Here is a 72089-nt window from a genome sequence, read left to right as displayed (position 1 = left end):
AAGTCAACAGCGAGATGTTTTGATCCAAACGTAAAGCTTTATGATCGCATCTGTTCTGCTGTGTGATCCTTTGTTAATAATTTAATTTCCAGTCAATATTCGGTACTGGTCGAGTGAAACGCCCCATAGACTTACGTAAAGAGATCAACACAGGCCAATTATTTATTAGTCATGTAACAGAGGCTTTTGTTCAAGGACTGAAACTCTTTGTTTGGTTTTCAGTAACTTGCTCAGTAAAAACACACTGTATATTGACAGATTTAGAAAACAAGTAGTATGTGAAAAAGTATGAATTGTGCAACATTTTCATGCATCACTTCATTGTGTTATGTGTAATTCAATGAGTGGCATCCAGTTCATTTGTACATATATATATATATATATATTTTGCGATAAAAAATTTGTTTTTTATTTTTAAAATGTATTATATTACATAAATATAATTAGATTAGATTCATTTTTCATATATATATCCTTTATTTAAAAAAAAAATGTATTATGTTGCATTGTGGGACAGATATTTATGCATATTTTAGGCAGATGTAATTGCAACCATCAGCCTATCAGCATCTTTCTCCATTGACGTCCATTCAAATGTAGACTCTGTCGAAACAAACATGTTTTTGCAGGCAGATATTTCATTATATTGCAGTAGATGATTAGGCAGTGACATCCGTTCCTCAGAAAGACTGATGCAATGATGATTCGGAGCTTGTGTGTAAAAGAGCAGCGTGAACGTTTGGCTAAATATCTGCGCTTTTGTTCCACAGGGACAAATTGGTCATAAAGGTCTGGAATGACATGAAAATCAGAAAGATCACCTCCAGGTGAAGTTAGTGCACTGCGTTCATAATCTGATGATGATGAAGATGAAGATGAAGATGATGATGTAACACACACAGACGGCGGACAGGATTCCCAGAGCGAGTCTCGGTTTACACACCGTCTCGGGGAAGCTGCAGGATTGTGTTCGCTCTGATGAGAAGCGTATGAATGAAGCGAACACACGCCCGCCACTGTTCGGCTGTTGTGTCACAGATCTACAGGAAGCCAGCGCATCATTTCCTCACAGCAGACTTAAAATCACAACAGTCAAGCAGGGAGAATAATGGCAGATTTTTCCAGAAATCGACACAATGCATTTGATGATTATTATAGTAGTGATATATGAGACAATGACCTTCACCGTGTTACGTATTCAAAACGCATTTAACATAATATATATACACACACATTAACATTGAATATAATCACATTATTTAAACTAAATGATGACTTTTCCCCATAAAAGAGTTGAACTATTGATCTTGACGAGGTCATAAACACGCGCTGTGATGTCATATATGATGTCATGAAAGTCAAAGCAGCACATTTACAGAGGAAGAGACGCAATGTAACATTACGACACAACAGATCTGATTTCATATCAAGGCTAAATTTACTCCACACACATTACCGTTCAAGCGATTTTAAGGGTTTTTTTTAAAGAAGGCTGCATTTATATGATCAAAAATACAATAAAACAGTAAAATATTATTAAAATGTAAATCAGCTGTTTTCTATGTGAATGTATAGTAAAGTGTAATTTATTCCTGTGATCAAAGATGAATTTTCAGCATCAATGTTGAAAACAGTTCATATTTTTGTGGAAACCGTGACGCATTTGATTTTTCAGGATTCTTTGATGAATAGAAAGTTTAAAAGAACAGCATTTATTTGAAATAGAAATATTTTGTAACATTATTAATGTCTTTACTGTCACTTTTGACCAATTGAATGCGTCTTTGATGAATAAAAGGATTAATTTCTTTCAAAAAATGCCAAACTTTTGTAATAGTGATGAATGGAGACAGGCACTTTGAAAAGAAAACAGCACATATAAAGAATCTGTTAGACGCAGTAATGTGAGTGAAGTATGTGTTTGATTATGTCAGTCATGTGCTTCATCAGTCAATAACCCGCAGGTGTTGATGAAATGCCTGTAATGTGGTTTTCTGGATGTTTGAGACTGGTTGATCTCGTCTGGTGTAAGGCGATCTGTTAATGTCTCCATCACTCAAACGGCTCCAGTTCCATCAGGTTGATTGAGCTTTTCTCTCCTGGATGGTAAATTCCTCCCCCCTTTCAGGAAAGTGTGTGTGACAGTTAGAGGCTCGTCTATTCATATCTACATGTTTCATGCTTTTCCAGAATTGAGCAATGCTGCAACACACACACACACTTCTTGATGTTGATCAGTTCGGATGTTTTGGTTAAATCTCGCGGTAGTAAAATGATTTGTGGCACGAACAGAATGACCGTGTTTATTTTCCAGGCTCTTCCTCACGTGTGTGTCTGTAAACATCAATCTGTGATATGAAGTGTGTTTTATGGTTATGATGTTGATCTCAGTGACCAAAACACCTGACCTACTTCTGTGGACCATCTCTGCAAAAGTCTCCACACAATTACACAACAAAATTAACAATTCTTCTGACTCTCGCACGCTTTTCAAAACCTTCTCTTCCTACATCAACTCTAACAGCTGAAGACTTTGCCACATTCTTCATAAATTTTACAGCAACCATCAATTCTCCACACCACATACTTTCAAACACACACGTTCTCCCCGCCTTCTCTCCGCTCTCGGAGGCAGAAGTTTCCGAACTCGTCCTTTCCAATCACCGTTTGACCTCATCTTCTTCAGTTATACCTGCGCTCACTCACATTAGTAACACTTCTCTTCACACTGGAACATTTCCCACAGCGTTTAAGCAGGATAGGATTACCCCACTTTTATGCACTTTTAGAAAATTACAGACCGGTATCCCTTCTTCCATTCATTGTTAGACACTTGAGAGAGTTGTGTTCATGCTCTTGCCAGCATGCAAATCCTCAGTACTCATCTTGCTGTATGTCTGCTGCCTTTGACACCATTAACCTCTAAATCCCCCTGTCAACCGTCATGACGAAAGACATCTTGCTTCCCAGCTAGGTCCCTTCAGGGTGTCATGGAGGGGTGTAAGTCGTAATGTGTATCTACTGGAGTGCCTCAGGGCTCGGTGCTTGGAACGCTTCTCTTCTCCTTTCCAGCCAGATGATCTGACGGTAGCTGCTTGCATCTTGGTCTGCCTGACAGACATTTCTTGCTGGATGAAGGACCACCACCTTCAAGCCATTAATGCTAACACTTACTATTGTATATATATCTTTAAAAAACAACTCCTCACCATGTGTACTGTGCTTGACTTACTGGGACTAGTCAACACTTGCATATTGTTAACCTATTGTTGGTTTGATTGCTTCTAATGTTCTCCTCGTTTGTCGGCAGCTTTCACCCTGTTGGCTGCCCAGGTGAAAAGAAAAGTACACTTCTCTAATGTACTGAAAGTGCTCTATTTTCGTGCACTAATTTTGTACTTAATATACTAAAAATTCTTCTTTAGTACTTCTTAAGTTAATCTTAAGTACATCTAAGTGTACTCAAATGTGCTATTTTGAGACACCATGAAATATAACTAAAATGTGCTTTTAATATCTCTGTATTTAAAAAAATATATTTAGATACCACGTATAGTACATTTAGAACCCATAGTGTACAAGTGGTAGCTAAATATATATTTTTGGTGCACCAAAAATATTCTCGTGGCTTTATAATATATAATGAGGGAGAGTAATAAATGACAGAATTTTCAGTTTTGGGTGAACTAACCCTTTAAATGATTAAATGTAAATGTAACAAAAAAACATGTTCTAAGAACGTTTTGCTAATGTTCCCATTAAGTTCTAAAACATTATTTCTAAAAATTCTCTCAATTTGTAGTTTTTAAAAATGTGTACACCATAGCAACACTCTAGCATCTATTCAAAACCCCCAAGCAACTGCATAGCAACACCCTGGAAACCATTCAGACCACCTTAGCAACATCACAGCAACACATTAACAGTCATACAGAATGCCGTAATAACCACATAGCAACACCCTGGCAACCATCAGAACCCCCCCTCACAGCAACTGCATAGCAACACCAGTAACCACATAGCAACACCCTGGAAACCATTCAGACCATCTTAGCAACAGCATAGCAACACATTAACAGTCATACAGAATGCCGTAATAACCACATAGCAACACCCTGGCAACCATCAGAACCCCCCCACAGCAACTGCATAGCAACACCAGTAACCACATAGCAACACCCTGGAAACCATTCAGACCATCTTAGCAACAGCATAGCAACACATTAACAGTCCTTCAGAACACCATAACAACCTCATAGCAACACCCTGGCAACCATCAGACCCCCCCAGCAACCGCATAGCAACACCCTGACAACTATTCAGACCACCTTAGCAACACTAGAACACTGAAACAACCGCACAGCAACACCCTGGCAACCATTCAGATCCCTCTAGGAGCCCCCTAGCAACACACTGGCAACCATACAGACCCCCCCAGCAATCGCAAAGCAACACATTAACAGTAATTCAGAATGCTGTAACAACTGTATAGCAACACCCTGGCAACCATCAGACCACATTAGCAACAGCATATCAACACATTAACAGTCATTCAGAATACAGTAACAACCACATAGCAACAACCTGGCAACCATTCAGATCCCTCTAGCAACCCCATAGCAACACTCTGGCAACCTTTCAGACCACCCTAGCAACCACATTTCTGTTTCTGCAGTATGCATACAGTGAATGGATTTGTGTATGCATGCTTCATTTATCAGAACACAGTGTGATATTCTGTATCCCACAATGCAATGCACTTGAGCAGTGTGATGGATGAATGAATCATCTCTTTAATGATTCATTATTTAAGCAGATTGACCGAAAAAAATTGCACAAAATTGAATTAAAATGTACATAATTGCATGACAGATAATAGCTGGACAATGAATAAAAAAAAATCAAAAATCAAAATATACAAATATTCTTATTAGCATAAGCACAGCTAGCATTATGCTAATGTTCTGAACATGGCAAAAGATTAATTTGATGCATAAACAAGAGTGTGAGGCTGTATGTGAGTGTGATCATATTCATGTTTGCACGTGGAGCGCGCTGGAAAGCTCAATAACGGTGTGTGTGTGGGTTACACAGTCACAGAGTCGTTAAGTGATTGAGGTCAGTTCCAGTAATCAGACGTGTGTGTGTTTGTGTGTGTGTGTGTGTGTGTGTGTGTGTGTGTGTGTGTGTGTGTGTGTCAACAAGCACTTTCATTGCTCTCTGAAACGCCTGACTGACTGTAAGTCATCTTTATCATCTTTGAGCTGTTTACGTCCAAACACGGCATCGTTGAAACATCTTAGCTCCGCCCAGTACTCGAATCCAGCACGTATTATGAACGTTTCGCTTGTTTCGTTGGACTCTTTCGTCAAATTCAGAGGAAATAAGTGCGGGTCAAAGGTCACGTGTTTGAGCTTTAATATTAAGCCATTAAAGTCAGTGGAGTGAGCGGTAAACGTGGGCGGTGTGAGAGCCGAGACTGTATTTACGGTAAAAGTGCTTTATCAGACAGATAAAAGCTTATGATTCACGTGAGAGTGTGGTAAACACTGCACCGCAGGGCATGCTGGGTAATCGTTTGCTGGGTGGCACAGTGATATTGTTTTGAATCAAACTGTTGTTTGGTTAAGATATGAATGTTGGTTGATTGCCCTTCCCATGATGAACCGACGTGCACTAGAACATGAGACAGCGCTACGCCCCAGTTAGCATACTGCTAATATACAATAAAAGTGTGCTAAAGTGAATACTTTAGTATGTCATATTAGCGCTTTTATTAACCTGATCAGTGTTATTTTACTATCGCTTTTATTCATGTTCAATTTTATTTAAAAATGTTGAATTTTGATTTTTACGTTTTGGTCAATTTTGTTGAGTATTTGTGTCTTTTTTATTTGTTTTTAAATACGACTATTATAGTTTTTATTAATATTTTGAATTTATTTTATATTTTTTGTTTTCTTTTAATTTTATTTCAAGTCATATTGTTGCGTTTGTGTCATTCTTATTAGTTTTTATTTTTTAAAATAAGTTTTTATAGTTTTTATTCATTTTTATTTAAGTTTTAGTTTTAGTCATTTTAGTACATTAAGTTAAACTAAACAAAAATGAGAAACTAGCAGAAATAAATAAAATAAAATAAAATATAAAAACACTTTAAGTAATGTACCATTACTGCTGGCTAAATTAATTCAGCTTAAACGTCAAAATCTATGCAATTTTAAAGTAACTTCAATTGAACAAGTTGACAAAAAGTCAAAAACATCTCTAGTGCAAGGGGTTGTGGGTAACATTAGACAAAAAAAAAACAAAAAAAAAAAAAAAACCCTGAACGGATGCACACATCAAAAATCCTGCAAAAATAACAAACAAAATATACTATTTTTAATCTAGTACACTAAAAAATGTGTTATAATGTGTTTTTCTGTTGTGTTTATGAGTTTACACAACAACAATGCAGTAATACAGTAATGTAAACCAGTAAAGAGGTTCAGACACTCCTTCACATTATCTAAACATTCCACATTTTTATAATAGTGCGGTCATCAAAACAACACCAATGAATGCGGCCACCAAAACACGAAACTCACTTATTTCTCAAGGTCTTTTTTCATTAAAATGGTGCTTTTGAGAAGAAATTCATTTATGTTTCAGCTTTAGATCAGCAGGTTAATGTTTAGGGCTCTGGGAAAGTGAAAGCTGCTGGTTTAATCATTGTCTGAGGGTTAATTGCTGGTTTAACATTTGAACCAGAATGAGCCCAAGTGCTGACATCATGCACAGCCAATCACAGCGCAGGCTCCGCCCACAGGGCTCGGTTTACGGGCAGCACTCACGCAGTTTCCAGTAAAGGACTGGAATACTGGAGCGCCGCCAAATACACCTGTTCAACAGGTATGTGTGTCTCACTGCAGGTGTGTGTGTGTGTGTGTGTGAATACACTCGTGCTCCAGTTACAATTAAACTGCTATTATTTAATTATAATAATTAGTTTTAATTAAAACTGTAGTCTAATTACAGCATGATGGGATATGCACACTGATCATCAAGTTTAGACTGCGTCAGATACTGTATCCCACAATACATTGCAGTTTATTGATTTTTTTTTTAAATTACAAGCACTAAACATAAAAAACAACTAAATTAAACAAATATTTAATAATAATAATATTACATTAGTTAGCCTCATTAGTTAACATGAACTAATTATTCAAATCAAAAGTTGCATGTTCATATTATTTAATGGACCAGAGATCATTGAACAGTTGTATTTTTAACACTAACAAAGATAAATACATTTTGTAACAAATATATTGTTAGTTAAAGATGCACTAAATATTGTTACCTAATGGACCTTACAGTAAAATGTTTGTTAAAAATAATTAGAAAAGGTCTAAATTAAAATTACAAAGACAATACTTAACATCTGATGCTTTCCTTCAAACAAACTCATGTACAAATTGATGAAAATGTAAATCTATAATCATGTAAAATAAAACAAAATGTCAATTTATGCTATTTAAAATATATATTTAAAGTATATTTTATTTTCATACAATATATATTTAAAGTATAAATGAAACATGACTTGTACATTGTTTTAATATTGTTCTATGTTGCATATTTGCAATTCATTTAAATAAATTCATTAAAAGTTCAATCTTTGTTTTACATAACAGGGCTTAATGATAAGGACAACTTGTCTTAGTTGGTCAATTTTACTTTTCAGATTTAAATTATAGATTTTATTTTCATATTTTCTATTTTCATTTTAATTTAGTTCAAGTTTTAGTCATTTTGTGGAGTGTTTTTGTCGTTTCTATTCATTTTTAATATGACTATTATAGATTTTAATCAATATTTTGAATTTGTTTATATCATTTCTGTTTTTAATTTAATCCAAGTTAAAGTCTTTTTATTAGCTTTAAAAAAAGGTTGCTAAATGTGTGCAAAAACAGTTTAAAATTTGAATGAAACAATATATGACTTGTAAATTGTTCTATATTGTGTACTGTATGTTTTGTATTTTGTATATTTGCAATTCATTGAAACAAATTCATTAAAAGTTCAATCTTATTTGGCCAATTTTCCTTTTTTAGCATTTTTTTAAAAATATATATATATAGATTTCTTTTACATATAATATTTAACATTTTACATATAAGGACTGCGTGAACAATTTCTTGCACTTGAATGGACACATTCACACAAAATTATGTCAAAATGCCTGTCTTGCGAGTGTCATCATATATCATACATATAACAGTATCATCAAACACAGCTGTATCAGTGTATTGGATCCGTGCATTCGCTCTTGAAGTGACAGCAGCCTAATAAACCTGCTGCTGTCTGTGTTCGTAATATAAATCAAACAACAAAAGACAAAGAATCACTCATTGTTCTTGACTGAATAACTTTTGTAACTTTAATAAAGATTAATCTATCTTTGCTTTATACAGCGAAGACTTACATTTGATTACTTTATTCAGTTTCTGCACCACTGTTGGACCGACCTGAAAATCACTGTTCATTTCATTTGTATCTTTGCTCTGTTGTATTTTTTTGTGCTATTGCTATTATTTGTTCTTATTTTATTACTCGCTGTTTAATTGTCTTTAATAATATTTGAGGTTTATATAGTTGTTTTTGCTGTTGTATTAAAATCGGAATGGAGATTTGTGAAATTTCACTAGCATCTGAAATTTGCTGTCATAACCTTATTTATCAAGTTTATGAGTCAAACACAATGAAAACAATCAGTATTTTCATTTACTTATTTATGATTTTTTTGTGGTGTGGCCAGTGAAAATTTTGGCAGGGTAAATAAAAATATGACTGGGACAGTAGAACAAATCCTACTGCATTATATGCATATTTCACACAGAAATAAAGTTGTTTGGTGACAAATAAAAAGCAAGTGTGTCACCTGTTACTCTAAACTAACTGTGAGGACAGAAAACACACGACAAACCCTGGAGAAACGCACTGGAAACTAATGAAATTATACTCATTGGAGTATACAATGTAAAGATCAAATGCATTTATGTTGATGCCAAAACAATAATGCCTGAAACATCTTTTTTAAGTTCTGGCAACAACAGCGACTCTTGAACAAACATGGCAGAGATTCAAAACTTCACAGAGTTTAAAGAATCAGGAATTAAAGCCTTTATCTTCAGGAAATAATGTGTTTCCCTGCGGTGACCAAAATAAATGTATCAGTGTCTCTGATTATATAACAAAAAACCAGGTTATGCAACTGTAACACAAGACGCACAAACACGCTTTAATATTAAATAACTGCTGAATCAATAGATGTAGTGTTGAAGATGAAGATCTAGTTAGTGATGTTGGTTGTTAATGTGATTCTCTACACCTGTGCTTCTGACTTCATCCAGTAAAAATCTCCAGTGGATTTTGACACAGTGTAAAAGAGAAACGAGATTTTGAACAAACACAAGCATCTTCTCAAACACACTTATCCTGCATCATCTTGTGAAATGGGTTTATTGTCCTCAGACAGGTTCTCTTGGATTGAATGTGTGTTTTTGGCTTGTTTACACGACCTTGAGTTCAGATTCGCAGGGCTGATCTGGTTTCTGTGATCAGATTAAGCTCTGGGAGGTCTAATTCAGGCTCTTCCCGCTCTGGGTGAAGACTGGTTTGACTGGAGTTCTGCCGTAACCAGAGCATGGCATTGATCTAAACCGGCTCGCGCTCAACAATGCTTCTGCCAGGAACACCACAAATGAACTTCAGGTATGAAGAATTTGATTTAATAGAACTGAGTCATTATGACTACACTAGATTAAAGCAGCTAGTCTTTAAAGGGTCACGAGCTTCAGCACTTACACTGCAGCGCACACCACGCTTCATCAGAGTTCATCATCTCATTCATATAATTAACAGATCTTAATTACATGCTAAATTATTGCAATTTGCCACAAACTTTATGAAGAAATAATGCAACACACACATACATACGCACACAAACACACAAATTCAAGCAACTGCATAGCAACCACTCAGATGCCCTAGAAACTGCATAGCAACATACTAATTACCACTCACAATACCTTTGTAACTGCATAGCAACACCCTGGCAACTGCTTAGATGCCATAGAAACTGCATAGCAACATACTGATTACCACTCACAATGCCTTTTTAATTGCATAGCAACACCCTGGCAACTGCTCAGATGCCCTAGAAACTGCGTAGCAACATACCGATTACCACTCAAAATGCCTTTGTAACTGCATAGCAACACCCTGGCAACTGCTTAGATGCCATAGAAACTGCATAGCAACATACTGATTACCACTCACAATACCTTTGTAACTGCATAGCAACACCCTGGCAACTGCTTAGATGCCATAGAAACTGCATAGCAACATACTGATTACCACTCACAATGCCTTTTTAATTGCATAGCAACACCCTGGCAACTGCTCAGATGCCCTAGAAACTGCGTAGCAACATACCGATTACCACTCACAATGCCTTTGTAACTGCATAGCAACGCCCTGGCAACTGCTTAGATGCCATAGAAACTGCATAGCAACATACCGATTACCACTCACAATGCCTTTGTAACTGCATAGCAACGCCCTGGCAACTGCTCAGATGCCCTAGAAACTGCATAGCAACATACCGATTACCACTCACAATGCCTTTGTAACTGCATAGCAACGCCCTGGCAACTGCTTAGATGCCATAGAAACTGCATAGCAACATACCGATTACCACTCACAATGCCTTTGTAACTGCATAGCAACGCCCTGGCAACTGCTCAGATGCCCTAGAAACTGCATAGCAACATACCGATTACCACTCAAAATGCCTTTGTAACTGCATAGCAACGCCCTGGCAACTGCTCAGATGCCCTAGAAACTGCATAGCAACATACCGATTACCACTCACAATGCCTTTGTAACTGCATAGCAACGTGGGCCAGGGTTGCCAGGTCTGCACAACAAAATCTGCCCAATTGCTAATCAAAAGTAGTGGAATCGTGGCCAAAACTAGCCCAAACGCAGGGGGTAAGAGGAAATATTGGTAAAAGACCATTTCAGCCTGCAGACTATACAAACCACCCGCAGCAACAGTATGAAAGTAGACCAGTTCCAGACTTGGCAACACTGAACCGAGCGTCGTTAAATGGCCTAGCTGACAGCAGACGTTTGTGAGGGGATTTTAACAAGAGTAGTGGGGGCAGAAATGTAGAGTAGATTTTTATTTGCTTTTTATATTTTGTTATATTTCAATTTTATATTTTAGAAGAAGTAAAATGCAACGTACACAGCAATGCAGCAGTAATATAAAAAAAATCAAATAAAAACAGTAAAATACTGGCAGAATGCATGATTTTGATATTTCAAGTATATACTTAGCTAAGTTTCTGAACACATGCCTTGTAGTATTTTTACAGTGTAGTATTAGTACTTCTTACATGAAGTATCTGCAGATTTCTTCCACCAATGACTTTGGTGAAATAGCTTTAGACAGATGGGTAGCTAATATCAAGCTGTTGTTTATTTAAAAATATTTCTTCTCTCTTTTCAGACCAGACCCCTGTACTGCAAAATAAATTTGAGAGTCCCTGTGCTGCAAAGACTTTTTAATGATGGCAGCCCTGACAGTTCTGCTGGACCTCCTCAAAAGTGAACGCAGACACGGATAGGGTGCCACAACTGAGACCCTTTCTGGCGTCATACAGGCTCGTCTCCAGAGTGTTTTGCAGTACCTCTGACCTCCACAACCCCTCATTACTCCCTACAAGCAGCCAACGTGCTTTTGGGATAATGAAGACCAGGTTCAGGGCCACTTCCTCCTAACACTGAAGGAGACCACACATTTTTACCTCATGTAAGTGAGCACTCAAATGATATTTTCAGAGTTTTTTAAGGAGGTATATATGTATATATTTACTGTTTTACCATTTTACCATTTGAGGCCATCCTCCATAACATCTGCCTTGGGGTTGGTGACTTCAGGGCCCCAGAGGATGAGCATGAGGAGGCTGTGGAGACAGTGGTGCTCCCTGGCGAGACCAGCTGTCTGCAGAGGAGGAGGTACCCACTGACCACGAGAACTGTAAAGCTACGATGCCTAAGAAAACAACTTAATGGACCATAGAATAGGTTTGCAAGTTGAAATACACCTGACAGGTGAAGTGAATAACACTGATTATCTCTTCATCACGGCACCTGTTAGTGGGTGGATATATTAATCAGCAAGTGAACATTTTGTCCTCAAAGTTGATGTGTTAGAAGCAGGAAAAATGGGCAAGCGTAAGGATTTGAGTTTGACAAAGACCAAAGTGTGATGGCTAGACGACTGGATCAGAGCATCTCCAAAACTGCAGCTCTTGTGGGGTGTTCCCGGTCTGCAGTGGTCAGTATCTATCAAAAGTGCTCCGAGGAAGGAACAGTGGTGAACTGGCGTTAGGGTCATTGAAGTCTGGCCCGTGTGGTCCGATCCAACAGACGAGCTCCTGTAGCTCAAACTGCTCCAGAAGTTAATGCTGGTTCTGATAGAAAGGTGCCAGAATACACAGTGCATCAGTTTGTTGTGTATGGAGCTGCATAGCCGCAGACCAGTCAGGGTGATGCTGACCCCTGTCCACCACCGAAAGAGCCAACAGTGGACACGTGAGCATCAGAACTGGCAGAAATAGCAATGTCCTGGCAACCACTCAGAATGCCTTAGTTACTACTTAGCAATGCCCTAACAACCACTCAGAATGCCTTAGTTACTACTTAGCAATGCCCTGGCAACCACTCAGAATGCCTTAGTTACTACTTAGCAATGCCCTGGCAACCACTCAGAATGCCTTAGTTACTACTTAGCAATTCCCTGGCAACCACTCAGAATGCCTTAGTTACTACATAGCAATGCCCTGGCAACCACTCAGAATGCCTTAGTTACTACTTAGCAATGCCCTAACAACCACTCAGAATGCCTTAATTACTACTTAGCAATGCCCTAACAACCACTCAGAATGCCTTAGTTACTACTTAGCAATGCCCTGGCAACCACTCAGAATGCCTTAGTTACTACTTAGCAATGCCCTGGCAACCACTCAGAATGCCTTAGTTACTACATAACAATGCCCTGGCAACCACTCAGAATGCCTTAGTTACTACTTAGCAATGCCCTAACAACCACTCAGAATGCCTTAGTTACTACTTAGCAATGCCCTGGCAACCACTCAGAATGCCTTAGTTACTACTTAGCAATTCCCTGGCAACCACTCAGAATGCCTTAGTTACTACATAGCAATGCCCTGGCAACCACTCAGAATGCCTTAGTTACTACTTAGCAATGCCCTAACAACCACTCAGAATGCCTTAGTTACTACTTAGCAATGCCCTGGCAACCACTCAGAATGCCTTAGTTACTACTTAGCAATTCCCTGGCAACCACTCAGAATGCCTTAGTTACTACATAGCAATGCCCTGGCAACCACTCAGAATGCCTTAGTTACTACTTAGCAATTCCCTGGCAACCACTCAGAATGCCTTAGTTACTACATAGCAATGCCCTGGCAACCACTCAGAATGCCTTAGTTACTACTTAGCAATGCCCTAACAACCACTCAGAATGCCTTAGTTACTACTTAGCAATGCCCTGGCAACCACTCAGAATGCCTTAGTTACTACATAGCAATGCCCTAACAACCACTCAGATGCCCTAGAAACTGCACAGCAACATTCCAAATATCACTCTGAGTGCCTTAGTAACTGCATAGCAACTCCCTGGCAACCACTCAGACACCCTAGAAACTGCACAGTAACATGCCAACTACCACTCTGAATGCCTTAGTAACTGCATAGCAACACCCTGGCAACCACTCATATGCCATAAAAATTGCATTGCAACATGCCAACTACCACTTAGAATGGTGCAGTATCTGCATAGCAACACCCTGGCAACCATTCGGAATGCCTTAGCAAATGCATGGCAACATACTTAGAAAAAAACTTAGAAAGCCATAGCAAAACAAACAAACAAACAAACAAACAAACAAACACACACCAACCACTCTAAGCACATAGAAACAGCCTGGCAACTGTGCAGTACTGCATAACAATGCCCCGGCAACCAGTCTAAAGACTTTAGTAACCGCATAGTAACATCTTGGCAACCATCAAGAACACCCTAGCAACAATCATTCAGAACACCTTAGCAACTGCATAGAAACATCTTGGCAACCATTCAGAACACCCTAGCAACCACATAGCAACAATCATTGAGAACACCTTAGCAGTTCTGAATGTTGAACAGCACTAATGCTGTTCTGCGAACATGTAAATCTGATTGCTCATAGTTCAGAAACGTGGATTTGATTTTAGCAATAAATGTAATGCTATTTTTCCTGACGGAGTGAGTCTTATGTAAACAAGTGTCAGTGTATCATCATCATCATCATCATCATCATGAGGAAGATCTGCTGGCATGAGTTCAGCACACTGACTGTAATGGTCTGATCTTATGCAAAGAAACTGCGAGAACCGGAGCATCTGGTCGAGCCTGAACTCAAGAATGAAAGCGGTTGGTTTGACAATAGCAGCTCGACTCTCATAAACACAATGACACACACACACACACACACACACACACACACACACACACACACACACAGTTTCACCACAGCTCTCGGGTCTCAGGGTTATCATGTTCTCCACAACACGTCTGTCTGAGGCCCGTCGGGTCAGAAATGGCGCGACACTTCAGCTCAAAGCGTCTGCAGGGTGTGAAAAACCTTTCGAAATCAAACCCGTCACTCAGGAAGAGCACAGCACAGATTTCAGTCTGAAGTGAGAATAAATACATCATCAAACTTCAGCAGGAGCTCAGATGATTCAGAGTTTCTGCAGTTTGAGCGTCTCATATTGAACTGTGACTCATGATGCTTTACTGACCTCTAGTGGCTATGAACAAAATCACTGGACACAACAGCATCATTTCATTTAAGTTACTTAAGTTTTTCATATAATATTGTAGCTTTATTTCAATTCATGGAAACGATTTTTAATAGTTTTATTTGCCAGTAACAACACTGATCTGTGCTGGTTGCGAGAGAAAATCTGTGGAAACTTGATAAAATGAGGCGAATCATCGTCACACTAGTGAAAATATTTCATGAAGAAAACCCTGATTCAAGCATCAGGACTCATCAGTGATGAAGATGATCAGAGAGAATTCTGCAGAAAAAATCAGTCATTCAGCGTTTGACTCGTTTCAGTCTGTCTAGTGACGTTTTCCTTATGGAAAGGTTCAGTTTTGTAAGATTCTATAGAAGTCTGATGCTTTTTCTGACTGTTTCTCAATAGTGGCATTGTAACTAAACACACACACACACACACACACACACACACACACACACAAAGACCATGTGTCGAAACTCATGTACATTTATAAAGACGGTAAATACAGCAGAACCTGATCCCTTATTGCTCAATGCCACATGAACAATGACTCTCCTACACGTCACTGAGGTTATTTCAAGAACACAGAGGATAAAAATAGTTCATCCTGGACAGACAATAGCTGAAAAAGACTGGGAATTTTCTTTCTAATTGTATGAACGTTTATCAGCGCGTTTGTGTTGCAACATAATTATCGTGTCTGAAGAGTGTGAAGAAATACTGAGGTCATGAGGTCATCCATTCATCTGTTCAAAGGCACTTCTTTCAAAACATTTGTAAACGTTTTTTAACCCAACTTTTTAATGATAGTGTAGATAGACAGACAGACAGACAGATAGATAGATAGATAGATAGATAGATAGATAGATAGATAGATAGATAGATAGATAGATAGATAGATAGATAGATAGATAGAAATTAGTATGATAGATAGATAGATAGATAGATAGATAGATAGATAGATAGATAGATAGATAGATAGATAGATAGATAGATAGACAATAAACATCTGATATTTTACACAATAAAATATCAGATGTTGAAATAAAGATGGATGGTTATGCTCTTTTTAGAGCTGAGTTAGTAACATATGTCTCTACAAATTTAACAGGTGCACTTCTCATTCCAACTGTTGAGCCCGTTAATTTTGAATCACTCATTTTAAAAATAATTTTTCATGACAATAAACATATAATTATAACTAATATCTATAAACCACCATCTGCTTCATCTGATTCAATTAAGTCAATTATTAATACAATTAATTCTCTTAGAAAAAATAGTGAAATGGTGGTTCTTGGTGATTTTAACTGCAATTGGCTTCACCGTTCCTCCTCGAGTGACAGAAATATGATTGCAGGTGCCAATTTCACTCAGTTAATAAAAGAACCAACCAGAATTGGTCGCTGTTCGTCATCCTTGCTTGACTGGATACTAGTTACAAATCCAGATAGAATAAGTACATCGGGCATATTGTCTGACAGCTTTAGTGACCACTGTGTGTGGAAAATCAAAATACCCAAACTACCACCCAAATATATTAAAGTCAGACAATGCAAAAACATAAATACTGAACAATTTATAAATGACCTGGCTAATATTAATTGGACTAGATTTTATTTAATGAATGAGAATATTTGAGAATGCATGGGATTTTTTCTATTCTGAAGTTAACAATGTAATTAATCAACATGCTCCATTTAAAACGATTCGTGTGAAAGGTCGACATCTCCCATGGATTAGTCCTGATTTAATATGCCTTTTTAAAAAACGTGATCGAGCGTGGGAAAAATTTAAACAATCTAGAGACCCTACTGATCGGGAAGTATATCGACAACTTAGGAACCACTGCAAAACACAAACTCGGAACGCAAGATCTAACTATTATAAGGATGCCTTTAGTCAAAATTGGAATAATCCTAAACAGTTCTGGAAACATCTAGATCACCTCCTTAATAAATCAAATAATGACTCTATTAATAGCGTTATTGCAAATGATCATGTTATTTCTGATCCTCTTATGATCGCTCAGGCATTTAATGCACATTTTTCTCAAATTAGTAGTTCACTATATTCTGATTATTTAGTTTCTTCTAGTTCATCAAATCAAACTAATGGATCCTTTTCATTTTCTAGAATTCAGCCATCTGAAGTATTTCAAGCCATCTGTGAATTAAAAAATGGTAGTGTTGGACCTGATGGGTTGGAAGCCAAATTTCTTAAACTTGGATCCAGTATATTAATACATCCACTTTCTGATTTGTATAATATGTCTTTAGATATGAGTTCTATTCCAACTGTTTGGAAAACAGCAAGAGTAACTCCAATATTTAAGGGAGGTGACAATACAGATTTATGTAATTACCGTCCAATTTCTATTATTTGTACAGTTACCAAAATATTTGAGAAGATTATTTATCAACAATTATATAAATATCTTAATCAATCAAACATATTATCTCCTTATCAATCAGGTTTTTGTTCTGGGTACTTTACTACAACTGCTTTACTTAAATTCACTAACGATGTATTCTCCTCCTGTGACAAGAACCAATGTACAGGTGCTATATTTCTTGACCTCTCCAAGGCTTTTGACTTGGTAGATCACTACTTGCTCCTGGACAAGCTTAAATCCATAGGTTTTAATAGAAATGCTCTCTTATGGTTTAATGCTTATCTCCATAACAGACGTCAATTTGTTCAATTCAAAGATGCACAGTCTGATGAATGTATTATGGAAAAAGGTGTGCCACAGGGTTCTATCCTTGGCCCCCTTCTTTTTTCTATTTTTGTTAATGATCTCCCGCAAGTATGTAATAATTGTCAAGTACATTTATATGCAGATGATACTGTTGTCTATTTTTCAAGTTCCAACTCATTTCTTCTTCAGAACAAATTACAGACAGATCTTAAATCAGTTCAAAATTGTTTTAAAAGTAACCTCTTAAAACTCAATATGAAAAAATCATTATGTATGCTCTTTGGTACTCATCATTCTCTTAAATCTGCTGAACTTAACCTGTATTTTGATAATGGTACTCTAGTAACAAAAGAGACCTCTGTTAAATATCTGGGAATTTGGCTTGATCCAGAATTAAATTTCAAACCACATATTGATTACATAATAAAACGAACATACTCTTGTTTAATGCCTCTATACAGGTCATCAAATTGTTTTACATTTAGAGTACGAAAAAAGATAATTACCCAATTAATTTTAACAATTATTGATTATGCAGATATAGTTTATCAAAACACATACAATGTATATCTTAAACCATTAGATGTTCTATTTAATAATCTGTGTAGGTTCATTTTAAAGTGTCCATATAGAACTCATCATTGCCAATTATATAATCAGCTTAACTGGTTGTTGCCTGATAAAAGACGACAGTATCACTGGTTTCAATTTATTTTTAGATGCATCTATTTGAATTTACCACCATATCTGAAAAGTTTTTTTGTACAATATACTCCAACTTATTTTCTTCGACATTCTCAATGTCTGACTTTTACTGTCCCTGTTATGTGCAAAGTAGTTGGTCGGAGGTCCTTTTGTTACAATGCTCCTTCAGACTGGAATAATCTGCCTCCATCTGTGAGATCTAATACTACTTTAGGCTCCTTTAGAACTTCTTTGTTAAACTATTTGAAAACTGATTGTAAATGCTTTTAATTGTGATGGTTCCTTGAAATATCTTGTTCTTGAAAACTGATTGTCAGTTTTTGTAATTGTTATGGTTCCTGAAACAACTGTCTTTGTAAACATTTGTATACCCTGCAGATTCTGAAATGGTCCTGGGAGGGTAGGGGGGATCTTTGAGCAGATTTGTCTTGTAATGTTCTGTTTGTTTTGTATTGTATTGAGTGTACTGTATCTGTTGTATGTTCTTGGTCCCCCTTGAAAACGAGATGCTGCATCTCAAGGGGCTTTCCTTGAATAAAATTTCAATAATAATAAATTTCAATAGTCAGACAGATAGATAGATAGATAGATAGATAGATAGATAGACAGAAAGACAGACAGATAGATAGATAGATAGATAGATAGATAGATAGATAGATAGATAGATAGATAGATAGATAGATAGAGAGATAGATAGATAGATAGATAGATAGATAGATAGATAGATAGATAGATAGATAGATAGATAGATAGATAGATAGATAGATAGATTTTTTGAACACACGTTCAAAGTTCAAAAAATACTCTCTTATGGTAAAGACAGAGTTTTGCGTAATGAAAATGTGTGCCTTGAATTTATTCAGTTGTGTTCAACAATCACTCTGATGAATGACAACTTTATTTTTTAGAAATTCTTGATTTTAGGGGCACTAGTCTAGAAACACAAATAATTTTCCATACTCCAATTAATGTTTTTCCATACTTATCCAGACCTGGCAATGATTTTTTATTATTTTTATGAATAAATATTTAAAGTATAATTTGTCACTTCCCAGACTGCAAAAAAACCCCTCTTTCTGTCATTCCGATTCAAAGGGTAATTAAACTTTGTGGTTAATTGGAAAATGTGTCAGTAGATGAACACGTTGAAAACTCAGCCTTGATAGCATAATGATAATATTAATGATGAGTTCTTATGTCCAAACACGTGTTCAGCTTCAGTGATGTGCGTTTTTTCTTTTCTCTAAATAAAGCAACATTTGTACTTTGTGAACACATCATTTACTGACCACGAGGGGGCAGATTTTATTCTGGCGCTCTTCATTAATTCCCTCAAGAACTTGAGGAGAAACTAGAGGAGCAGAACTTGATGAGATGATCAGACTGAAGCTCTCGCTCATCCGCAGCGCATCATTTCATCATCCCGATCTGTTCATCACACTCTCATCATGTTGACGCTTTTATTTGCTCTTTCTCTAATTGTTGCCTCAGTTCAGGCGGATAAACGCGCGGTGGAGATGAAGATGAGCCTGATGAAGCCTTCATCATCCTCATCGCTGGAGCTCTCCGCGAGCGCGAACCCCTCAGCGGCCCATCGCAGTGATGATGAAGATGATGATGAAGCTGTGCGGAGCCTCGTGCATCCTCACGCACCGCGAGTTCCGCGCGGGTCCAAATCCAAACAGCGAGACCGACACGCGCGCCCTCATTCCGACCCGGACGCGTTCTTCACCACACCGCGAACGTTCAACGGCTCGCTGCGCGTTCACAACCCGCTGTACCCGCTCACGGAGGAGTCGTACAGCGCGTACGCCGTCATGCTGCTGTCGCTCATCGTGTTCTCAGTGGGCATTGTGGGTAACCTGGCGCTCATGTGCATCGTGTGGCACAATTATTACCTGAAGAGCACGTGGAACTGCGCGCTGGCCAGCCTGGCCTTCTGGGACTTCATGGTCCTGTTCTTCTGCCTGCCTGTGGTGATCCTCAACGAGCTGACCAAGAGAAGGCTGATGGGAGATCTTTCCTGCAGGATAGTGCCATATGTGGAGGTGTGTGAGACAAAAATCAATCAGTCTGATTATAATTATAACACACACACACACTGTCTTGCTGTCTAAACAAAAGCTGTATGGGTCATTCTACAGAACTGGTTCAAAGTCAGTTGGAAATGTCTTTTCCCACAAATTTTGTATATATGCAAATTGTATAATATTTAAACTACACGTTTCTAGTAATTGTGCAGTTAATTCTCATATTGTATTTTCAGAAAGTTTTGGAATATTTTTCCTCTCCCCAAAATTGTCACTACCGAAACACACTAATAAATCATTTAATAAGAAGGGTTACCTTGATCTATTGAGATTTTGTTCACATCTACCTTGTAAATATAGTTTTTTGCTATTTTTTAAAGAAAGGTAAATCACAGGTAAATCAATAATTACAATTTTAACAATATTTCAAGTGTAATTTATGAGATTTGTTGTATTTTGAATCCAATCTTTCTTTGTAAAAGTCATAAAGTTTATCAAACTGATTTCAAAGTGAAGGATTCATTAGTTTGAACCAAACACTATGATAACATCTGAGTTGATCATTCAATATACTTTATTTCTGACAAATCATCCCATGTTTCGGTCGTGACAGTAATGTGTTGGTAGTGACACATCACATGACACAATTTAACTCACACACTAAAACATGTTAAAATAATAATGATTTGCATAACTGTACTAAAATTGTGTTTATTTCCCCCAAATAAATGATAATGTGTACTTTTGTCACTACCGAAACAATGATGTCACTACCGAAACAGTCATGACCGAAATGTGGTGAAATTTCGGTTGTGACAATTTCAGACACTTTTGAGCCGCTCAAAGATGATGATCACATGGTTATGTATCACAGTTCTGAACAGTTAAACACACACAAAAACTTAATTTTACAGAATAAAAGCCAGAAAAGTGTGTTTAATTGCAGAAAAGGTGTTTGTTAGTGACGTTCCTTAAAGCTCCTCACAGATTTTCAGGCTTCTGAACACATTTAACTCAGAATCTGCTGTGAAAGTGAGGCTGTGAGAGGAGGAACACACGAATATCTCCTGATCAGAAATGTAGAAGTGTGTTAAAATGACTCAAAAACACACTGTTCCGGTAGTGACATGAAAGAGGGACCAATGGAAAAAAATGCAAAAATTATTTCAATTTCATTTTTACAAATTGAAATTTAGGGGTAGGGTTCGGGACAGACACGCCCCAATATATGAAAACATGGTAATACCACATAATTTCACTTGAGTGAACAGACGCGTCAACTTTCTCTTGTTTTGCCCTCGCAGTGGGTGTGTGTCACTGTGCAGTAGTTTCTTGAGTTTATTTTCCAGCCTCCTCTTTGAAGCACCAGCTCTCCAGATTGTCATGTAAATGAGATCTCCGGGTAATTAGCGGCACTAATTGGGTCCATTAGCGTGTTGAATGAGTGTTTTGAGTGAGTTTAAGGGCAGGGTTGTCTGTTGACCCACTTCTGCAGCCCTAAAACATTTCACATGACAGGGAATTAACATATTAGATTAGATGCAAATCGACTCAATATTCTGTATGACTTGGGAAAATCAACCCTTATTTTTATCACCCTTACTGACATCATGAATTTTTGGTCGCATAAAATGGTAAAATCATGGTACTTTAATATATACATACCATAGTACTGAATGATTGCATATGCCATGGCATTTATATGGGTGTCCAAGGTACTTCAAAGAATACCATGGTACTAACATAGCATATGTCCAGAATTGTGGTTTACCATAATATGTGTCAAAAAACATTGTACATGTGCAAAAAACATGGTTTTACCATGGTAGATGTTCAAAAACATGGCATAAATTTGGCAATGTCCAAAAACATTTTTACCATGGTGCACGTCCAAAAACATAGTATCACCATTGTATGTGTTCAAAAACATGTTTTTACCGTGGTACATGTCCAAAAACATAGTATCACCATGATAGATGTAAAAAAACTTGCTTTTACCATGGTACATGTGCAAAAACATGATATGACCATGTACATACCCCCAAAAAGTTTTACCATGTTTACAAAAACATAGTATCACCATTGGACGTGTTCAAAAAACGTCATCACCATAGTATATGTAAAATGAGAACATAGATTTACCATGGTACGTGTCCAAAAACATGGTATGACCAAGGTACATGCCCCCCAAAAAAGTTTTACCATGATATGGGTTTATGATTTTACAATGGTACATGTCTAAAAATGTCTTTAAAAAGTTTTACCATGGTATGGGTCAAAAAATGTAGTATTACCACGGTCAACTGCATTGATACCATGGAGGTCATGTGATTGTGTTGACGTGTCTTTCAGGTGACGTCTCTGGGCGTGACCACCTTCACTCTGTGCGCGCTCAGCATCGATCGCTTCCACGCGGTGACCAGCGTTCAGGCGCGGCCGCAGCAGGTCGAGTCCTGTCAGTCCATCCTGGCCAAGCTGTCGGTCATCTGGGTGGGGTCTCTGGTCCTGGCCGCCCCGGAGCTGCTGATGTGGCGGCTGGAGCAGGAAGTGTCTCCGCGGACGGGTCTGCCGGTAGACTCGTGTAGCCAGCAGCCGTCCGCGGCGCTGCCCGAGACGCTGTACTCGCTGGTGCTGACGTACCACCAGTCCAGAATGTGGTGGACCTTCGGGTGCTTCTTCTGCCTGCCGCTGTTGTTCACGGGCGCATGTCAGCTGCTCACGCGGCACGTCGCCGACGAGAAACGGCCGTCCTCCGCGTCGTCCTCCGCGTCTTCGTCCCCGAAAAAGCAGCGACGAGAGCGTCAGCTGACCCGTACGGTGGTGGCGCTGGCGTCCATATACGCCGTGTGCAGTTTGCCGGAAAACGCATGGAATATTGTGCTGGCGTCTGCGGGCGTGGAGGTGGGCGTGGCCACACGGGCTCTGCTGGCTCTGATTGGTCAGTTCCTGTTGTTCGTGCGGGCGGGGGCGACGCCCGTCCTGCTGCTCTGCCTCTGTCGCGCTCTGGGCCAGGCGTTCATGGACTGCTGCTGCTGCTGCTGCGACGAGTGTCTGCCGGATCCCTCATCGTCCTCCACGTCCTCGTCTTCCTCCACCAACGCCACGGCCGTCTCCTCATCCCTGTCCTCGCCCGTCTCCGTCCAGGAGGACAAGCTGAAGATCGTGTCGGGAACGTCGCCCGCGGCGTTCTTTGATAAAGTCAAGGAAAGTCCGCCCGAGCTGATCATCGGAACGCCATGTTGATCTTCAACGTTCTTCTGTTTTCATAAAAACTGTGAATGAAATATCGTCACTAACACTCTTAAAGGGACAGTTCACACAAAAATCATCATTTGTCATTTATTTGTTCCAAATATGTATGACTTTCCTCACAGTAGATGAACATGAAATAAATGCTTAAAAAATGACTGAACTATCCCGTTAAACACAGCTGTCACTCACCGCTGGATGAGTTACACACAGGAAGTAGAGCAACCGTTTCCTGTTTCGTCATTGACTACGACCAATCAGAATCCAGTGGAAGCCTGTTTCTGCCACTGAAGACCTTTTTTTATTTTAGAATTGCGTGAAATAAAGTCACAATTGCGAGATATAAACTGGCAATTGCAAGAAAAATTTTTATATCTCACAATTCTGACTTTGTAACTCGCAATTGTTAGAAAAAAAGTCAATAAAAAGTCACAACAAGATTTATAGATTCCTTATTACAACTATTTGTTATAAATGTTCGCAACTAGTTGATTAGTTAATTCAGTCTGTCAATCCACTTTCTTTACTTCAGACCTACATAAAAACTCTAACCGTTTCATCGTATTTTAATAACTAATGTTTTGTTTATGCATAAATATTATACTGCTGGATGGACATTTACGGCAAACTTGAAAACATTCTATTTTTATGCACTTCATTTGTATCTTTAAATTGCCTTGTGTTTTAGAAGTCAGTGTATAAGAATGAAAGTGTGGGTTGGAAAACCTTTTCAGATCAACTTTTATAAGCTAAAGTTCACGGCTGTGGCCTTGGGAAGATGAAATTCTGTGTTTTAGTGTCTCACACATCAAAGAATGTCTGATTCTCTGCTGGAACTGACTGATCTGTGCCCGTAACTCTCAGCAGAGGCAAATGACTCTATGAACTATAAGAAAAGACTGTTTTTGCAACTTTAACACGTTAGAAATGATTATAATAGCAAATTGAACCGATGTTGCTGAACAGATTGTTAGCATCAAATCTTTTGTATTTCTTTTTGTACTTGGTTGCAGCCAATAAAAGTTTAAAAGAGTTTGAATATGTTAATAAGCCTTATGCAACATTCTCTGTTTTAAACGATTTATGTGTTTATCTGTTTGAATGATTCGCATGCACAGTTGAACTGCTGTCTCTTGGCTGCTCTGAAGAGATTTTCCTCCTACAGTAGATTCTCAGGAGGAGTCGTGGGGCCCATAAGGCCCGTATTGTTCCTGAGCCGCGGCCCCCGCGCTGAATATCAATAGCGGCCCCTGAGCGGTTGCTACGCGACTGTCACACGCCGGCTCTCGGCATTCAGACTCCAAACAGCAGCAGACCAGAAACAGACGCGACATTCTCCGTCTTGCTCTCGGCCTGGTTGCCATGGAGACGGGACGCTCGCACTGATGTGGGTAACACGGAGGGGGCAAGAATGGGGTGACAAGTAATCCGGGGTAGATTAAACGCTCTGTGCTGCCATGAACCACACAGAATGAGGTCAAGACTGTGTTTACACTTTCAGGGAAGTCGGCTTTCTGTCGCACATTTTTGGGGCAAAATCTTTTAAGTTTGTCGTGTGGAGGTAACAAACGGGGCAACAGAATTTTTTGAAAATGTTTTCTCATCAAACCAGATGATATCCTGGTAGCTTGATATAAACATGTCAACAGTCAACAGCAACTCTGAAAACTGGCCAAAGTAGAAACAGCTTTCGCAGAACACTTTTTCAATAAACTACTAATTATAATTACTATTAATATATTATTATTAACAGGCCTATTATATAGAATTTCTTTTTTTTAAAGTCGTCGTGAAATCAGAATTGACCGTATTTACTTCGTTAGCTCACCTTACAAGTCTTGTAATGAACAATTAATTCATGCAAGTTAATACACAAAGAAAAAAATGTTTGTTGTGTTAATCTTTAGTCAAATTCTGAAAATTTGCTTCTGCTCTGGAATGGCGTTCCTTCTCTGATGATGTCAGTTTGATGACTTGGGTTGAATATCCTTAACCACTCTCCTCCAATGGTCAGTCTGCTATGAGCAAAGAATGGAGATGAGGTGGACTAAAATAAAACCCCACCCTCTATTCAATATTACGTTTGTCAGTCAGAAATGCCAAGTTGCTCCAGAAAATCAATCCAAAAAGGAGTCCATGCCTGCTTTTTTGAGTATCTACATAATGCATGTTACTTGTAATGTGTTAACTTGTTACATCAAAAAAGTAATCTGATTATGTAATGCACGTTACTTGTAAATGCGTTACTTGCTACATCAAAAAAGTAATCTGATTATGTAATGCACGTTACTTGTAAGGTGTTACTTGTTAAATCAAAAAAGTAATCTGATTATGTAATGCACGTTACTTGTAAGGTGTTACGTGTTACATCAAAAAAGTAATCTGATTGCGTAATGCACGTTACTTGTAAGATGTTACTTGTTACATCAAAAAAGTAATCTGATTATGTAATGCACGTTACTTGTAAGGTGTTACTTGTTAAATCAAAAAAGTAATCTGATTATGTAATGCACGTTACTTGTAAGGTGTTACTTGTTACATCAAAAAAGTAATCTGATTATGTAATGCACGTTACTTGTAAGGTGTTACTTGTTACATCAAAAAAGTAATCTGATTATGTAATGCACGTTACTTGTAAGGTGTTACTTGTTACATCAAAAAAAGTAATCTGATTATGTAATGCACGTTACTTGTAAGATGTTACTTGTTACATCAAAAAAGTAATCTGATTATGTAATGCACGTTACTTGTAAGATGTTACTTGTTACATCAAAAAAGTAATCTGATTATGTAATGCACGTTACTTGTAAGATGTTACTTGTTACATCAAAAAAGTAATCTGATTATGTAATGCACGTTACTTGTAAGATGTTACTTGTTACATCAAAAAAGTAATCTGATTATGTAATGCACGTTACTTGTAAGGTGTTACTTGTTACATCAAAAAAGTAATCTGATTATGTAATGCACGTTACTTGTAAGATGTTACTTGTTACATCAAAAAAAGTAATCTGATTATGTAATGCACGTTACTTGTAAGGTGTTACTTGTTACATCAAAAAAAGTAATCTGATTATGTAATGCACGTTACTTGTAAGGTGTTACTTGTTACATCAAAAAAGTAATCTGATTATGTAATGCACGTTACTTGTAAGATGTTACTTGTTACATCAAAAAAGTAATCTGATTGCGTAATGCACGTTACTTGTAAGGTGTTACTTGTTACATCAAAAAAAGTAATCTGATTGCTTAATGCACGTTACTTGTAAATGCGTTACTTGCTACATAAAAAAAACAGATTACATAATGCATGTTACTGGCTACATCAAAAAAATCTGATCACGTAACGCATGTTACTTGTAATGTGTTATTCCCAACACTACTCTTTTCAGGTGAGATTTGAAAACACCGGATCACTAGTTTTTCAACAGACCGAAAACATCAATAGATCAATGTAGTTAATGTTATGTAATCAATGATACGTGTCTGTAGAGCAAAGTGAAAATACTGATGCTGATAAACTTATAAGGTTATATATTTTTGTACTAAATGTGCACATATCATAGGTAATTATGAAAATTATGACCGAACTAACAAACACTACAGCTATTTTTAAACAAATAGATTTACCCAAATGAACTGTCCATGAAAGGGGTTTTTATCTGACTTCTGTGGACAGTTTTGTCCTTAAACTATAAACCCACACACTGTGGCTCACAGAGGGTGATTTTGTTGCCACAGATGTGAATTCATGAATGAAAATCAGAACAGAACTGCACAACAGATGACGTCAAATGTACTATTATGTGTCAAATGTGTTATTATTCAAACACACTATGCTGTGGTGATACAGAATGATTGCCACATTAACATTCAGTAGAATTACAGTGTCTGAAAATAAAACGTATTTTAATATGTTTGAGGTAAAAACACAGTAGGCCCTTCTCCTGTTGTGTAAGTGTAAATAAATAAGTTCAGTGAAAGTCTCCTCAGTGTTCATTATACATTCATTTAAGAGTTGTGTGTGTGTTTTGTGTGGGTCGACGGCTCTGAGACACTGTTTGTTTTGTTGAAATGAAGAAGATTGAAGCTCTGTGTGAGATCGCCGTGGAAACCCTCTCAGAGCCGCTCCAGATCACCGCGGGCTCGGCGGAACCGGCCGTCAGCAGCGCCGCGGGACTCGGTCGACGTCCGTCCGTGGGAGCAGGAAGACCGCGGGCACCGCTGGCATGAGCCCGGTGGAATCCCGCCGTCCGGCCGGATCAGACCGGGTCAGACATCCGGCACGTCACGCTGTCACCCTCTCCATGACAACACTCTGACCTCTGACCTTTTCACATCCTACCAGCTGAATAACAAAACCAGATAGACCGGTCCAAAACCAACAGCAGCGAGGGGTCTGACGGGAATGAATGCGCTCAAACGAACCCCGTTAACTCACTTTAACCAACAGATCGCCGATGCGTTTATGTACGTAAGAAAGCACATCCCTGGGAATATGTCAAAACATCATCATTCCAAAGACCTTTATAATCAAAATGCTATTTTATTGTGCTAAATTATGCTTTTGTTTATGTCACGCTCTTGTAACTGCCTTATACTTTAGCCGTGTGTCCCTAATGTTGCAAATATTTCATGTAAATAAAATAAAAAAAAGAGCGCGAAACTCGCTGATGAGACGTTATGTGACCTGTGTTGTTGCTAGCGGCTGCTTGAAGGTTATATTGCGTAACTTAAGTCTGAAATCATTTAATAATATCAATTATTTAGGAACAAATTGACTGCCTTCTAATATAACATGTAGGTTAATGCTTTATTGAACCATTTTTATTGTTGACCTCACATCAATAAACGTTCAGTTAGTTTCCAGAGAAAAACTGCTTACTGCACAGAAGAGATTTCGTCTTATTTCATTATTAATGAGAAATATTTGTATTATATGTCTCTACTGACCTCTGCTGGTGACGTTGTAGACTCGCATACTGCTCACAGTTTACTGCACAGAGTTACTGCAGTGCATACTTAAAAAAAAGTTGGTTGAACACAATGCATTGTGGGATACAGTATGAGGTGTAGTGTACCTTTGTCAAATGCAGTAGATCATTAAGTAGAATAATAAAACATGCAACACATACTGCAGATTTACAGTATGTTAGTATACTTTATATACTACTATAGAGCACCAAATTAAATTCCTTGTATGTTTTTACTTTCCTGATAACGTTTCTAAAGTCTGAATGTTGTCCTTTATTAACCTTGTGAAGCTCATTTTGTATCATTAAATTAGAATAAAATCTTGACTGAAAGAAGGAAGAAGCAGCAGTTCTGATAGGGAAATCATTTAATTTCATTTTTAAATAATCTGTAAATAACAAGAACAACATGTACAGTTATCACCGCGAGTACGAGAGAATAGAAAGATCCCAAATGAACAACTCAACTGATGGAGTCTTGTACAGAAACACTTGTTATGTGACTGACTGCTGTAAAAAGTTACTGTCTGGTCCATATAAAGAGGGGAAAAAAGAACATCACGCTCGGTCCAATCACAACTTGAATTATACAGTAACCATGGCAACCTGCTCCATCCCCTAATGAGTCATGCAGTGGGACATCAGTGTGAAGTCACATGATTCCCCAAGAAACAAAAGAGCGACTCTGCTACAAACAATTAAAACAATGACATATCAAAACAAACATTATGGCCACATTTAATTAGACATTAAAAAAATAATTAAATCAACACACATACAGACGATCATGAGAGTCCAGATGAACTGATGACAGGAGTAAACATGAGCAGCAGAAAATCAAATGTCGAAACACGCAAGATGACAAAACGGCAATCAGATCGTTATAATCAAACAAAGCGCTCACAACATTATAATCAAAGTCAGCTTGGTTAGATTGTGACTTTTACAAAGTTGGCGTGAGCAAAGTCATTTAAGTCACGTAACAAAGTTGCGAAACCAGTTCACCAATAGATTATGAACATAACTTCATTAGGATGACTTTGTATATTGTTATAATCAACAAAGTTGACTTCGTTTGTTTTACTTCGTAAAACAACTTAGCGACTCTTGCAAAGTGAACTAAGTCATTTACGAAATGTGTGTGCTTGCAAACCACTTTGCCACTTGATTGTAATAAAGTGAATTATAAATATAACTTTGTTAGGTCGACTTCGCAAATTACTTTGTTATTACCAACAAAACTGACTTAAAAAAGTCTATTATAAACAAAACAAGGTGTCTTTGTAAAAAGACTTCGAAAAGTCAAGTTCGTTACAATCGACTTCATTATAATAAAGTTGTCAGTCGCAAGCACACAACTTCGTTGAATAACTAAAATGCATGTTTGTTTGTTTTTAAAAAGTCAACTTCAACAAAGCTATTAAAACAGTCATTACGAAGTCAACTTCAACAGTCGTTTACGAACTTATTTTTGCGTAGCTAAGATGTGTGCTTGCAAACCACTTCACCACTTAATTAAAATATACTGAATTATGAACGTAACAATCAACAAAGTTGACTCTCAAAAAATCTATTCGAGACAAAATAAGGTGACTTCGTAAAGTCAACTTCGTTATTATAAAGTTGTCGCAAGTGCACAACTTCGTTAAATGACTGAAATGCATTCTATTTCTTAAAAGTCAACTTCGACAAAGTCATTACGAACTTAAATACGAATTTACGAACCCAACAAAGTCACGTAGCAAAGTTGTGAAACCAGTTTGCTAATAGATTATGAACATAACTTCATTAGGATGACTTCGTAAATTGTTGTTATAAATCAACAAAGTTGATTTTGTTAGTTTGACTTCATAAGCGACTTTTGCAAAGTGAACTAAGTCATTTACGAACTTGGTGTTACGTAATGTGTTTGCTTGCAAACCTCTTTGCCACTGAATGTAAGGAAGTGAATTATGAGTTAGTTCGACTTCGCAAATGACTTCAATATTACTAACAAATTTGACTTTCAAAAAAATCCATTAAAACAAAAATTGGCTTCATAAATGACTTTTTTAAAGTCAGCTTCGGTACATTGACTTCATTATAAAAGATGTGTCTGTCACAGGGTGAATTTCATTAAATAAGAAAAATGCACACTGAAAAAAAAAGTCAATTTTGAAAAAGTAATTTACAAATTTGTTGCGTAACTATGTTGTTTTCTTGCAAACCGCTTCGCCACTTGATTAAAACATACTGAATTATGAATAACAAATCAACAAATTTGACTAAAAAACATAATTGCAAAAAAAATAAAAAATAGGGTGACTTCATAAAGGACTCGGTAAAGTCAAATTCATTACACCGACTTTATTAAGTTGTCTATGTCACAAACGCACAACTTTGTTAAATAACTACAAGTCGTAAAATGACTTTTAATGCTGTTTACGTCACTTTTCAATGACAATGATGCTAATAGCAAGTTAGCAGTTGTATTGTAGTGTAAATAACTTATGTAACTATGGTTACCATTGTAACCAGGGTAATCATGTGAACTTTGTTGTGTCAAAGTCAACTTCATAACTGGCTAACTGTGCTAGCAGTGTAGCTTTGTTGATTATCACCGTTTTGTCACATTGCGTCGTTTGCTCTTGTGTAGACGAGGTTTAGACGCGCACCCTAAGAAAATATGACAAATCAAAACATTAGTGGAGATGAATATAAAATGATTTGCAGTTGCGAAAAATCAACCGAATAATCCTGCTGCATTTAGAAAGTAAATATTATTCTAGTCTATATGACGGCATTCGTGCACACAAACACAATCACTCACACATTCACATTCACACACACACAATCCGTTTGTTCAGATTGCTGTGAATATGAGTGGGGTCTTCTTTATTATTATTATTATTATTAATATCATAGGAAGCTAATCACAGGACAAACACCGTAACGCTCAGGAGGGAGATCTCATTTGGTTTAAGTTGCTATTTACATAATCCAGTTGAAAAACACTGTGAAAAAAACATGAGTAAAAACATGCTAAAAACAACCAAAAGAATGATAAAATATGTAAATTTACATATGTATAATCAACCGACACATTTATAAATCGTTATGATTTAGGCCAAAACATCCACATACGCGACAAAAAATGAAACAAAATTAAGCGGAAAAAAACCTTTGTCTCTCCCCGATATGAACAGCGATCCGAACCAACACTGGACGTCAGCAGGAGATCTGCACGTTATTCGTCACATCTCCGCTGTTTTTATTTGCGCAACGATCTGCGGGTCTGACATAGACCGATCAACGTTCGTCATCTGACACTGTATTGCGATCAAATATTCCTCTAAACACTGACACGATTTGTGGACTGACATTCCTAAAACTTGACGCAATGGGTTGCCATGACAACCCACCGATGTCGTTGACACAATGCTGTCATTACGGCGACTAGGAGGAAACATATAAAACCTTCACCTGGACACATTAAACTCTTTCCGACGGATTTGTGTGCTTTCTGTTAAAACGACAGATTTCGTAATGTTACGCGATTAGCGCAAACCTAGATGATGTCACATTCGCCACCACCAGGTTATAAACAACTTTGATTTTGTAAACGACTTTGTCAAAGTCAACTTCGTTAAATTGACTTAATAATAAAGTCGCAAACTTTGTTAAACAACTAAAAGTTGACTTAGTAAGTGACTGTTAATGTCAACAAAGCCGTTTACGTCACTTTTCTGATGATGTCAAATCCGTAGGAACGACGCCAGCACCAGGTCACGCTAAAAGGCTAATGATGCTAAAATAGTTAAAATCGGTGAATTCTCCCAGTGAATGTTCGGAGAGCATGTGGAACGTTCTCACAACGTTGGAAAAACGTTAAAACAAGATGGCGGCGTAAAATGGACCGCCGCAAATCACGTGACCACAGAGCGCTGGTTCTGACAAATGCTGTGGGCGTCGGTTGAGGTTTGATCAAGTCTTCGAGCAAAAACACGCAGAACGCGTCATGTGACACGTCCGGACTTCATGATGAACCGTAAAAAAGCACATTCAAGTAAAAACAAAAATAAACAATGTAAATGATGTGAATTAGTTTATAAGAATAGAAGGAGGGGCGGATGCTTGTTTGTTTAGAATGAAATCAAGAGCGCCTAAAATACAGTTGATCACATGATGCGGTTCCTCCAATGAGACGCCAGCTCCGCCTCCTCAGCTCCGCCGGGTCCTTGAGTGCTGGATCAGCCACTGTAGTGTGATGTCTGGAACGCACAACACGCTCATTAACATATGACCCGCCCACATTTATTCAGTACTCAGCAACTTGACCCGCCCAGATAAACTATGAGCAGCCAATCATAGAGCTCGCTGACGTCTTAAAGGTACAGTAGCACAAACAGCCTGTTAAAAGGGATCTTACAATTCAATTTCTGTGAGATTTCAATCAACTTTACAGTCATTTGTGATTAATAGAATTTAAAAAAAAAACTTTTATTGGATTTTATTAGTTAGTTAGTTTTATTAGTTAGTACATCCTGCTTTCAATATTTCAATTATTTTTCCATGCCTAGAATTTACAACGTTTTAAAACAGTTTTCACTTTCTCCGACCATCAGCAGGGCCTTACTGTCAATAAAACGATCGATATCTGGTGTGAAACGGTATTTTAGTGCAGTTATCTTACCGATGTTGTCCTTCTCCTTACAGGAGATCGAGTAACAGCAGATCTCTCTGTCCTGGATGGCCGACAGGTTCCTGTAGATCAGATTTATCAGATTATATCTGACTGCATTCAAATCGCTCAAGATGGATTGTGATCGGAAAACAATGCATCTACAATGAACTTTCATATTCATATAGAATATTTTGATGTTACATTAATAATCACAAGATAAAAGCCTCACAGGCACTTTAAAACTTCATCTTCACCAGTTTCTTCACTTTTCAACAATAAATGCTTATTTCTTATAGTTTTAAACATGTTATAAATATAACTATATTTTATAACTGAGGGAAAGACAATATTCCACATACTTCTAATAATTGGTAATTATGAAACGAAATTATGAAATCCTGTTAGCAAATTTTGAAACTTATCTGATTAAAACGCTGATGTGATTTCGCTATTTTCTAGCAATAAATACTAAAAATTAAATACAACAAAATTTTTTATTTTTAAATACATTAAAAATATAAATACATATATTTTATAAAACATGTCAGTGCTTTTAAAAAATCAATATGAGTGAAATTTGTAATTTTGCAACCCTATTAGCAAATTTTATTAAAAATGTTTAACCGTTTAAAAATTAAAACCATTAAAATTTGACGTGATTTTGCTTAAAATTCATAATTAAAAAATATATTTTTCAAAGATGATTCAAAGTTATACATTGATTAAAACACTGATGTGATTTCACTATTTTCTAGCAATAAACGCTGAAAATGAAACAAAATAAAAAATTTAAAAGATGATTTCTTGTATTTTTAAATAGATTAAAAATATAAATATTTATATTTTATAAATGAGGAAAAGAGACATTATTATTCATACTGTCAGGGCATTTAAAAATCGGTCAAATAAATAAATAAATAAATGAAATTTGTAATTTTGCAACCCTGTTTGCAAATTTTGAAACTTATCTTATTAAAACACTGATGTGATTTTGCATAATTAAATTAAGTAATTTTTTAAGAAGTGTGATCGGATCTGACCACATGACGGAGGTGTAAAGAAATCTTCAGATATGAACTCACATCCTCTCGATGAGCTCCTTCTCGTCCAGAGCTCCAGGAAGATCTCGCTTATTGCCCAAAACCAGAACCTGCGGGCAGACAGACACGTTCACGATCACGTAAAGACCGCAACATCCACAACACATGATCCGAATCTCTCCGACGACTCACTGGGATTCCCTGCAGCTGCGGTTTGTCTAACAGGTTGTGCAGCTCGTTCTTCGACGCCTCGATCTTCTCCGGATCCGCCGCGTCCACCATGTACCTGCAGCGACACAGGAGATCGGTAACGGTCACATGACATCACGAGGGCGTTCGGGGGATATACTCACACTATAGCGCTGACGCCGCGGCAGTATCGCTCCCACATGCTCCGGAAGCGCGGCTGACCGCCGATGTCCCACAACTGCAACACAACATTATATAACCTAATTATAAGGCAATGCATTCATTAAACAAAGCACTCTTTTATTTGAATCCTCTTTCGTAAGTCCACTTTTGAATACAAGCATCTGCTAAATGTGTAAATGTAAAAAGAAATGCCATTTTTTTATAATAAAAATCTGTGATGTTGTTGACGGACTGACCTTGATGGTGACGTTCCCCTTGGTGATCTTGCGCATGTTGAAGCCGACCGTAGGGATCATGTCCTCGCTGAACTGACCCGACTGTGGGACGAGAGAGAGATTCACACAGGATGTGATGTCACTGAAATCTGACTCATCTGTGAGGACTCGCAGTCAAGCAGCAGGTGCTGATGTGATTTACAGCCCTAAACGCCTGGATTTATGCGCCGACGACCTTCCTGAGTGTGTGTGTGTGTGTGTGTGTCTCAAACATGTGAAAATGCTGATTGGACAGATGCCAGATGCTGATTGGTTGAGAAACTGGGTCAACACTTTTTTTGATTGACAGCTGTAAAGTCCATCTGATTGCTGTGAGATCTTGTCTGATGAGGTTTAATCTGATACAGAATCAACTGATACGAAGCGTCTGATCCGATACATTGTGTCTGATGATGTGTGTCGGCCAAATGAATAGATATGCAATATGATACACTGTGTCCGATAGTGCCGCATCTGATTTAATGACGCTGAATTAGACACATTGTGTCTGATGTCTGTCTGATCCGATGATGCTGTATGTGATACATTGTATCTAGTGATACTAAAGCACGGTATCTAACGATATGAAACATTGTGTCTGATTTGATCTGATGATGCGCAATGTGATTCATTATATCTAATAATGTATCTGATCTAATGATGCTGAATCTGATGCATTGTCCTGATCCATTTTATCTGATCTGACACACTGTATTTAAGAAGGATGAATCTGATACATTATGTCTGATTTGATGTGATAATGCACTATGTGATACATCAGATCTGATGATGCCGCATCTGAAACATTGTGTCTGATCTGATAATTCTGTATTTGATACATTGATTCTAGTGATTTTTATCTGATCTAATATTGCTGAATCAGACAGTTCTATATTATGTCTAATGTTGTGTCTGATCTATTGTTTCTGATCTGATACATTGTGTCTGATGTTGTTGTGTCTACTGTATTGAGTTGAATGTTAAATCTATTGTGTCTGATCAGATGATACACACAATGTACTTGATCACACAGTATCTGACACACATTATATCTAGTGATGATGCTTTATCCAACACATACTGTCTGATCTGATTATTCTGTATGTGATACACTGATCTGATGACTCTGTATCTGAAACACTGTATCCAACGAGAATGAATATGACACATTGTGTCTGATTTGATCTGATGATGATCTATGTGATGCATCTAATAATCTAATGATGCTGTTTTATCTTCTATATTATGTCTGATGTTGTATCTGATCTACCGTTTCTTTAATGTTTTTAATGACGCTGTGATTTTTATCTGATCTAATGTTGCTGAATCAGACGGTTCTCCTAAATTACATCTGATGTTGTGTCTGATCTACTGTGTCCGATCTGACACACTGTATCCGACGATGCTGCATCTGCTACATCTCGTCTGATGTTGTTGTGTCTTCTGTATTGAGTTGAATGTTAAATCTGATCTATAGTGTCTGATGATGCACACGATGTACTTGATCACACAGTATCTGACACATCATGACGCTTTATCCAGCACATACGAGACATTGTATCTGATCTATTGCACTGCCGTATGTTCTATATTGAGTCTGATGATGCTGCATCTGCTACATTGTGTCTGACACATCATCATATCTGCCCTGACGACGCTGAATCTGACACATTGTGCTGATGTTGTGTCCGATCTCGCTGTAATCGGGAGCGCAGCGTCAGTCACGCGACCCGTTACTCGACCGAGGCCTGTAATGAAACGAGAGGCAGGAAAGGCTTCATTACCGCAATCACGTTGACGAATGTGGTTTTTCCCGAGTACTGCAGGCCGACGAGCGTCAGCTCCATCTCCTCCTTCCAGAACAAGGCCTTGAACCAGTCCAGCAGCTTGTTGAATAACGCGATCATGGTGCGGGTTCGGCTGCGGGGCTCGTGCTGTCGTGGTCCGGATCTGCTGCTCACGGCTCGTCCTTCCTCATTGGGTGGGGTTTCACATCCACGCACAGCTGATCCAAACAATGCGGGACACGGGCATGCGCGCTCTCGCTCCTCGCAGCGCGCGCGCCCCCTGCTGGAGAGACGCTGGTGACGTCATTGTTTGTTTTTAAGTCAGATGTCAAATAACACAGTTAAAATATAGCATTTTTATAAACTAAGAGCACAAAATATGATCTATAAATAATTTTAAAATTTAACTATATTGAAAAATTAACATCTTCCAATATTTAGATATTTATAAAATATTCTCCAATATTTAGATATTTAAATATAAAACACTTACAATTAATGAATGAAAATCTCTCTCTCAAAAATAAATAAATAAATAAAAAAATCAATGCTGTATGACAAGTTCAGTGTGTGTGTATGATGCGAGCTACAAAATATATTCAATATTGTATAACTGAAATATAAAAATATGTGAAAAACTAAATAAATCTGATTTATAAAATGGTACATTCGCTTGTTGAAGTAGCTATAATAAACAGTGTAATATAACATATTTTAACATAAAATATAGTAATAATAATAAATACTTTGCGTCTACATAATAAATCATTGCATACATTTTGTGTACATGTATAAATAAAATATGAATTTGAGCCAAAATATTATCTCTGTCTTTTAATTCCTGCCGTGCTGTAAGTGCTTTTTAGAGTTTGATAAAATGCGCTGTATTGAGTTAATATTTAGTCAAGTCAAGGTTTGGTAAGTTTAAGGAGTTATTTAAACCTCTATTTGAGCATTTACAGCGGCACATTCGCTTGTTTTTATTCCCAAAAATACAATACTTATAGATGTATATTTGAGTGAATAAACTATAAAATATTTTATCGTTAATTTAATCGCTTATTTAATCAAAATGAACGAAAATGTCGCGAACGAACGCGTTGAATCCGCTGTTGTGAACGCGCAGATGAGTGACGTGAACGGCTCAGTCAGCGCGAGCAGTGTTAGCGTGAACGTGCGAGTGAAATAACTCGCTAAACTGCTGGAAATCATCGCCGAATCAACAATAAACCGACAGTAAGATGATCGTTTGTGTTTATAGAGGAGTGTTTGTGCGGATAGCAGAATATAAAGACTGTAGTTGAGGGAGTTAGCGCGCTCGCTGCTAATAAATATGAGGAAGATTGTCATATGTTTGTCTGATTATGTGTTTCTGACTTTATTTTTCACAGGGTTCGTCAGTCATGAAGGCAAACGCTTTCTCCCGTGATTTAGGATAAAAAGAACATCTGTCAAACAACACACACACACACACACACACTTAAACACACATTACACACACGCACACATCTCACCTGTCGATCAAACACCTGACTGATGAAGATGATGATGATGATGAAGACGCGGCTCTGACTGAATCATGGGCTCGTCTCTCAGTGAACCCTGCATCTACGATAAGCTGTCGGAGAGCATCGAGATCCTGCGGCAGTCCGGATATCGCTACGGGATGTCCGAGAGAGAGATCGAGAAGTTCATCAAACAGGTTCTGGAGACGAACGAGCCCCGCCGCGAGCCGCCGCAGTTCCCCGTGCTGAGGGCCGCCGTCAAGGTGTAGAAAATCATCTTTATTATGGGCCAGAATAATACAGAATTGGTGCAAACTGCTGTCCCACAACCAAAAAAACACATTTAAAAAGCATTTAAATATACAAATTTTAGATACTTCTTTTATCTATTGAATCCCATAATAATATTTAAAATATCAGTAAGATTAATATATATAAAATCATCATTTATTGGGTACTTTCAATTGGGATGTGTTTGTCCTGAACCCTGACCCCTACATTTCAACTTGTGAAAATATTGAAATCATTTTTAATTTACTTTGTTTAAATCACGAAACTTTATGTAAAAAAAGTGTCCCACATGTTGATGTCACTACCGAAACGGTGTGTGTTTGAGTCATTGAGACACTTCTACATTTCTGATCAGGAGATATTCCTGTGTTCTTCTTCTCACAGCCTCTCTTTCACAGCAAAGTGTCTAAAATTGTCACTACCGAAATTTCACCACGTTTCGGGCACGACTGTTTCGGTACTGACATCATTGTTTCGGTAGTGACAAAAGGAACACATTATCATTTATTTGGGGAAACAAACTCAATTTTAGTACAATTATGCAAATCATTAGTATTTTAATTGTGTTTTAGTGTGCGAGTTAATTTTGGTCACTACCGACACATTACTGTCACTACCAAAAACATGGTGAAGTTTCGGTAGTGACGTCATTGTTTTGGTAGTGACAAAAGTACACATAATTTATTTGAGGGAAATAAACAACATTTTAGTAAGGAATGTCACTACCGAACACCTTTTTCTGCAATTAACCAAACTTCTTGTGTGTTATTCGATAAAATGTAGTTTTTATGTGTGTTCAACTGTTCAGATCTGTGTTAGATAACCAAGAGCTGATCGTCATCTTTGAGCGGCTCAAAAGTGTCAAATTGTCACTACCGAAATTACATCACATTGTTTTGGTCCTGACTGTTTTAGTAGTGACGTCATTGTTTCGGTAGTGACAGAAGGGAACATATAATCATTTTTTTTTAGGGGAAATAAACACAATTTTAGTACAGTTATGCAAATCATTAGTATTTTAATGTTTTAGTATGTGAGTTTAATTGTGTCATGTGATGTGGTCACTACCAACACATTACTGTCACGACCGAAACATGGGATGATTTGTCAGAAATCAAGTATATTGAATGATCAACTCAGATGTTATCATAGTGTTTGGTTCAATGTTTATTCAAACATTCACTTTGAAATCAGTTTGATAAACTTTATGACTTTTACAAAGAAAGATTGGATTCAAAATACAACAAATCTCATAAATTACACTTGAAATATTGTTAAAATTGTAATTATTGATTTACCTGTGAGAACTTTCTCTAAAAAATAGCTAAAAACTACATTTTCAAGGTAGATGTGAACAAAATCTTAATAGGTCAATGTGACCCCTCTGATTAAATTATTTATTTTTGTGTTTCGGTAGTGACAAATTTGGGGAGATGATTTTTGATGAAATTTGGAGAAATGTGTATCTTGGATATTATACAATTTGCATTCATACAAAATATGGCCGTAGTTTTTATACCAATGTTGTGATCTGTGTGTGTTCAGTGTGTGGTGGCGGTGGGTGTCCTGCTGGTGGCAGTGCTGGTGTTCTCGTCTTCTCTGGGCTCTCTGAGCGCCGCGGGACACAACAGCTCGTCTCCTCTCAGTCACGTGCGTCTGCTGTCGCTGCCCATCGCCAAGAAATACAACCTACAAGGTGAGACGCGTTCAGACACACCCGCAGCGCACCCGTGCCTACATGTGCATCTGAACACGCGTGTGTGTTTCTGGCAGGTTTTCACCAGCGGTGGGCGTCCGGCTCCCTGCAGACGGCTCCGGTGAACTGCTCCGCCTGCGCAGACGTGACGGAGGTGCTGAAACTCACTGATGGACTGAGAGCGTCTGCAGGGAAACTCAGACAGACGCAGCCGCTGCTGCTCAAGGTACACACACACTTTCTCACTCACACACACATTTTGCATGGCTATGAGTGTGACATTGCTCATATATTTCCAAGTGTATGGGGAAAAATCAGTTTGAATGAGGAAAGCGATATCTTTGTCATACTATGGTTAAAGGGATCTCTGATTCAGCTTCACCTCGGATTTAATTTCCTTGTTTACAATCTTGCTTCATTCCAGAATTAATTAGCGTTTTTTTATGGTCTATTAACTCACTCTTAAAGTCGGTCTGTTGCCGCCACCTACTGGCGTAACAATGTAACCTGCACTGAAGGCGTTGATAAATCCCCATCATGAACATACAGGTTCCTATCATATACTAGGCGCAACGCGACGCAAGGTGTGACAAGTGTTTTTTGCTAGTCTCAGTCCCTACTAGGCATGTGACGGTATCAAATTTTCAAGTTGCGATTAATTGCTGAAGCTTTTATCACGGTATATGGTGTTATCACGATATTGAAATGTTGCAAAAAAAAGTGTTGTCATAGTATAACAGGTTTAAGAACTCTTTCTGAATGTTTAAATACAATAATACAATACACATAAAAACATATAAAGTAAAATTTTCAAACAGATTAAAGTGCAAAAGAATATAAAAAACAACAGGAAACACTTTACAATAAGATCTCGTTATTTAATGCATTAACTAAGATTGAGCAATAGCTACATTTGTTACAGAAAGTATTATTTTTTTGTTAATGTTAGTTACAACTAACAATGGTCAGTTGTATTTCTTATCTCAGGTCCATTAAATAAGTTCTTTTGATTTTAGTAATGTTATTAAACAGTAGAAATTAACATTAATTAAGAATAATTAATACTTTATAAGTATTTTTCATTGTCAGTTTGGTAATAATGAATTAACATGTTAACTAATGAAGCCGTATGTCTCAAAGTTTTACTGAACAATAACAAATAATCAGAACATTTCTAATCATTAGTGCATGTTGTAGTCCAGATTAGAATATAAAAATGTTTAAGTTTGAAAATAAATAGCCTATTAAGTCTTTAAGTATTCAGTATTTGGTGCTGAGATGAACAACATTCAGATTACAAAAAAATGAATGGCTGTTTGAAGCATTAAAAACTAGCGCAGCTGCTTTGTTTCCGGGGTAACCGCTGCATTTCTGCTGTTCCATCAGCTTGTTTACATCTGATCGCGCGTGTCCCTTTGACGCAGAATACAGCGAACATTGTGCATTTTATACGGTTGATGGGGAAAGTATTCTTAAATGCATTATATAAATTTTAATAATTAGTAATAAATTATTTACAGTATTTTGAAGTGCCCACAATAACAATATTGTGCATATTCATTATCATGATATCGCATTACCGAATGTCGGCACAAGTCTAAGCCCTACTCAATTCCAAGAATGCCAACATTGTAATATAAAATTATTTATTGAACAATAATAGCCATTATAAACTTTGTATTTAATATGTATTATTAAATAAATGGTAAGTTGAATTTTTTTTAAACTTTATATCTGTAATTTGACTAAATAAAAAAGCAATATTTTCTGTGCAAACAATATAATTAAAATGCTTTACATTTAACTTCTCTGCTCTAAAGTTCTTGGTCTTTAATGTTGCCCACAGTCACTGCATGTGCTGCTCTTTATTTGTACCATTTTGTTTTATCAGTATATTCTTATTTATATGTTTATCTGTTTTTAGAAATTAAAAGATAATAAGGATATTGTTTGCCAATTTAGTTCTCTTATTAAAAACTGTCCTGGTTTGTGTTTCAGGGAGGAGCGTCTCTGTCTCGCCGTGTGTCTCAGCTGGAGCAGTTCTCCTCGTCCGACTCGCTCTCACCGTCTCCTGCCAACTTCACTCTGCTCTGGTAATGACATCACATCCTTCACACGCCGAATGCTCACGTTCCCGTCAGCGTGTCCGTGTGTGTCGTCCTCACCCTGTGTGTCTCTCCGTCAGGAGTTTTTCGTCCAGTCCCAGAGAGACGGTTCTCCGGTGGTTGTTTCCTGATGCTGAGCTCTGCCCCCTGCTGGACAACACGGGCACCACACTGCAGCGCTGCCAGCTGGGCACCGGCACCGACCCGCAGCACACGGTCAGTCCGCAGCGCTCGCTCCGTCAGCAGTGCTCGTGCGCGTTACGCCGCGTTACACTGTGTTGTGTTGTTGTTGCAGAGAGTGCAGGTGTTGGGTTGGCTGGTGGTCGCTGACGGTTCTCCAGCCGTCCGTGTTCTTCCCGTCCAGCGATGCCAAAACCACTGCCGCTCCTTCAGCCTGTGGCTGGAGCCGGGAGATATGGGTAAGACGATCACATGACCTGACAGGCCCCAGGCCGGGGAGCAGCGTCTCCATGACGTGTGTTTGTTGGTGTCCGCAGTGTTCGCCGACCCGCGCTACTGGCTGATGGAGCTGCTTCCGTCCGGAGCGCAGAGCGTGCGGTGTGACGGTCCGGTGCTCTGAGACCATGTGACTGTGTCGGACACGCTCCTGAGAGGCTCCAGAGCTTCCCTTCACCCTGAGGCCATCAGCGCTGAAGAGAACGCCGGTTTCAGACCGCTCAGAGTTCAGACGCTGACGTCGGATATCAGGACGCCACCTGACCCTCGGGTTGTGTTGAGGAAATGACATCAGTTTAGGTCTTTCTTTCTCTTCATTTAGTGATGTTTTCTGACGCCGTCGTCCGTCTGGATGAACCTCACGGCGGTCAGGAACATGTTCGCACATATTTCATTTTGTTTTGTTTAAAGAAAATCATGTCAATTTTAGGACTTTTGACATCATTTTCATGACGATTAAGCACTTTTTATCTTCAAATTACTGAGATGCAAAAAAACTAATAATAATCTCATTACCGTAATGCAAAAATAATATATTAAGTATTTTTACATCATGGTAATATTTGTTGAAATTAATTGATTTTGATAAATCACAATATTTTTTTCATGTTAGGGTAATGAGAATATTTTTCATAATATCGTAAATTAAATTTTTTCGATGATAATGAGAACGAGATTTTTTTTTGTTGAGAATATTGTTCCATATGACTTTTTGTTTGTTTTTTGTGTGATGGTAATGAGAACAAGATTTTTTTTTCTGTATTTTGATCCAAACAATCTTTTTTGTGCATTACGGTGATGAGAATGAGGATATTTGTGTTGTTGTTGTGGTAATAAAATTGAGAATATTTTTCAGTATTGAAGTGTAAGTGATGATAAAGACAATATATTTTTTTGGTTACGGTAACGAAAACAAATATTTTTGCATTACAGTAATGTGAATTTGTGGAAACGGTGTTTAATTGTCATGAAAATAACGTCACGATGCAGTCTCTGAACTCTCTGAAGCCTCTGCAGATCAGCCAATCAAAGCACTTTAAATGTTTGTCATCAGCCGATGATGTCACATCCTGATGGCGCACTCGTAGAGTGTTGCGTCTGACGCCGCTGGTGTTGGGCGGAGTTGTTGCTGCTCCACCAATCAGAGATGACTGAATGTGATGACATCATCATCACGGCGCGTGTCGATGTTCATCGTAGCTGATGTTTTTTGTCCTCCAGAGTCTAATCATTGTAAATAATGAGAATATGATGAAGAGTATGTGATTTACTAATATGATTCAGAGATTTATGTTGATTGTGATTTTAATGCAGGATTTACACAGTAAACAAAAGCTGCTGTTCGTAACCTGCTGCATGTGCCTTCAGTGTTTGTTGTGTGACAGTTGAATCATGGGATTCTATATATGTATATAAACACTATTGTTCAAAAGTTTGGGGTCAGTAAGATTTTTAAAATGTTTTTAAAGAAGTATCTTCTGCTCACCAAGCCTGCATTTATTGGATTAAAAATACAAACAAAAACAGTAATATTGTGAAATATTATTATAATGTAAATCAGCTGTTTTCTATGTGAATATATAGTAAAGTGTAATTTATTCCTCTGATCAAAGCTGAATTTTCAGCATCATTACTCCAGTCTTCAGTGTCACATGATCCTTCAGAATCATTCTGATATGATGATTTGATGCTCAAGAAACATGATTATTATCAATGTTGAAAACCGTTGTGTAAAACATTAAAAAATCCTACTGACCCCAAACTTTTGAACGGTAGTGTATATGTGTATATATATATATAAAACAATGAAATGTGCTTTTAATTTTATATATATATTTGTTTTTTTATTATATAATATGCATAATATTTAAAAAGAAATGCACATAAAAAGAAGGTATAATAAAAAAAAATGTCAGAAATTACATTTAAGCAACGGTATTAACTTTAGAAATATTTTTTTGGACATTGATGGATTATTATTTGGGTAGACAGCCTGATTTTAATCTCCAAAACTTTTTTTTTTTTTTTTTTTGCTGTTCAAATTTGCTCAGTGAAAGTTGAGCCCATGTGATATTACAGTATTATTACATTCTTCCGGTTCCGGTGTATGGAGAGCAGAAACCCAAAGAAGCCGGAAGTCAGGCATGAGGCTCCGATGTGATTCTCTCTGAGGACAGCAGGGGGCGCGCTGTGGCTCAAACACACTCCAACCTTCTGATTTCATCTGTTATTTATACCATTTCAAATGATTATGTGCTAAATACTTAGCATGGAACACTTACCTTTTGTGGTATAATATATTAATGTATAACACAGCGCGTCTTGTTAAATTAAGCTTTTAAAAACTCTGCCGTACGCGCAGCGCCGCCTGCTGGAGGACTGACGCACTGCTGCTGCTGGTGATCGCGCGGGCAGCGTTGCCGTGTGTCGCGGTGCATGTCGGGCCGCTGGCGGTGGTGAGTATCCCAGCCTGCGCTGCTGCTGCTCCAGAGAGAATGATGGGATAGTGGAGGACACAGCAGCGCTGCAGACACACACATACATTAGTCACGTTATTTTGGCGCTCTAATCGTCTATATGTGTGTTTATGTGCGCGTGTGAGTAAATGTAAATGTGTGTAACACGAGGCCTGCGGCGTGCGCGTGTCCGTGTTCAACTGGACTGTAAAGGCACTTACAAAAGTAACACCAAACGACACAGTGATGGACAGTACTGAATTATCACCATATTCAAGGTTATTTACATGGTGCTCCAGGGTTCCTCGAACATACTATGGTATTACCATGGTACAAGACAGTTCTTTTTAGTGTTTTGTGCTGCAGAACAAATGTGGTTCTTTCAGCATATTTTGGCAGTCAACTGGACCGTATGTTGCTTAGCAACAACAACAATGTATGCTTGAGTTATTGCAATCGACTTCGGTTGCTAAGCAACAGCGAAAATGTGCGGTAAACGCGGCGAATTCACGTGAGGCTAGCGACATCTGCGCGAGGAACTTCCGAATCGCGTGGATTTCGCTTAAAGGGTTAGTTCACCCAAAAATGAAATTTCTGTCATTAATTACTCATCCTCATGTCGTTTCACACCCGTAAGACCTTCGTTCATCTTCAGAACACAAATTAAGATATTTTTGATGAAATCCGATGGCTCAGTGAGGCCTGCATAGCCAGCAATGACATTTCCTCTCTCAAGATCCATTAATGTACTAAAAACATATTTAAATCAGGTCATGTGAGTACAGTGGTTCAATATTAATATAAAGCCACACCAAAAAAACAAAATAACGACTTATTTAGTGATGGCCGATTTCAAAACACTGTTTCAGGAAGCTTCGGAGCGTTATGAATCTTTTGTGAATCTTGTGTTTTGAAATCGGCCATCACTAAATAAGTCGTTTTTTTGGCGCACCAAAAATATTCTCGTCACTTTATAATATTAATATTGAACCACTGTACTCACATGACCTGATTTAAATATGTTTTTAGTACATTAATGGATCTTGAGAGAGGAAATGTCATTGCTGGCTATGCAGGCCTCACTGAGCCATCAGATTTCAACATAAATATCTTCATTTGTGTTCTGAAGATGAATGAAGGTCTTACGGGTGTGAAACGACATGAGGGTGAGTAATTAATGACAGAATTTTCATGTTTGGGTGAACTAACCCTTTAAATATTGGATAAGATCAAAACTTCAACTGAATTTAAGAGAATAATGACACTATTGCTGCATTACAGCTGGCTTTTTTGGACTAATTTTGCAACATCGACACTTATCGAACAGAACTGAATCAAAACAAGCTGAATAATGATGCTATTGTTTCTGCCATAGAATAAAAAGTTAATTGCGACTTTTTATCTCACGATTCAGACTTTTTTCCTCCAGAATTGTGGTATAAACTTGCATTCGCAAGATAAAAAGTCACAATTACCATTTTTATTATTCCGTGACGGAAACAAGTTGCTTGTAGCTGAAATTCAGCTGCTGAATCGAACAGTTCTGTCCACACCACTTCCTGATGTACAAATGTAAAACTGTCAATCAACTATCCCTTTAAACATACGAGTTCCATATAACATGAACTTCACTTTTCCTCAGCCTATTCTTTGCATTCATTCGTTGTATTTTCCACTTGACTGTTCACTTTGGCATGTGAAGTGTTTGAAATAAACCCCCTGAAAAAACGTACAGTTTTAATGTCTTAATCTAACTGTTCTAAAGAGCGTGTGAAAGGGTTGTGTTCTTTGACTGCTGCAGGATCATGGAGGGTTTGGGGCTTCAGGCCGTGGCTCTGAGCGACGGATCCACTGCTTACATACAGCAGGCCATCAGCGGTGAGACTTACACTGAAAATGCCCACAAAATCAAACGAAAAAACATACGAGTTGCTAAAAGAAAACAAGGCACATATGAACATTAGATTTGACTGATTTGTGTCTTCATTTTCATTCATTTCTCATAACACTTTACAATAGGCTCTCATTAGCTAACATGAACTATGAGCAATATATTTTTTACAGAATTTTAGTTGTTAATGTTATACAATTATTTAGGAAACATAAATTATAATTCAAATCAGTTGAAATATAATTTAAAAAAATATAATTATTGTTTGTTCATGTTAGTTCACAGTGCATTAACCTATTTTAACAGATACAAGATTTGATTTTAAAATTGTTTTACTAAACAATGTTAACAAATGAAATTTTAATGTCAAGTGTTACTGGGTGTTTTGTAATTCTCAATATTATCCATACCATCAAATAAAATTATTTGTATACTATTTTAGTATTCATTAATATTTCATATTAGTGTTTTAATAATTGTGTGCTTTTGTCATTTTTATATTATATATTTCTATTTAGCTTTAATTTATGTTTATTTCAGTTATAGTTTTAACTAATCTAATACTTCAACTAAAATTACTGGATGTTTTATCATTTTTGTATTTCTATTCCATCTAATTTTATTATAGCAATAAAATTATGTTTTAGTTAAAATAATCATAAATTAAAACCAGTACAACAAATGATCATAAAATACTTTTAAAATACAATTTAAATAATAATTTATTTTTTGCATTGCTTGAAAATCTGCTAAATTGTCATTAAAATAACGTTGCAATGTAAAAAAATTTGATGAACCTAAAAAAAATAAAATATTAATGAATGCTAAAATTATATTTTTTGTTTTTCTTTTGATTCTGGGATCAAGATTCCAAAAACATCAGCTGGAAATATCTTAAAATTGTGGACATTTGTACAATTTTACAATGTAAAATCTGTAAAATAGCTGGAAATATCTTAAAAATGTTAATTTTTTTCAAAAGCTCTAGGAAAATATTTAATTTCTCATGCCAAGAACCCTTTAAATAAATGAAATTATCTAACTAAATAAACAAATCAGTGCTATTGTTAACTAAAACTACTGAAGATCGTTTTTAGTAAATGATTATATGAAGTGTATTAGTAAAAACCTTGTGTTAGAAAAGTTACAAAATTGCTAAAATTAAAATAAATATAAATGGACGCTAAATATAAATATTAAGAAAAAGGCAAAAGTAATTAAAATACTAAAATTACCTAAATGTAATAACTAAAATGTAAATTTATAAGTAATATTTAAAAAGTAAAATATAAAGCTAATTCAAAATATTAATAAATACTATAATTGTATACAAATAATAATAAAATGTAACCAAAATTTTTCTATTGTGAACATAATTTTTTCTAGTGACGTTTTTCACTAAAATCATTAAATGCTTTTTCTCATTGCAATATCTAGTCAATGATTTTTAGAAATCTTATCCAGTAATCAATAACAGGTAAAACGTCAGAAAGTGTGTGAATGTGTAAATCTAGTGTTTTTATCTGTCAGATGGGAGTCTGGTGGAGGGAAACACCATTCAGCTGGAGGACGGGACCACCGCGTTCATTCAACACGTCACCGTTCAACAGAAAGGTGTGTGTGACGCCACTGAGCGCCGCCGATCAGAGCGCGTTTGATACTGACGAACCCGTGTGTGTGTTTAGAGTCGCTGGCGTTCGAGGACGGTCAGGCCGTACAGCTGGAGGATGGGAGCACAGCGTTCATTCACCACACGCCTAAAGGTGCTGCACCAAACCCCTCGAGTACACGAGTCTCTCGAACGCATTTGACCTCTGACCTCTGTGTTGACAGAAGGGTTCGACCCCGGCGCGGTGGAGGCCGTTCAGCTGGAGGACGGCAGTACGGCGTACATCCACCACCAGATGAACGCGGACGCCGACGCCATGGGCACGCTGGAGAACTACACCACCAAGGTCTGATGACACGATATCGAACAACTCTGAGCGTGATCATAGACGTTCATAACTGATGTTTGATTTGATGTGGCATAGCTGACGGGGTCAGAGGTGGAGGTCGATGAAAATATCGAGAGCACAAATGGAGCGGAGCAGACCAGCATACAGGTATGATAGACAGATATTGAGATAGATAGATAGATTGTGAATGTCAGTTATATAATTGACTGTTTCTCAGCTGATGTTTGAGGGGAAGGTCTGGAGCTCCAGTAAAGTTCAGCAGGTCGGAGAGAAGAGTTTCCGCTGTGGACACACGGGCTGCGGCCGCTTCTACACCACAGCACACCATCTGAAGGTACAGAGCCGTCCCACAATGCACTGGGGTCGATCAGGCGTCAAACAGTGTTTTTGAGCACAGATGTGTGTGTGTGTGTCACTCAGGTGCATGAGCGCTCTCACACGGGCGACCGTCCGTACAGGTGCGAGGTGCCGTCCTGCGGTAAAGCGTTCGCCACGGGATACGGCCTCAAGAGCCATCTGCGCACGCACACGGGAGAGAAACCCTACAAATGCCCTGAGGACATGTGCTACAAAGCCTTCAAAACCTCCGGAGACCTGCAGAAACACGTGCGCACGCACACCGGTACGACCGCACAGCCGTTCAGTCGCGCAATATTGAGTGTACATGCAGAAATCAGCAGGCTTTTGGCTCTTTCTCTCAGGCGAGAAGCCGTTTAAATGTCCGTTCGAGGGCTGCGGGCGTTCCTTCACCACGTCCAACATCCGCAAGGTTCACACGCGCACGCACACGGGCGAGAGGCCGTACCTGTGTCCGGAGCCGTCCTGCGGGAGAGCGTTCGCCAGCGCTACCAACTACAAGAACCACATGAGGATACACACAGGTAACACGCACACTTACCGTCACTCGGCGAAATCCACCGTGTGAATTTGTTCCCACCACAGATTTGTTCACGTTCAAATTCAGGTGTCTGGCGCTTCATACATCGCTACACTACTGACAAAAGCAAAACAGTATTGTTATTGATAACTAAAACATGATTAATCATTCAAAGATTGCAATCTCGATTCAAACACCCACATGATCTCATTCCTAAATGACAATGATTCGGTTGAGTCTACTAAACCTGACAAAATCACACCGGAACATTCAGATCTGCGTTGGCGCTGTTGATCCAGAGAGAGCCGTTGTCATGTATAGGTGCGGAACAGCTTCACAAACAGTCTTTAAAATCAAACAGTGTCATTATTTCTGTCTTACAATGATTCAGATTGTCACAGAAGAAATGGGATAAAAGTTTATAGCTTGGATGTAAACACTGATGACGATGGTAGTGATTACAATGGAGTAAATCACTTTGAAAGTAACTTGGCGCTTCAAATAATTATAGCATTAATTACATCATTACGCACTAGTATGGAAGCCACTGAAATAAAATAAAAGTTATAATAACTTTTATATATATATAATATAACTTTTTATAGTGCAATAACTAATATATAATAACTAATAACTATACTACAATAATTGTGAGTTATAAATTTAAGATTGCGAGATATAAACTAAAAAAAAGAGGGGAAAAAATTCTGATATTATAACTCGCAATTCTGACTAATTCATAATTCTGACTTTATTTCTCATGTTTATATCTCGCAATTCTGACTATAATTCGTAATTCTGACTTTTTCTCATAATTGTTTATATCTCGCAATTCTGACATTATAACTCGCAATTCTGACTTTATAATTCGTAATTCTGACTTTATAATTCGTAATTCTGACTTTATTTCTTGTAATTGTTTATATCTCGCAATTCTGACTTTATAACTCGCAATTCTGACTTTATAACTCGCAATTCTGACTTTATAATTCGTAATTCTGACTTTATAATTCGTAATTCTGACTTTATTTCTTGTAATTGTTTATATCTCGCAATTCTGACTTTATAACTCGCAATTCTGACTTTATAATTCGCAATTCTGACTTTATAATTCACAATTCTGACTTTATAATTCACAATTCTGACTTTATAATTCGTAATTCTGACTTTATTTCTCGTAATTGTGTTTATATCTCGCAATTCTGACTTTATAATTTGTAATTCTGACTTTATTTCTCGTAATTGTGTTTATATCTCGCAATTCTGACATTATAACTCGCAATTGTGAGAAAGTCAGAATTGTGATAAAAAATTGCAAAAAAAGGTATAAAGGTATGTTATAAATTTAGAATTGCGAATTATAAACTCAGAATTGTGAATTTATATCACAATTGTTTATATCTTGCAGTTGAGTTAATAATGTGCAATTCTGACTTCCTCACAGTTTACAGAGTTTATATCTCACAATTCTGACATAACTCACAATTGCAAGTTAATATCTCACAATTCTGAGAAAAGAATTGTGAGATAAAAAGTCGCAATTACCTTTTTTTATTTTTTATTTAGTGGCGGAAACAAGCTTCCATACACTAGCTGGCGACAAACAACTTAGAATTATATGTCATTGAATCATTCATTCAAGAGATTCGTTCAAAAACACTGATTCATCCAGTAATGAAACAAGTGATGTATTTATGAGTCATTGAATCATTCATTCCACCAAATTTTTTTTTTTATAATTCTTTCAAATTAATTAAACATTTTGCAGCAATTAACATTTTGTCAGAACCTGTTTTTTTTTTTAGCTGTACTTTGTCTATCCAGAGTCATCCAGCTCTAACTAAATGTGTTAATTAAATCTGTAGATCTTTTGGTTTACAATGAATTGATACAGATAGGTTTCTGATTTGATTCAATTTTGCAAATTCAGAACGATTTGATTCACAATCAGATTTGATTCGATTAAGATTAATGATTCGATTCATTCATAGGATTATTTCCCAACTATTCCTAAACTGACTCTTTTTTTATTTATTGATGTTGTGTTTGGTCTCTCAGGTGAGAAGCCGTATCTGTGTACGGTTCCCGGCTGCGGGAAGAGTTTCACGGAATATTCCAGCCTTTATAAGCATCATGTGGTTCACACACACTGTAAGCCGTACACCTGCAGCCACTGCGGGAAGACCTACAGACAGACGTCCACGCTGGCCATGCACAAGCGCACCGCGCACGGAGACTTCGACACCGCCGAGGACGGTGAGAACGACTTTCTGTCTACCGTACGCATTGTTTCACTTCAGATTTTTGCTGCACTTTTTGGCAAAGTTTGCAAAGAATGGTTTCGTGTGTAGACGCAGAGGTTTTTCAGGCGTCGCCGCAGGGCACCGAGCAGAACGAACGTGATGCCGAAGTTACCATGGAAACAGACGACATCATCAGCTCACACCTGCAGGTCCTCGGCACGGCCGTTACCATGGTAACCCAGGACGGAACCACCATCGCCGTCCCTGCCCACCAGGGCCGCACTGGGCAGCAAGTCACCATGGTTACAGATGGCAAAGAGCTGCAGCCGGTGGGTATTATGGGATGAACGCTATTGCATAGTTATCAGAGCTCAAGTCATTCACCCATATCTGTATTCGTCCTGCAGGTTGCCATAGTAACGTCAGACGACATCATGACCGAAGGGAGCTCATCGCCATACCAGCAGGTGGCGCTGCTAGCCACGGAGAACGGCACACAGATCGCAGTACAGGTCAGTTTTATACCTCACTCTAAATGTACATCAATGGGATAGATGTTTAACTGCCTTAAAATTATTGTTATTACTTCACATGGCAGTTTTGGACTCATATCGAAAAGTCACAGATGCATACTTGAAAGTCCATATGAAACAGCACACATAAAGGACTTGTGGCACAGTGTTTTTAACATACAATGATTCGATGATACCATTTAGGGGCATAACCTTTTTACTTTTTGCCTTTTATTGAAAAATAATTTAAAAGTTTGTTTAAAGTGAGATTGTCTGACTGTGTGTATTGGTTGTGCATATGCAGTTAGAAGATCAGCAGACATTAGAGGAGGCGATCACCATGGCAACAGCAGCGATTCAGCACAGCGGGCTGACCTCAGATCAGTGACAGCTGAAAATCACAGACGCCTTTTTAATGTTTAGTGTGTATGAGGGAGAATTTGGTATTTTTACCTGCTTTGAAGCCAGTAGAAGTAAAACATGATGAAAATAATGATGTATATTTGTTAATAAACAAGCTTTATGCAGTACGTCTTTGTGGAATGTGTTTTTTGAGAGGTTAAACCTTCAAACTAGAGACGCGACGAAAACTGGTCATTAAACCATATTATTTTTTATTAAAAAAAAAAAAAAAAAAAAAATATAAAAATATATATATAAATATATATATATATATATATATATATATATATATATATATATATATTATGTCCTTATGATAATGTAATTAGTTTTTCTCGTGAATATTCGTGAAAAATGGCGCAGGATTGTGTACCATGCAGCTGTCACAAAAATAAGGGCATCAAAATCGATTTTGTTCTACATATTTTCATTTTTGACGATTTAATGTGAGGACTATCCTATATGTGTAGCTACATTGAGTTCTAGAGAAAATGAAAAAAACTTTAATAATCCTAGAAACATTTCTAATGGTAAATTTTCCACTGTGGAGAAAGACGCGCTTTTTTCCTCAGAAGACGGTTTGAATGATTTTGATTTGAATCTCCCGCGTCGTCTAATAAATCATTATCGTTATTTAAACACTAGTATGTTAGCTCTTAAAAAACAACAACAAAACTTACCGGAATTATATTTAGTAACTCCCCTAGATCCATTTTATTCGCCGTCGTCGCTTGTCAATCTCAAACCCTGTGTGCAGTGCTGCTATGTCACCAGCAGAGGTCAGCAGCTTCACTTGGATGTGATCGGAGCTCAAACTGGCGGCATAACAGCAGTTTATTCCTCGGGTTACCGAAACTTATCAATGTTTACTAACAGAACCTCAAAAAAGAACATAAACACATATTTACACATCTAATTGAGTTTTACAGACATATTAGAGACCATAAAGACTTATTTAATAATTTATGGATTCCAGTGTTATTTTAGTATAATTTATATACTATTATAGTAATTTATTATTTTAAATTAGCTTTTATATTTTCAGTTTTCATTTTAAATTTTAGTAACTGGGTTGGCTTTAAGTTTATATATATATATATATATATATATATATATATATATATATATATATATATATATATATATATATAGGTACTATTTAGATTTCATTTATTTTTATTTCAATTTAAGTTCAGTTTTAGTTTATTTAGTAATTTTAGTGCTTCAACTTAAAATTATTTCAGTTAGTTGCCAAGGCAGCATTTCAGTTTTCCTCTAAAATGTGTGTGTGTGTGTGTGTGTGTATATATATATATATATATATATATATATATATATATATATATATATATATATATATTTATACACACACACATTTTAGAGGAAAACTGAAACTTATACAGTTAACAATTCTCCCAAAACTCCCTCCATGTCTCTTTTTAGATCTTTTTCCATTTCATTTCCTGTCAGTATAGATACAGAATGTGAATTTGTGTTGAATTCGCTGTATTTCCGTGTTTTACTGCAGTTCACACACACACACACACACACACACACACACTGACTAGTTCTCAGTTCTCCCTCGGCAACAGTCTCTTATTGGCTGAGCTGCTGTGATGTCAGCCAATGACGAGAGGGGGGAGAAAAAACAGTGGCTTTGGGGTTTCCTCCTCAAAACTGACTGGAAACACCAGTGTGTGTGTGTGTGTGTGTGTGTGTGTGTGTGTGTGTGTGTGTGTGTGTGTGTGTGTGTGTGTGTGTGTGAGAGCTCAGCAGAGGAAGTTAAAACCGAGGACACACCCAGACTAAGACCATACCATAACAAACACACACCCGTTCGCTGGTATTTAGGTGGAACACAACACAAATAAATTCTTTAATTATCTATTCTATCTAATTTATTCTCTAGAACAGTGTGTGTGTGTGTGTGTGTGTGTGTGTGTGTGTGTGTGTGTGTGTGTGTGAGTTTAGCTCTTTTAGCCTTTTGCATTTGAAAAAACAAGCCGCAGAAACAGGAAATACTCTGAATTCTGGGCTGATCTCTTCCTGTCACGTCCAGTGATCAAATTAATCAAGAACGAATCTTCAGTTTAGAGTCTCAGTTGTTGCTCTTTGAGTTCTCAGATGAGTTTCGTTGAAGTTTTCGGTCAATAGCTGTCGTGATATTTATATACTATTATATTTAACTGATCGAGACTTAAATCTGAGCACAGTTTGAGAGATGTGACATGTTTAAGTAGCTAGGGTCTTTTCTCGGGCCCTTTCCTTTTCACCATTTGCATTTCATCTTATTTCTGTCTATGAGAAACTACTGAGAAACTTGTGTGTGATGCGAAGGGTTAACGTCGTGATCCGGCTGAGGGGTTGTTTGGATTGAGATGGGGGTTTGTTTTGGTTGTGCGAGGATATGGGGGCAGGGTGTGTGTGTGTGTGTGTGTTTGGAGCGACAGCTGCTGGTTTAGTTTCCCGGGAACTTTAGGACAATGAGACACTGTGAGACTTCGGCAAACAGCTGCCAAACACGTCAGCGCCGCTAAATCACTTTACAAACTCTAAATCTGCTCACACCACTTCACTTTTCTCAGCATGGTTTGTTTTGTTTCCTCGATCCCTGCTGGAGCATCAACAGGCCGAAGAGTTTTCAGTAGAACAAAATCTCCAGACGTTCAACTTTATGAAGTGAATAAATCACAAAACTACAATTGAAACACATTAATGGATGTTTTATGGAAGTTTTAAAATCGCATGTTTTTACACATTTGTATAATTTCTATGGAAATAAAACAAAGATAATTGCAGTACGTTTTACAAGAAAATTCTATTTCTATTCTAAATATTCTTAATCATCTTCCATATGTAAAGCGCTTTGAGTACCCAGAAAAGCGTTGTATAAATGTAACAAATTATTGTTTCAGTCTTTCTACTTCAAAATTTCACGGTGTAAATTTTTTTTAAAGTTGTAATTAAAAAACATTGATAATCGGAGTACGTTTTACAAGGAAATTCTATTTCAGTCTTTCTACCTCAAATTTTCATGTTTAATTTGATGCTTTAATTCATTTTTTTGTCATTATTTGTGATGAAACAGTGGAAACTGGAAGCAAACCACATTGTTTCCAGTGAGTTTACGTCTCAAACTTTGATCTGCAATCAAAAGTCAGAGATCTCGATATAAGCTTGATATAGCTCTCTAATCGTACTCATTTATTACTCTTGAGGGTTTCAGGAGAAAGATCTGACACATAAGGTCAGGTTTTCATCAGTTCCTGTGTGATACGGCGACGTGACGCCCTTCCTCCACCCGTCTGAGACTCTTTTGTGATGCATTAAACACACTCTGGAGGGCCGTCGTTCACACGCCCGCGGGACGCTGATGAATGATGTTTGTGAAACTCCAGGAGCGTTCGGCTCAACAGGTTTGATTTGCAAATCATTTGTGTGCGAGTCTCTGATCCAGAAACCCACCGCGTGAAAATGCCAAACGCAAATCACATCAATCTCATTGGCAAACACACACCCAACCCCCCAGCAGATCTGACGACAAACACAAGAATCGCCACTAAAACAATCCTGGAGATTTATCTTTGTTCGTGCAATCACATGGTTTTTCATTAAATCTGTCTTAAAATTAAAGTTTGTTCTTCAATTTCTTTCAACATACTTACAACATTTATAATTGTTAAAGAAAAATGTTGCTGTAAATAATATGATTTGTTAATATTCACTAGTTAAGACATTTTTGCTCTGATTTTATAACCCAAAGCATTTTAATTGTTGGAATGAAACGGATGGATTATACACATTTTAAAATAAAATGAAATCTTTTGTAACATTATGAGTGTCACTTTAGATCAATTTAATGCATCCATGATTAATAAAAGTATCAATTTCTTTAAAAAATGTACTAAGCTCAAACTTTTAAATATATTTTGAAAGACAAAATCACGTCCAAATAACGTACGTGTGTTTAATGCAGACTAACTCATTTCAGCCTGATCAGATTAACAATCAGCTTTATAATTACTAGCAAACTAATCAGAGTCCAGCTGACTGCGCGTGTGTTTTCTTTGTCTCGTGTCTGTGAAAGAGGGTCACGGTGTTTCAGGGATTAACCCTGCTGCGCTCCTCCTCCACACTCCGTGATTATCAGATATCTCTTCAGATTTCAGCATTCTGTGATTAATATTGAGTGTGTACAAACACAAGAACTGCCCAGATACGACCGTCAGCCAATCACACTCTGCAGCTGAAGGGTCAGAGGTCATGCCTGGATCCTGAAAACTCCAGGAAGCTCAACAGGTTTGACATCAGACTCCATCTGAACAGAGCGAATGAAGCAAACCAGACACTCAACCACCACTGACCATTAATACTATATCAAATATTGCAAAGAAATATGTGAAAAGGAGAAAATGTGAGTGTGTGTGAAGTTACCTTTAGCGCTTTATACAATATATCATGATTCAGGCTGTCTCAGAAGACACAAATCAGAAATCAGGATGAAAAGCAACGTTCCTAGTACTGAGCCTTGTGGTACTCCATATTGAACTTGTGACCGATATGACCTCTCTTCGTTTATTACTACAAACAGATAACGGTCAGATAAATAGGATTTGAACAGTGCAAACTCTGCCTTACATCTACGAAAACACTTTATCAAAGGACAATAAAATAATCTGTAATACCATATATATATATTCTGGGCTGTGTATTCCAAAAATGTGGAAATGAGACATGATTGTTTAGTTTTAATAGTTTTTAAAAGTAACTAAAATGCTAAACATTAAAATTAAAGCAGAACAAACATGAACAGAAATGTGTTATCCAAGCTCGTTCAGTTTGGTTATGATCTGATGTGACTTTTATATTTTTAATCTCTAAACAACAGCAACGATAATAATATTGCAATGGATAATTTATCAGATTTTTACAATATTTTTATTGTTGAGACCCATGCAAAAGTATAGAACATGTAACATTTAAAAACTTGCAGAAATTGAGAATAATTAAATTTAAAAATGCAATTTATTTACAGTTAAGTTGCCCCCCCATTTCTTTTTTTCTTTCTTTCTTTCTTTTATACACGTGAGCTAGAAGTAGTCCAAAAGTAATCAGATTACACTACTTTCATATTGTGGTACTTTGATTACGTTACTGAATACTTTTTTTAATGAAGTAATTTGTAACTACAACAGAAAACATTTTTAAAGTAACCCTCCCAAGCCTGTCGATATGACCTCTCTTCATTTACTACTACAAACTGATAACAGACAGATAAGTATGATTTGAACCATGCCAGTGCAATTCCACTAATGCCAACATCGAGTCTATTTAGAAGAATATTGTGATCGATAGTGTCGAATGCAGCACTAAAATGAGTGTGTTTAGTGTGTGTGATTTATGAAGACACAAATGTGTATAATGACACTGGTATTACAACGTAAACATGTTTTATGAGGATTGTTCATATTTTAAATAGTTTTAAAAACAAACTAAACAATGTTTTATTAAAAATGTAAAAATGCAGAATGTTTTCTGTGATGGTTTAGGGGTAGAGGTAGTGTAGGGGGAGAGAATGTACAGTTTATACAGTTTGAAAACCATCACGCCTATGGAGAGACCTCACTAAGATAGCAAAACAAACCTGTAAGTGTGTGTGTGTGTGTGTGTGTGTGTGTGTGCGCATCCAAGCGTCAGGAGCCTCTCTGAACAATAGTGTGGATCTCCATATGTGTGATGCTGGTGTTCAACAGGCCATCTGCCCGTGTGTTTGTGTCTGACCCGCACACACACGCTCACGAAACGACCTCAATTAAACCAGCAATTGTGCTTTTATGACGTCAGGAGAGAAACCCTCCCAAATCCTCAGCTGATCGTAATCACTCACAGACAGAACAAAACAACCAGAGATACACAATAGAGCAGCTCGCGTTGCCTTGCCTACTGCCTAAACAGACAGCTAGCCTTTCAGATAGCACTGACCCCCATATGAATGATGTGAGACTCTTTACAGGCAGCACTGCTCATGCAGAACACAGTTTAAATAGATTTAATGATGTTAGCATGTTGCTAAGTGGAAAAATCACCTTATTACAATAGTTTAGTATATTAATTTGTAGCTAAAATTTCATTCACTTCAACAATTTGATATTAAGCATGTTGCTTACAACTGATTTCCATAGTTTGATGTTAGCATGTTGTTAAGCGGACAACTCGCCTAACTGATTACAATAGTTTAATATTAGCTTGTAGCTAAAATTTCATTCACTTCAGTTTGACATTAGCATGTTGTTTAGAATTTATTTCCATAGTTTGATGTTAGCATGTTGCTAAGCGGACAACTCGCCTAACTGATTACAATAGTTTAATATTAGCTTGTAGATAAAATTTTATTCAGTTCAATAATTTGACATTAGCATGTTGTTTACAATTTATTTCCATAGTTTGATGTTAGCATGTTGCTAAGCGGACAACTCGCCTAACTGATTACAATAGTTTAATATTAGCTTGTACCTAAATTTTATTCAGTTCAATAATTTGACATTAGCATGTTGTTTACAATTTATTTCCATAGTTTGATGTTAGCATGTTGCTAAGGGACAACTCGCTTACTGATCCCAATAGTTTATTTAATCAATTCGTAGCTAAAATTTCATTAATCCAAATAATTTGACATTAAAATGTTGGTAACAGTTGATTTTAGTAGAGTTTGGTGCTAGCAGGTTGCTAAGTGGACAACTCGCCTAACTGATTACAATAGTTTAATATTAGCTTGTAGATAAATTTAATTCACTTCAACAATTTGATATTAAGCATGTTGTTTACAACTGATTTCTATAGTTTGATGTTAGCATGTTGTTAAGCGGACAATTAGCCTAACTGATTGCAATAGTTTATTATATTAGTTTTTAGCTAAAATTTCATTCACTTCAGTTTGACATTAGCATGTTGTTTAGAATTTATTTCCATAGTTTGATGTTAGCATGTTGCTAGGGGACACCTCACTTACTGATCCCAATAGTTTATTAAATCAGTTTGTAACTAAAATTTCATTAGTCCCAATAATTTGAGATTAAAATGTTGTTCACCGTTGATTTCAGTAGAGTTAGCATGTAGCTAAACTAATGATTCAACTCTCAAGTGATTCCAGTAGTTTTATGTTAACATTTTGCTGTGTTAATTCTCTAATAGAACACACAAATATTGGATAGAAGTCAGTTTTTATTGATATGATATCGGTATAATGGACTCATCCACCATTTTGTATGTTTTACTTTTCCCCAGTCAATAAGTCAATCTCTCATTGTTCAAGCACAATGAAACTTCCAATGGTTGTTTAAGAACATTTAAATAGAGAAAAACTAATTTAAATAGAAATAAAGATGTGAATAAAGTACATGTGTAAAGTATACAACATGTTTTAATAAACATATGTAGATGTAGACCAGGTATTTCACAATATGATTCTAAGATTGCATACAAGAATGCCTTACAATTTGGCCAATTTAAGTCAAGTGCCTGTTGTCTAGTTAGGCGGATCACAGTTAATCTCTCAGCACAGCGGCTGCTGATAAGTGTATCTGAAGGCTTTCAGTGTGGGTAGGAGAAAAACAAGCCCAGACACATCCAGATAACACCAACCTGCCCACCGAACGCCAACCAGACGAGGGAGTTTTCAACTGAACCTCATTACAGCATCATAATAACATCAGACCACAGAGAAACGTTTAATTCATAAAAGGTTTATTGTAATAAAAATCGACTGTATGCACAAATGCATTTAAAAAATGTACATTAAAAGCAACTCTGCTTCAAAATAGCTTACAAACTACATTTACTCTGTCTGAAACAGTAAACGCGTGCTGCTCAGCAGCCCGAGAGAGACAGAATGCTTGACGTGAGTCTCTGCTGGTGCTTCGGCCCGATACCTTCCAACATACCACATGCAAAGCATCCTGGGAAAAGACAATCATTTCCCCCAGAGATGCCGGCGAAGTCTGCATGACTCATGACATTACAATAGAAGGTTATTGCCTGAATATTGCACAGTAAGACTAAAAGAGCCAGGCAGTGACGTTTATTAAGGGAGCGGTGGCGCTGTGGTTAAGGCAGAGGGGATTATGGGGGTTCATGTGGCGTCCCGCTCAATAGCAGCTCCTGTTAGAAATTATGAAAGTCCACAGCAGTTTTAGGCCTGAAACGTACTGTACGCAAGCACGCGAATGCAAATATGTAGTAAAGCAATGTTGCATTCTCAGAGTTGCCACAGGTGGCGCTATAGCAAACTGAAATGTTAAACGCTGGTCGATTTTATTGTCGTATTCTTAGAGTTGCCACAGATGGCGCTACAGCAAACTGAAGCACAAAATGCTGGTCGATTTTATTGTTGTGTTCTTAGAGTTGCCACAGATGGCGCTATAGCAAACTGAAATGTTAAACGTTGGTCGATTTTATTGTTGTGTTCTTAGAGTTGCCACAGATGGCGCTATAGCAAACTGAAATGTTAAACGTTGGTCGATTTTATTGTTGTGTTCTTAGAGTTGCCACAGATGGCGCTATAGCAAACTGAAGCACAAAATGCTGGTCAATTTTATTGTCATTGGGGTTGTTTGAATACATCCTTACAGAAGTTTATCAGCAAAAACTTTCGCGCACTTGCGTAAAGTACATTTCAGGCCATTAATTGCTTTACATTCTCGTGAGGTATCGTAATTGCACCGAAACCGTGTGCGAGCACCAGTGAAAACACCCCAAAACCTGTTTTGGGATTGTAAAAATAAAGAAGAGTCACACGGAACAGTGCTGAAAGATTTCCAGGTCCAGCAGACGCCCAGTCGCGTAACAACCAGTGCTTTAATGTTCATCTTAAATAAAGGTTTACGAAGTGAAGTCACGCGAACAGCTACAACTCTTAACATGGCAGTTGGTCGGTCAGGCTCTAGTACCGGCAGAACCGGTCCCGAGCGTTCAGCTGGACACCATCATCAGGTAGTTTTTTGGTGGACTCGTGCGGCCGCCCATCATGAAGCGGTTTTTGCAGTTCGCCGTTTGGTCGTACGGTGAGACGCTGGGGGCGGGGCTTGAGACTGGCGGTTCCGCTTCGTAGAGAACGCAAATGGAACCATCCTCGCCAATGCGGTAAGACACTTCGTACGGGTCAACCCAGAGCGTCAGCTCTCGCGGCAAGAGCGAGAATAGCTGCCCGCTGGTCAGTCCGATGCGGCCGGCTGCTCGGCCAATCAGAGGGTCCATTTCATGATTGATTCGTATGCAGCGGTAACCGGAGCCCTTCTGTGGCCTGTCAGGGAACCAATGATGCTGGTAGTGTTCTAAAGGAAAAAGGAAACATTTTTGTTAAAATCCTGCATCTTTCATCTATCATGTGATCACTGTACCACTGTATTACCCTAAAGAAGCTTTATGTACACAGCATTTTAAGGTACTTTCAATAATGTTGAAAATAAAACTAAAATTTACCACAAAAGTTTAAGAGCAGTACCTGATAGCGCCTGCGCGAGACAGTCTCTGAACACCTGGAGCTGCGCGTCACTCAAGCGTCCGCGGCCGCGCAAAAGTCTGCAAACGAAACTCGCGGCGGCCAAAACCTCCGGGATCATTTCTGCTCCGGTGCCGTGGGTCATTGTTCTCCGTCCAGTTGAGTTTAGAATAAAAAATAATGATGCTGAAAGTTAAGAACCCGAACAGCTGGCGTCCGTTTCGGTTTGATGCTGGTGATTTAAAGCAATGGCGATGAAACGGTACACATTCCCCGAGAGATATTCGATCCAAACGGTTCCGTTTCTCTGACTGGACTCTGATCTGTTCTGAGGGAAGTGATTCCGCCGATATATACACAGAAAGCAGTCGACGTCAGTCGAGATGATCTGAGTGACACGCCCAGCGTCCAATGAAAGGAAGGGGCGGCTTCCTCGCTCGACTGATTGGTTGTCAGGGTGGAAAACACCGCGTGTTGTGGTGACGCTCTCCTTCCGTCCGCATCCAAATATGGATATTGACGTCAAACTCCGCTAAAGTATGCATGACGACATTCGGGGGGAAAAACAAAGACCGCGAGAACGCGCTTACCGTAAAGTTTCGGCGTTTAATTATAGAAGCGAATGGCGTTCTGAGCTGGTTTTCCTCTCTTTGATCGTCTGTCAAGCGTAGGTGACACCAGAAACCTACACACGACCTAAATAGATCCAAACTAAACAATCAACCCAAATGCAACAAAACAAAACATCCTGTCAGTTTAATCAATATTCTAATAACATGCGCATTAATCGTAAGTAACATGTATTTATTTGTATGAATGATATTACAGAGTGTTTTCAGTGCAGTTGAATATAAATATATTTTTTTAAAAATATATATATATATTTTTGATAAACTCCGTTATGAACTTGTATTTTAAAGTGTAGCAGCGACATCTGGCGGCCAAGCGCATTAGGACAAGCCAGATGTTAAAATTAACATCATTTATTCATCAAACATAAATGTTTTTTTTTTTTTTCATTTACATTTGACACATATATGGTGAGAATATCTTTAACTCCATAAATGTCTGACTCGCAGAGCATCTCTGTCACTTTGCCATCCCTGTATCTGTTACCATGGCGACCGCTCACATCCTGCGCCTTTTCCAGCAGCTTTTATTTCTGATATAACACAAATCAGTCACAGTAATTCTCTGCTGCACATTAACGTTTGAGTATTTTTATGTTTATATATCTTCTATTTCATACTATATATAAGTGTATACGCTGTATATATATAAAATAATGTACACTTTCTAATTCCATGTAGTTTCTGAATGTACTACAGTGTGTTGGTGTGAACGCAGATGGCCGGTTCTGCTGTTGTGTTTGTCATGTGGACTGACAGCACGTTTGTCTATATTTGGCTGTAGTGTGTGTGTGTGTGTGTGTGTTGCAGAAGATGATGCGGTTCATGTGAAGGGCTCTCACCATGGCAACACATGTGTCTTCCTGAGCGCCGGCTGAGACACGATTCATTGTTTATATGGATATGTCATATTGAGCACACACACACACACACTGATGTCTCTGGTTTCGGGGTCCGGTGACCCGTCGGACATGAAGTGTGTCCTCTGAGACTGGAGTGAGACTTCGCCATCTGGAGGTGAGCTGGGGCATTGTGGATAATCCCACAGGAGGTGTGTGTCCTCCTGCAAACTCTCACACACACACACACACACACACACACCGCCTGCAGTGCAACTGCTGTCTCCTCTGATCTGAGCTGACACGTCCCTCCAGCAGTGTGTGTGTCGCTCCATCTCAGCTCTAGTGGTTTGATCTACAGCGTCTTGCACCACCTTCCTGAAGCTCTTTAAACATAATCTACACAACGATCAGCACAAGAAAACAATGAGATCTCTTCAATATTTCAGTTATTTCTCCTGAGGAAAAGACCCCAGTAATCTGATGAAGAGATCTCAATATCTCAAACTGTCCTCAGATTCAAGTCAGAGTGTTCGTCATCTAATGATCTGAGCGGCTCTCCACATTCATTTTACAGCTTTATACTGTTACTGATGACAACTATTGACTCATCTGGGTCTGTTTCTCCTCAGGAATTGTAGGTGAAACACCAAAAAATCAAGTCTGAGAGCAACCTCTGAGCAATAACACTTTCTGACGTGTTTATAACAACTAAAGGTCCGTTCACACCAAGGACGATAATGATGTTGTTCTTAAAATCATTCTAATTCTAAACATAAAAGAAAAGCTTATGAAAAAAATTATAAAAGAAATTATAAAAGAAAGAGTAAACACCACAAATTTAACAATAAAGACAAAGAGGAGCTGTAGCGCATACTTAGAATAAACAGTACGATATCGTCCGCTGGTGTGGACACTAATATAGTTATCGTTATAGTTATCTTCCGCTGGTGTGGATACTAATATAGTTATCGTTATAGTTATCATCCGTTGGTGTGGACGCTAATATAGTTATAGTTATCGTCCGCTGGTTTGGACGCTAATATAGTTATCGTTATAGTTATCGTCCGCTGGTGTGGACGCTAATATAGTTATAGTTATCGTCCGCTGGTTTGGACGCTAATATAGTTATCGTTATAGTTATCGTCCGCTGGTGTGGACGCTAATATAGTTATAGTTATAGTTATCGTCCATTGGTGTGGACGCTAATATAGTTATAGTTATCGTCCGCTGGTGTGGATACTAATATAGTTATCGTTATAGTTATCGTCCGCTGGTGTGGATACTAATATAGTTATCGTTATAGTTATCGTCCATTGGTGTGGACGCTAATATAGTTATAGTTATCGTCCGCTGGTGTGGATACTAATATAGTTATCGTTATAGTTATCGTCCATTGGTGTGGACGCTAATATAGTTATAGTTATCGTCCGCTGGTGTGGATACTAATATAGTTATCGTTATAGTTATCGTCCGCTGGTGTGGATACTAATATAGTTATCGTTATAGTTATCGTCCATTGGTGTGGACGCTAATATAGTTATAGTTATCGTCCGCTGGTGTGGATACTAATATAGTTATCGTTATAGTTATCGTCCGCTGGTGTGGACACTAATATAGTTATCGTTATAGTTATCGTCCGCTGGTGTGGACACTAATATAGTTATCGTTATAGTTATCGTCCGCTGGTGTGGATACTAATATAGTTATCGTTATAGTTATCGTCCATTGGTGTGGACGCTAATATAGTTATAGTTATCGTCCGCTGGTGTGGACGCTAATATAGTTATCGTTATAGTTATCGTCCGCTGGTGTGGATACTAATATAGTTATCGTCCGCTGGTGTGGACACTAATATAGTTATCGTTATAGTTATCATCCGCTGGTGTGGACACTAATATAGTTATCGTTATAGTTATCGTCCGCTGGTGTGGATACTAATATAGTTATCGTTATAGTTATCATCCGCTGGTGTGGACACTAATATAGTTATCGTTATAGTTATCGTCCGCTGGTGTGGATACTAATATAGTTATCGTTATAGTTATCGTCCGCTGGTGTGGACACTAATATAGTTATCGTTATAGTTATCGTCCGCTGGTGTGGACACTAATATAGTTATCGTTATAGTTATCGTCCGCTGGAGTGGACACTAATATAGTTATCGTTATAGTTATCGTCCGCTGGTGTGGATACTAATATAGTTATCGTTATAGTTATCGTCCATTGGTGTGGACGCTAATATAGTTATAGTTATCGTCCGCTGGTGTGGACGCTAATATAGTTATCGTTATAGTTATCGTCCGCTGGTGTGGATACTAATATAGTTATCGTTATAGTTATCGTCCGCTGGTGTGGACACTAATAAAGTTATCGTTATAGTTATCGTCCGCTGGTGTGGATACTAATATAGTTATCGTTATAGTTATCGTCCGCTGGTGTGGACACTAATATAGTTATCGTTATAGTTATCGTCCGCTGGTGTGGACAGTAATATAGTTATCGTTATAGTTATCGTCCGCTGGTGTGGACACTAATATAGTTATCGTTATAGTTATCGTCCGCTGGTGTGGACACTAATATAGTTATCGTTATAGTTATCGTCCGCTGGTGTGGACACTAATATAGTTATCGTTATAGTTATCGTCCGCTGGTGTGGATACTAATATAGTTATCGTCCGCTGGTGTGGACACTAATATAGTTATCGTTATAGTTATCGTCCGCTGGTGTGGATACTAATATAGTTATCGTTATAGTTATCATCCGCTGGTGTGGACACTAATATAGTTATCGTTATAGTTATCGTCCGCTGGTGTGGATACTAATATAGTTATCGTTATAGTTATCGTCCGCTGGTGTGGACACTAATATAGTTATCGTTATAGTTATCGTCCGCTGGTGTGGACACTAATATAGTTATCGTTATAGTTATCGTCCGCTGGTGTGGACACTAATATAGTTATCGTTATAGTTATCGTCCGCTGGTGTGGATACTAATATAGTTATCGTTATAGTTATCGTCCATTGGTGTGGACGCTAATATAGTTATAGTTATCGTCCGCTGGTGTGGACGCTAATATAGTTATCGTTATAGTTATCGTCCGCTGGTGTGGATACTAATATAGTTATCGTTATAGTTATCGTCCGCTGGTGTGGACACTAATAAAGTTATCGTTATAGTTATCGTCCGCTGGTGTGGATACTAATATAGTTATCGTTATAGTTATCGTCCGCTGGTGTGGACACTAATATAGTTATCGTTATAGTTATCGTCCGCTGGTGTGGACAGTAATATAGTTATCGTTATAGTTATCGTCCGCTGGTGTGGACACTAATATAGTTATCGTTATAGTTATCGTCCGCTGGTGTGGACACTAATATAGTTATCGTTATAGTTATCGTCCGCTGGTGTGGACACTAATATAGTTATCGTTATAGTTATCGTCCGCTGGTGTGGATACTAATATAGTTATCGTCCGCTGGTGTGGACACTAATATAGTTATCGTTATAGTTATCGTCCGCTGGTGTGGATACTAATATAGTTATCGTTATAGTTATCATCCGCTGGTGTGGACACTAATATAGTTATCGTTATAGTTATCGTCCGCTGGTGTGGATACTAATATAGTTATCGTTATAGTTATCGTCCGCTGGTGTGGACACTAATATAGTTATCGTTATAGTTATCGTCCGCTGGTGTGGACACTAATATAGTTATCGTTATAGTTATCGTCCGCTGGTGTGGACACTAATATAGTTATCGTTATAGTTATCGTCCGCTGGTGTGGATACTAATATAGTTATCGTTATAGTTATCGTCCATTGGTGTGGACGCTAATATAGTTATAGTTATCGTCCGCTGGTGTGGACGCTAATATAGTTATCGTTATAGTTATCGTCCGCTGGTGTGGATACTAATATAGTTATCGTTATAGTTATCGTCCGCTGGTGTGGACACTAATAAAGTTATCGTTATAGTTATCGTCCGCTGGTGTGGATACTAATATAGTTATCGTTATAGTTATCGTCCGCTGGTGTGGACACTAATATAGTTATCGTTATAGTTATCGTCCGCTGGTGTGGACACTAATATAGTTATCGTTATAGTTATCGTCCGCTGGTGTGGACACTAATATAGTTATCGTTATAGTTATCGTCCGCTGGTGTGGACACTAATATAGTTATCGTTATAGTTATCGTCCGCTGGTGTGGACACTAATATAGTTATCGTTATAGTTATCGTCCGCTGGTGTGGATACTAATATAGTTATCGTTATTGTTATCGTCCGCTGGTGTGGACACTAATATAGTTATCGTCCGCTGGTGTGGACACTAATATAGTTATCGTTATAGTTATCGTCCGCTGGTGTGGACACTAATATAGTTATCGTTATAGTTATCGTCCGCTGGTGTGGACACTAATATAGTTATCGTTATAGTTATCGTCCGCTGGTGTGGATACTAATATAGTTATCGTTATAGTTATCGTCCATTGGTGTGGACGCTAATATAGTTATAGTTATCGTCCGCTGGTGTGGACGCTAATATAGTTATCGTTATAGTTATCGTCCGCTGGTGTGGATACTAATATAGTTATCGTTATCGTCCGCTGGTGTGGACACTAATATAGTTATCGTTATAGTTATCGTCCGCTGGTGTGGATACTAATATAGTTATCGTTATAGTTATCGTCCGCTGGTGTGGACACTAATATAGTTATCGTTATAGTTATCGTCCGCTGGTGTGGACACTAATATAGTTATCGTTATAGTTATCGTCCGCTGGTGTGGACACTAATATAGTTATCGTTATAGTTATCGTCCGCTGGTGTGGACACTAATATAGTTATCGTTATAGTTATCGTCCGCCGGTGTGGACACTAATATAGTTATAGTTATAGTTATCGTCCGCTGGTGTGGACACTAATATAGTTATCGTCCGCTGGTGTGGACACTAATATAGTTATTGTTACAGTTACTGTTATGAGTGCGCTTTAACCAGCCTGACCCCAAATACTTGATTTGTGTTCCAGCGTGAGTGTTTGTGCTGACATGATTCTGTCACGTCCTTTCGTCAACAAACGTCTCCATCCCAACCATAATTGTCCTCCGAGCTGCTCACAGACCCCGACTTTCAGGACAGCGAGTTTATTTATTCATGCCTCTCTTCTGGTTTACTGGAACTTCTGATGGCTCGACACAGATTTGCACTTTCCTCTGGCGTGTGCTCTGCTCGCCGCATGTGCTGCCCGCAGGAGAGATTCACGCATGTTCCGCTGCTGCGGCGTGTTTCCCTGACGGCTGTCAGGTCCGCTCACGTCCCAGAGCTCCCACCAGTGAGTTTAGCAGCGGAGACCTTAAAAACCCAACGAAAACATGCCAGAGAGGTCTCCTGTCTGCTTCTCAGAGGTTTCTCCTGAGAAAATCAGGCAAATCTGTGCAGTTTGAGAAACTCTGATATGAACTCAACTACATTTTCCAAGAACAAATGATCTGAGCTGCCATTAACATTTAATGTTTGCCCTAAAAGTCCTTTGAATAAATCAAGAATCAGAACTGGTGGTTGCCAGGGAGTGTTTTTTCATGGCGTTTTATGGTCCAGCAGGTGAAAATGGTGAAGTACCAGCACACCTCTCTCTCCTCAACAACAACAACACATGATTTGAGGATGACACGCATTCGCAACTTCAATACTAGAACTAGTGATGAGTGAGTTAATTAATTCTTCTCATTAATTGAATGCATATTTATGTCTTCACAGCTCTGGAATCTGATCGAATGATGGAGACGAGCGTCAAACGAGGGTTGACCCCTGCCAGCCAATCGGCTCTCACTCTCGGCCGACAGGCGCAGCTCCCTGACCAATCACAGCAGGGATGTGCCAGAGGTGGGCGGGGCCTGAGTGCTGGAGAGGCAGCGTTCTGGATTGAGCGCTCAGAGAGAGAGAGAGAGAGAGAGGAGAGACAGCTCCGTCCGATTCTGCTGCGCGTCTCTCTCACTGCAGCTCTGCATGCGAGTGTGTGTGTGTGTGTGTGAGCGTATATGTGTGTGTGTTCATGTATGCCGGCAGTAGCTGCATCGCTCCTTCATCCTCTTCATCTTCATCCTGTGTTCGGACTGAATTCACAGCATTGGCGCACGATCCTGCTCATCTGTTGCCGTGGTGATGGGCTGTCGACTGTCAGGGCCGTGGATGGGCGACGGGATGGGGGTGAGTCCAGTGTGTGTAAATGTTCACGATTGTGTGCTGATGGTGATTTGGAGTGACAATGATGCCTTTTCAAACACACACACACCACACACACACACGTGTGCCATCCCTCTCTCTCATGACTCATGCAGTGATGTGTGTTGGTATGAAGATGCAGTATGATTTTCATCATGTGTGTGTGTGAGCCTGAGGTTCAGTCCAGTTTCGTACGGATCCGGTCGGTGGGCAGCTGTGGTGCTGAGGGGGGAATATGTTTACACAGCTGCGCTTTACTCAACCTATAGTAGTGATAAACCGAGTCAGGTTAAATAGAGCGTACGCCAAACGGCTAAACGCACCGGATCCGTGCAAACGAGGACTAAAATTAATCAGGCTGCTGATTGTCTGTCGTTCAGGTTCACGGTCGGGATTTGACCCACCTGCCGAAGCAAGAGGCCTTCCGTATCCTGGCTAGCTACGAGCAGCCAATCACGCTTCAGATCGAGGGCCGGGGGCGGAGCCTGCAGTACAACCGGACGACGGACTGCAGCACGCAGACGGAACGGCCGTGGGACCCTCTCCGGCCACACTCGTGTACAATGCCGCGTCTGCCTCCCTCGGACAGGTGCGACACACCTCACCGCTGCCACCTGCGGGACAAACATGGACATGCACTCGAGGGGCCGTTCACACACAATCTCGCGCTTTTAAAGGGGTAGTTCACCCGAAAATGAAAATAATGTAATTTATTATTACTCACCCTCATGCCGTTCAACACCCGTAAGACACAAATTAAGATATTTTTGATGAAATCTGATGGCTCAGTGAGGCCTGCATAGCCAGCAATGACATTTCCTCTCTCAAGACACACTGATTCATAACGCTCCGAAGCTTCCTGAAGCAGTGTTTTGAAGTCGGCCATCACTATATAAGTCATTATTTTGTTTTTTTGGCACACCAAAAATATTCTCGTGGCTTTATAATATTAATATTGAACCACTGTACTCACATGAACTGATTTAAATATGTTTTTAGTGCATTAATGGATCTTGAGAGAGGAAATGTCATTGCTGGCTATGGAGGCCTCACTGAGCCATCGGATTTCAACAAAAATTTAATTTTAAAAACATTTTAAACTTAATTTGCGTTCTGAAGATGAATGAAGATCTTACGGGTGTGAAACGGCATGAGGGTGAGTAATAAATTACATTAATTTCATTTTTGGCTGAACTAACCTTTTAAGTAAAAATTAGCTGCATTTATTTAAATTTATTGCTTATTGAAATGAAGAATGTGTCCTGTGTGAACCAGTTTTTAGGGTGATTGCGTACTTATTTTTAACGTAGCATGCGCGGCTGTTTGAACGCGCAAGGCTTCTGCTGTACAAAAACAGTTCGTTAAGCTGCTTGATATTGCAAACTGGTATTTCTTACCATTATTATTCGTTATACCATTTGCTGCATTATGTTATTCTTCTAGTTATGTATCTATCCACCTTATTTTGTGCTAGATTGCGATCATTAGCCAAACGATGGTTTCATGAAGAATCTTCCCATTCCACAAAAGGCTCTTTATAAGGGAAAAAGGTTCTTTAGATTATTAAAATGTTCTTCACACTAAGAAAAAAATGGTTATTTTAAGAACGGATCATTGAAAGGTTCTTTGAAGAACCAAAAATGGTGCTTCTAAGGCATTGCTGTAAAAAAACGTAATCAGTAAAACTATTAGCGCTACAAACCAGATTATGATAATATATTAAATAATATGAGAATAGTTTTCAGTATCAAGTATCAGTTTTTGTACAGATTAAATAACTGAAAGCCTCGCACATTGATGT

The 72089-nt window shown here is 38.1% G+C and overlaps 6 protein-coding genes across 11 annotated transcripts in view; 4 read left to right on the top strand and 2 right to left on the bottom strand.

The window, feature by feature from the left end:
• The first annotated feature begins 19657 nt into the window (after positions 1 to 19657).
• gpr37l1a (G protein-coupled receptor 37 like 1a) lies at positions 19658 to 24643 on the top strand. The gene is made up of 2 exons (XM_067398891.1): positions 19658 to 20385; positions 22720 to 24643. Exons 1-2 carry the CDS (start codon positions 19786 to 19788, stop codon positions 23608 to 23610), a joined length of 1491 nt encoding a protein of 496 aa, XP_067254992.1. The 5' UTR covers positions 19658 to 19785; the 3' UTR covers positions 23611 to 24643.
• Positions 24644 to 30054: 5411 nt separating this feature from the next.
• On the bottom strand, positions 30055 to 36976 carry arl8a (ADP-ribosylation factor-like 8A). The gene is made up of 7 exons (XM_067397089.1): positions 36703 to 36976; positions 34901 to 34981; positions 34646 to 34719; positions 34485 to 34578; positions 34335 to 34402; positions 33262 to 33332; positions 30055 to 32839 (listed from the first exon to the last, which is right to left on the bottom strand). Exons 1-7 carry the CDS (start codon positions 36823 to 36825, stop codon positions 32790 to 32792), a joined length of 561 nt encoding a protein of 186 aa, XP_067253190.1. The 5' UTR covers positions 36826 to 36976; the 3' UTR covers positions 30055 to 32789.
• An 849-nt stretch (positions 36977 to 37825) lies between these two features.
• c10h6orf89 (chromosome 10 C6orf89 homolog) lies at positions 37826 to 44634 on the top strand. The gene is made up of 8 exons (XM_067398889.1): positions 37826 to 37941; positions 38097 to 38473; positions 40047 to 40197; positions 40275 to 40423; positions 42196 to 42290; positions 42383 to 42518; positions 42598 to 42721; positions 42800 to 44634. Exons 2-8 carry the CDS (start codon positions 38285 to 38287, stop codon positions 42880 to 42882), a joined length of 927 nt encoding a protein of 308 aa, XP_067254990.1. The 5' UTR covers positions 37826 to 37941; positions 38097 to 38284; the 3' UTR covers positions 42883 to 44634.
• Positions 44635 to 44935: 301 nt separating this feature from the next.
• Positions 44936 to 53219, top strand: znf76 (zinc finger protein 76). 4 transcript variants are annotated; one of them, XM_067397081.1, is made up of 13 exons: positions 44936 to 45492; positions 47016 to 47092; positions 48636 to 48719; positions 48791 to 48868; positions 48942 to 49060; positions 49139 to 49210; positions 49281 to 49397; positions 49484 to 49685; positions 49765 to 49944; positions 51999 to 52196; positions 52292 to 52512; positions 52591 to 52695; positions 53000 to 53219. In XM_067397081.1, exons 1-13 carry the CDS (start codon positions 45461 to 45463, stop codon positions 53081 to 53083), a joined length of 1569 nt encoding a protein of 522 aa, XP_067253182.1. In that variant the 5' UTR covers positions 44936 to 45460; the 3' UTR covers positions 53084 to 53219. The 4 variants fall into 4 exon arrangements, with proteins under 4 accessions (XP_067253182.1, XP_067253183.1, XP_067253185.1 ...); XM_067397082.1 differs by having other exon boundaries at positions 44937 to 45214; positions 48939 to 49060; XM_067397084.1 differs by having other exon boundaries at positions 44937 to 45492; positions 48939 to 49060.
• Positions 53220 to 60358: 7139 nt separating this feature from the next.
• btg2 (B-cell translocation gene 2) lies at positions 60359 to 62912 on the bottom strand. Its single transcript, XM_067397078.1, has 2 exons — positions 62597 to 62912; positions 60359 to 62426 (listed from the first exon to the last, which is right to left on the bottom strand). The coding sequence occupies exons 1-2, from the start codon at positions 62736 to 62738 to the stop codon at positions 62065 to 62067; spliced, it is 504 nt and encodes a 167-aa protein (XP_067253179.1). The 5' UTR covers positions 62739 to 62912; the 3' UTR covers positions 60359 to 62064.
• A 169-nt stretch (positions 62913 to 63081) lies between these two features.
• The window catches only part of LOC137028302 (E3 ubiquitin-protein ligase PDZRN3-like), an 18259-nt gene continuing 9251 nt past the window's right edge, over positions 63082 to 72089 (top strand). Inside the window, exons 1-5 of one of the 3 annotated variants that reach the window (XM_067397073.1) lie at positions 63082 to 63382; positions 64033 to 64239; positions 69824 to 70080; positions 70192 to 70273; positions 70669 to 70877. In XM_067397073.1, coding sequence (XP_067253174.1) covers positions 70073 to 70080; positions 70192 to 70273; positions 70669 to 70877 — 299 coding nt within the window. In that variant the 5' untranslated portion in view covers positions 63082 to 63382; positions 64033 to 64239; positions 69824 to 70072. Of the gene's footprint in view, positions 63383 to 64006; positions 64240 to 69823; positions 70081 to 70191; positions 70274 to 70668; positions 70878 to 72089 lie in introns of all 3 variants that reach the window. The other 2 variants (XM_067397074.1, XM_067397075.1) reach the window with 2 other exon arrangements.

The sequence above is a fragment of the Chanodichthys erythropterus genome, chromosome 10 (genome assembly GCF_024489055.1).
Source record: "Chanodichthys erythropterus isolate Z2021 chromosome 10, ASM2448905v1, whole genome shotgun sequence".
Lineage (NCBI taxonomy): Eukaryota > Metazoa > Chordata > Actinopteri > Cypriniformes > Xenocyprididae > Chanodichthys > Chanodichthys erythropterus.
The sequence above is the reverse complement of the archived record's forward strand: the minus strand, read 5'-3'. Positions and strand labels throughout refer to the sequence as shown.

Bases quoted from the DNA above. Each gene is read 5' to 3' on its own strand.
- btg2 (XM_067397078.1), bottom strand. From the start codon at position 62,738: ATGACCCACGGCACCGGAGCAGAAATGATCCCGGAGGTTTTGGCCGCC. The intron at 62,427-62,596 runs GTACTGCTCTTA...TTTTTCCTTTAG, and splicing joins TCTCGCGCAGGCGCTATCAG to AACACTACCAGCATCATTGG.
- arl8a (XM_067397089.1), bottom strand. From the start codon at position 36,825: ATGATCGCGTTATTCAACAAGCTGCTGGACTGGTTCAAGGCCTTGTTC. The intron at 34,982-36,702 runs GTAATGAAGCCT...CTCGTCCCACAG, and splicing joins CATTCGTCAACGTGATTGCG to TCGGGTCAGTTCAGCGAGGA. The intron at 34,579-34,645 runs GTGAGTATATCC...GTGTCGCTGCAG, and splicing joins CGCGGCGTCAGCGCTATAGT to GTACATGGTGGACGCGGCGG.
- znf76 (XM_067397084.1), top strand. From the start codon at position 45,461: ATGGACAGTACTGAATTATCACCATATTCAAG. The intron at 48,720-48,790 runs GTGTGTGTGACG...GTGTGTGTTTAG, and splicing joins CGTCACCGTTCAACAGAAAG to AGTCGCTGGCGTTCGAGGAC. The intron at 49,211-49,280 runs GTATGATAGACA...ACTGTTTCTCAG, and splicing joins CGGAGCAGACCAGCATACAG to CTGATGTTTGAGGGGAAGGT.
- c10h6orf89 (XM_067398889.1), top strand. From the start codon at position 38,285: ATGGGCTCGTCTCTCAGTGAACCCTGCATCTACGATAAGCTGTCGGAG. The intron at 42,291-42,382 runs GTAATGACATCA...TCTCTCCGTCAG, and splicing joins GCCAACTTCACTCTGCTCTG to GAGTTTTTCGTCCAGTCCCA. The intron at 42,519-42,597 runs GTCAGTCCGCAG...TTGTTGTTGCAG, and splicing joins GCACCGACCCGCAGCACACG to AGAGTGCAGGTGTTGGGTTG.
- gpr37l1a (XM_067398891.1), top strand. From the start codon at position 19,786: ATGTTGACGCTTTTATTTGCTCTTTCTCTAATTGTTGCCTCAGTTCAG. The intron at 20,386-22,719 runs GTGTGTGAGACA...CGTGTCTTTCAG, and splicing joins GGATAGTGCCATATGTGGAG to GTGACGTCTCTGGGCGTGAC.